The sequence below is a fragment of the Triticum aestivum genome, chromosome 7D, assembly GCF_018294505.1.
Source record: "Triticum aestivum cultivar Chinese Spring chromosome 7D, IWGSC CS RefSeq v2.1, whole genome shotgun sequence".
NCBI classification, from domain to species: Eukaryota; Viridiplantae; Streptophyta; class Magnoliopsida; order Poales; family Poaceae; genus Triticum; species Triticum aestivum.
Genome location: NC_057814.1, coordinates 490,897,434 through 490,969,522, shown reverse-complemented (window position 1 = coordinate 490,969,522; position 72,089 = coordinate 490,897,434).

Genomic DNA, 72,089 nt, shown 5'->3' with positions numbered 1-72,089 from the left:
AGGATACCAAGTGCACAAAATAGGATCATCACTCCCCCAAAATCAGTAGAAACTCATAACAAGTGCAAGCGGGCTAAAAAAGAGACAAGGCATACCTCTTGCAACAAGCACATGGTTGAGCAACATATAAAAGAGGCAACTTACGAGTGGGCTCAACCAAAAAGGTGTGTGTGAGACATGGCAAAGCACTTGATAAGACTCATATATGGATGAGCATTAAGCATCAACATAGTCTTGGATAAATGAGATACAAGGTGCAAGACATGACCTTCCCACACACGCACACAACAAGCAAATGGATACACAAGCTTACAAAAAAGCTAAATAACAACCAAGCTTGTGACAACCCATGGTGAAGATAGAAAGTGAAAGCCTCATCAAGACGAGGGATACCAATTAAGATGGCAAAAAGCCTTGTCAAGACAAGCATGAGCAAAAAGATCTTCACCACACAAGAGTGCATCAAGATGCAACGAGATATGGCCCACACTCATGGCGCACACTTTCACAGAGCCACCAAAGAAATAACATGAGAAAGAAACGGTGGACGTGAAAGAAAGGGATATCAACTAGATATGCAACTTCTCTCAAGTGTATAAGTTTCTAGGTAGATGACGATCATGATGATATCAATCCACAAAGAAGGATGTACACACAAAATAGTTACAAAAAGGAAAGAACAAGATATCCACAAGGAAGTCATAAATATACCAATAAGATATTTGCTTGAAAGCATAACACTTGGCTAGATATGGTCTTATTGTATATAAATGAAGTCCAACCACACATCCATCAAATACATCACAACTAGCAACAAGAGATCATTGTTGGGATGCTTTGAGAAAGGAAACAAGTATCACAAGATATGAAATGAATATCATGCCAAGATGCAACCTACACAAGGTTGAATGCAAGAGCGGAAAGCATGAATAGATACTTGTTACCGAGATAGCATTGGAAGGATTTAGAATATACCAATTGAAGGTATTAGATAGTAGTTCATTGAACATCCTAGCTTGACTCAAATAAGCACATGGTGACACCACCTTCCTTGTGAGTGAGCCGAGCATCCAATGTATCTCCAATTGTTCCTAAAAAACAACACAAACAAAATGGTACCCAACCTCGTTGGGACCAAAGAGTTAGAGAACCAACAATACATAGGACAAACTCCACATAAATATGTGCATATAGATATGAAAATGAATTTCATGCCCATCTCATCCAATTTGAGACTTGGTGGAGTTTGCCCTATATATTGGGTTAAAGAAAGAAAGCATGCCAAAGATACTACATGAAGTTAATATGCATGCTCAATACTTTCAAGAATTGATACCAATTGATAAAGAAATACCAAGTGAAGAAAAGATGCCAAATGAATAAATCAACACTTGGAGGATACCAACTGAAAGATACATCAAGGAATGAGATATCCATTGATACACGCAAAAATAAAGATGTCAAACTCCCAAAAGAGAGAATGGTTCCAAACAAACCAAGTGCTCTACAAAGTTTCATGATGGCACAAAGTACCAAAAAGAAACGGTTTGCATTCCGCCAACACACACTTGATAAGGATCACAAGGTGAGCGTTCTAAGAAAAATAGGATAGCTCCCCCAAGCATTGTGTTATAGATAATTTGCATTTGAATACAAAAAAGCACAAGATGGGATCACCACTTTCACTATATCTATACAAACACTAGACAAGCTCAAGGAAATAACAAGATCCACAAGTGGTATGGAATACAATGGGAGTTGGCACAATCCTAGGCAAGAGATAAGGCAAATAAAATCAAAGGCCAATGTAAAGATGATCAATAATTTCTACCACACATAAGTGAGTACCAATTGTCAAAAGAGAAGAAGTATTTGGAAATAATTCCCGTTGGTACATAGCAAGGATATCCAACATCATCTTCACACCAAACACAAGCAAATTGCAACTTGTAGAGCTAACATGCCACCTAGGAACAAGATAATTTACAATATCAATTCTAGGTGACAATATCTCAAATGAACACATTTTATAGGCTTGTAACATGCACATAGCATATTACTCACCCATAATGTGATACCAATAAAAACTTAACAAGAGGCAATAAGGGAATCCAACAAGAGATAATTAATGGACTATTTAGAATTTGAATTTCTCATGAGAAGACATACCACATAGCGACTAGATAATCTTGTAATATCAATACTAGATGGTATTACTCATGTACACACATTTATAGGATTGTGAGGTGCACAAAGCACATCACTCCCCCACAATGGGATATTCCATTAATCTCTCACAAGAGCCAACTAAGATACAAACAAGATGCACAAAGGCTCAACAAACGACACACATGTACATGAAGTGCAAACCAACATACACATACTTGATTACTCAAGATAAGAAATTTGGATACACAACATATACAAACACATGCAAGGAACAAAACCAAAACATGCAAAGGGGCAAGTAACTTTCAATGTAAACAATTTAAGTACAAGTTACCAGAAGGAGGCACATTGGATATAGTATAGAAACTTGATAACCCAATTGACTTGGCTTGAGACAATAAGAATGATGAAGTCCCCTTAATTCTTCATAATGTAGCCAAGTCTCCAATGCCCTCCAACAACACCTATTGATCAAGTTTGAGCTTGTTGGTCCCCAACCAAGTTGGGTCCTAAGAGGTTAGTCAAATAGGCTTGGCTACCCAAATGGTTCTTTTCTTGACACCACTTTGAGTACCAACAAATTTGGAAAACACATTGCCAACCTTATCCTTCCCGAGAGAATAGATATCATCAATTAGAATAGAGTTGGAAAGGGTACCATTCGTGCATGAAGAAGCAACGTGACCTTTTTCACGACATAGGTAGCAACGTCTACTCTTCACTTTCTTCTCACTTGATTTCTCAACTTGAGAAGCATTAGCTTGTGTGTTCTTGGGAAGATGCCTTTCTTAAACTTGCGGTTGAGCATGAGAATGAACTTGTGGCCGCTTCCCTTGTTGCTTGTCACTAATGGTCTTCTTCTTCAAAGGGCAAGATCTAACATGATGCCCTTCAATTTTGCACTTGAAGCAAATGATATTTGCCGAATTCTTGACTTGTTTTTGGCCCTTCTTCTTGTTGCTCTTGGACTTCTTCTTCTTATTGGAGTTGAATCCAAGTCCATCTTTGTCATTGGGGGATTTTTGCACACTCAAGATATTGTTGAGTGTGGCCTTCCCTCCATGACACTTTTCCAAGTCTTTCTTCCAAGAAGTGACTTGGGCCTTGAGCTCTTTGATTTCCTCTACATGGTTAGTCTCAACACAAGCACTAGACGAAGTATAAGCTTCATCGTTAGAGCAATAAGGCAAGGAAAGCAATTCATCACAAGATGTACCAATGTTATGCATGGATGAATCACGAGGACTAGCACAAGGCAATATAACATTTTGACTAAAAGTAGTGCTAGTATCAACATGAGGCTCACTAGATGCTACCTTAGCAATCATGGCCTCATGAGCTATCTTTAGCACATTATGGGATACTAGAAGATCACCATGAGAGCTTGAGAGCTTTTCATGGCTTTCTTCCAATTTCCCATAATTGCTAGATAGCAACTCAAGTTGAGCCCGAAGCTCAACATTCTCCTTCAAAATGGATGCTTCACATGTAATAGAGTTAGTAGCACAAGCATCATCAATAATAGCAAGAGCAGAAGGAAACTTGGCAAGCTCTTTAGAATATGAACCTTTAAGTTGAGCATGAGACTCGTTGAGTTTGATGAGCTCACTCTTAATGACCCTTGAGCCATTTTCGAGGTGCCCAAAGTCCTCAAGGAGTTTAGCATGCGCAACTTAAAGCTTCTCATTTTTTGTTTCAAACACATTGGCCACCTCAACAGCTCTATCATGATATTCCTTCACTATAGATAATTCTAGAGCAAAAGTCTCCTCAAGAGATTCCTTGGTGGTTTGTTCAAGTTTGAGAGCTTGGGAGAGGTCCGCAATCTCATTAGCGTAATCACGCTCATGACCTTCCATTTTATTAATGGTGACCTCATGCTCCTAAAGACGAGATTCCAACTCATCAATATATTTCTTGCCCTCAATAGCAATAGACATGATTTCCATGAAGTTGGAACGAGCAATTTTATTCTTAAGAAGAGCTTTAAAAATCATTTCCCCCTTAATTTTAAGGGGGATAATTAATTTGGTGCCCTTAGTTGTGTCCCACTCGGCAGGTTTACCCCTAGTTTCCGAAAACACTTGTTCTTGCCCAAACCACTTTGCTCCTCTTATGCTTTTGCCCTTTGACCGTTTGACCATCACTTTGAAAACTTCATAAAAATTTCATACTAACTCAGAAAAATTCAAATAAGATATCAAAATGTTCAGAAAAGCATCACCTATATGTGCATGTCATTTGCATTCATGAAAAAAGTGTTGGCCAGTCCCCATCTCAGTTTTAGCTCATATGATCTTAGCATGAATAGTAAAATCTAAAAAAATTCTAAAAATTCTAAAAATATTTGGTGGCAAACTTTGACCAATGTTTTCAGTGCTTGCCAAGTTTCATAAGGGAATGACATTCGTGGAAGTCGTGGCAAAAAAATGAAATTGTGGAGCATTGATTTTTGTTTTTTTGCCATGACTTCCACGAATGTCATTCCCTTATGAAACTTGGAAAGCACTCAAAACATTGGTCAAAGTTTGCCACCAAATTGTTTTAGAATTTTTAGTTTTTTTTAGATTTTACTGTTCATGCTAAGATCATATGAGCTAAAACTAAGATGGGGACTGGCCAACACTTTTTTCATGAATGCAAATGACTTGGACATATAGGTGATGCTTTTCTGAACATTTTGATATCTTATTTGAATTTTCCTGAGTTAGTATGAATTTTTTATGAAGTTTTCAAAGTGATGATCAAACGGTCAAAGGGCAAAAGCATAAGAGGAGCAAAGTAGTTTGGGCAGGAACAGGTGTTTTCGGAAACTAGGGGTAAACCTGCCGAGTGTGACCCAACTAGGGGCATAAAATCAGTTATCCCATTTTAAGGAGCCAACATTATCATTCTCTTCATCATAATCAACATCATCATCATTCTTGCCCTCATCAATATCATCACAAGATATATTGGGATTCAAAGTGGGAGATACCTTTGAAGCCCTGGCCATAAGGCAAATTGCAATAGATGATGATGTAGGATCCCTTGAAGCACCATTCAAGACCACATCTTGTTCCATGGGGTGTTGGGTTTCCTCTACATTGTTAGCACAACACTTCGAGGAAATATATGCATTTTTATCATGGCAACAAGACATAGTAAGCATATCATCATGAGATTTAGTCAAGCAATATCTACATGATATGCAAGGACTATCAACACAAGCATGTGAAACATTTGGAGTGCTCAAAGTGCTAAAGTCCAAAGATGAAGCATTTCAATAAGAAAGTATGAAGGATTATCAACAATAAGCCCACTATCATCATTGCAATGTACACCACTACTCACCACGTCATTACCTTGTGGCAAACCACAAGTAGGTGAAGTAGAAGAAATTGAGAACACAACACGGGCGGAGGTGGAGGAAGAACAATCATCCCCACAAAACTTGGACACGCCATATTTATCTTGAAGCTTTGTCCACAACTCATGAGCATCGCGGAACAGCATGAGTTGAAATATAACTACATTGCTCAAAGCATCGAAAAGCACATTAGAAGCTTGAGCATTGAGATAAGAGTTTTTCTCATCCTCTAAAGATAATCTTTCAGGATCCTTTGGAGGAGAAAAACCCATATCTACAATTCGCTCTAAATTTGTGTCCATGACCCTAAAGAGATTAAGCATGCAAATTACCCAAACATAAAAATTTGTGCCATTGAAACTAAGAGTGTCAGAGAATCCTAATCCCCTAGTCGACATCTTTACTCTCTAGACAGTTAAGCCTAAACATGAGAGACGAGGCTCTGATACCAATTGAAAGATCGAGGATGTCGCCTAGAGGGGGGTGAATAGGCGCTTTAAAATAATTACGGTTTAGGCTTGAAAAAATGCGGAATAAACCTAGCGGTTAATTTGTCAAGCACAAAACCTACAACAACTAGGCTCCCCTATGTGCACCAACAACTTATGCTAAGCAAGATAAACAACTAAGTGATAGCAAGATATATGACAAGAAACAATATGGCTATCACAAAGTAAAGTGCATAAGTAAAGGGCTCGGGTAAGAGATAACCGAGGCACGCGGAGACGACGATGTATCCCGAGGTTAACACCCTTGCGGATGCTAATCTCCGTTTGGAGCAGTGTGGAGGCACAATGCTCCCCAAGAAGCCACTAGGGCCACCGTAATCTCCTCACGCCCTCGCACAATGCAAGATGCCATGATTCCACTAAGGGACCCTTAAGGGCGGTGATAACCCACAAGTATAGGGGATCAACTGTAGCCTCTTTCGATAAGTAAGAGTGTCGAACCCAACGAGGAGCTAAAGGTAGAACAAATATTCCCTCAAGTTCTATCGACCACCGATACAACTCTACGCACGCTTAGCGTTTGCTTTACCTACAACAAGTATGAAACTAGAAGTACTTTGTAGATGTTTTTGGATAGGTTTGCAAGAATATAAAGAGCACGTAAATAAAAAGTAGGGGCTGTTTAGATAAAGACACAATAAAGTAAATATAGCGAGTGTGGAAAAGTGGTGGTAGGAGTTGTGAAATTGTCCCTAAGCAATTGACTACGTTACTAGACCGATAGCAAGTTTTATGTGGGAGAGGCCACTGCTAGCATGTCATCCCTGACTTGGAATTCTATGCACTTATGATTGGAACTATTAGCAAGCATCCGCAACTACTAACGTTCATTAAGGTAAAACCCAACCATAGCATTAAGATATATTGGTCCCCCTTCAATCATGTATGCGTCAATTTCTATGCTAGGTAGAAGCGTCTGTCACTCTTGCCCTCCAATACATAGTCCTATCAACATACAACTAACCCTATGGTGTGATCCACGCGCACGCTCATATGATGGGCACCAAAGGACAACAACATAACCACAAGCAAATTAAATCAATCATAGCAATTCATCAACCACCGATAGGACAACGAAAATCTACTCAGACATCATAGGATGGCAACACATCATTGGATAATAATATGAAGTATAGAGCACCATGTTCAAGTAGAGGGTACAGCGGGTTGCGGGAGAGTGGACCGCTGTAGATAGAGGGGGGAAGGTGATGGAGATGTTGGTGAAGATGTCGGAGGTGTTGGTGAAGCTCGCGGTGATGATGATGGTGGCCACGGCAGCGTTCTGGCGCCACCGGAAGAGAAGGGGAGCGGGGGCCCCTTCTTCTTCTTCTTCCTTGACCTCCTCCCTAGATGGGACAAGGGTTTCCCCTCTGGTCCTTGGCCTCCATGGCATGGGAGGGGCGAGAGCCCCTCCGAGATTGGATCTATCTCTCTGTCTCTCTCTGTTTCTGCGTTCTCCTCTTCTGCCCTTTCACCGTCTCATATATATATATATATATATGGAGATCCGTAACTCCGGTTGGACTGAAACCTTCGCCCAGATTTTTCTCCAAAAAATAGCTTTCTTGCAGCCAAAGAAGAGCAGCAACCGCCTTACGGGTGGCCCAGGAGGGGGGGCAGGCGCGCCCCCTGCCTCGTGGCCACCTCGGGCACCGTCTCGCGTTGATTCTTCTTCCGGAATTTTCCAAATATTCCAAAAATATTCTCCGTCCGTTTTTATCCCGTTTGGATTCCGTTTGATATGGGGTTTCTGCGAAACATAAAACATGCAACAAATAGGAACTGGCACTGGGCACTGGATCAATATGTTAGTCCCAAAAATAGTATAAAAAGTTGCCAAAAGTATATGAAAATTGTATAATATTGGCATGGAACAATCAAAAATTATAGATACGACGGAGACGTATCAGGCGGTCACCGAACCCGTACAAATGGCAACCCTTGGGGGCGGTCACCGAACCCGTACACTTTGGCAACCCTTCGGGGCGGTCATCGGAACCCGTCAAATTGCTCGGGGTGATCTCCACAACCTAATTGGAGACCCCGACGCTTGCCCGTAGCTTTACACCACAATGATTGAGCTCCTAACACCACCAACCGTCTAGGGCGCCCAAGCACCCAAGAGGAACAAGCTCAAGGGTACCAAGCACCCAAGAGTAATAAGCTTCTCAACTTTTAACTTCCACATATCACCGTGGAGAACTCAAACCAATGCACCAAATGCAATGGCAAGGGCACACGGAGTGCCCAAGTCCTTCTCTCTCAAATCCCACCGAAGCAACTAATGCTAGGGAGGAAAATGAGAGGAAGAACAAGAAGGAGAACACCAAGAACTCCAAGATCTAGATCCAAGGGATTCCCCTCACATAGAGGAGAAAGTGATTGGTGGAAATGTGGATCTAGATCTCCTCTCTCTTTTCCCTCAAAAACTAGCAAGAATCCATGGAGGGATTGAGATATAGCAATCTCGAAGAAGGTCAACAATGGGGGAAAAATACGAGCTCAAAGGATAAGGTTCATTGGGGAAGAAGACCCCCTTTTATAGGTGGGGAAAAATCCAACCGTTATGCTCACAGCCCGCACAGGGCGGTACTACCGCTCGTCCTCATGCTACTACCGCTAGGGGTAGCGGTACTACCTCAAAGGGTAGCGGTACTACTGCTTGCGAGCGGTACTAAAAAAAATACATTCGTGCCTACCACCACTAGACTTGTGACGAGTTTTTGGTCCGGAGCAGAAGTAGCCACGGAAGTAGCCGCGGTAGTACCGCTCCCAAGAGCGGTAGTAAAAAATTACATCCCCTCCAAGCGATAGTACCGCTCCCACGAGCGGTAGTACCACTGCAGCTTTTATAAGGACACTAAAACTGACACAAGTTCTGCAAACAGACTCCGAATTCAACGAAACCAAGTTTGTTGGAAAGCTAGCAAAGAGGGCTAACACAATCTTGATCGAAATAACAATAAGAAGAAAATTAGAAAAGACCCATAAGAAAATGGTGAGAACCCTTCCTCGAATAAGACCGGTAAAACCTCCAACACCGAAAACGCAATAGAAGAAGCATGTGAACTCCGTTTTTGATGAACTCGAGCTTGTCAAGAAGATGACCATAAGCTCCAAATCTCACTATGAGAAAACCAAACAAGAACCAAGAAAGATGATTCAAGCATGCAATGGTTCGAGCTCTCTACGAACGATACGATCAAACTACTCACTTGAGAGCCCTCCTTGATAGTACGACAATCGATCGTATAACCTGGTCTCAAACTACCACCATGAGACCGGTAAAATAGAGAACCTATCAAGGCCAAAACTTTACCTTGCACATAGTCCACTTGAGCTAGATGATGACAATCTTGACTCCCTCAAGTTGGACCACCTTTCTTGATTGCATTGGCTCAATGAAGACTAGATGTTTGCTCCCCCATACTCTACTATGGGTGAGCCGCTCTTTGGCACATCTTCTCAAGTCCATTGACACCACAATGGACAGCAAGCTTCAAGGATGATCTCTTCGTGATGCTCCACTTGAACTTGCACACTGTAACCTAACCCCACAAAGAATTCTCACGAATACCATGGTTAGTACACGAAGCGTAATGGACAATGCTTACCATACCATGGGATCACTTGATCCCTCGGTACATCTTGTACGCTTTGTGTGTTGATCAACTTGATTCACTCTTGACTCAGTCTTGATCAACCTTGAATCTTTCCAACTCTCTTCATTTGGATGATGTCTTGAAGGTAGACATGAATGATCACACACTCTTCTTCTTCAAGACATGCTTGCAATAAGTTTAACTCTCACATGACCAATCTTTGGATAATTCCTTAATAGCACCTTGGTCAAGACATAAACTCCTTGAAACCAACACATGGACTTCAAGAAAAGCCTATGGACAAATCCTTCAAATATAACTCAATGCAACCATTAGTCCATAGAGAATGTCATCAATTACCAAAACCACACATGGGGTCACCGCATGTCCTTTCAACCGTGGAGAACTCAAACCGATGCACCAAATGCAATGGCAAGGGCACACAGAGTGCCCAAGTCCTTCTCTCCCAAATCCCACCAAAGCAACTAATGCCAGGGAAGAAAATGAGAGAAAGAACAAAGAAGAGAACACGAAGAACTCCAAGATCCAGATCCAAGGGGTTCCCCTCACATAGAGGAGAAAGTGATTGGTGGAAATGTAGATCTAGATCTCCTCTCTCTTTTCCCCCAAAAACTAGCAAGAATCCATGGAGGTATCGAGAGAAAGCAAGCTCGAAGAAGGTCAACAATGGGGGAGGAACACGAGCTCAAGAGATAAGGTTCAATGTGGAAGAAGACCCCCTTTTATAGGACCTCCTGAATCCAACTGTTATCTGCTCAGGTCGTGCTAAAACGGTACTACCACTTGGAGGAGCAGTACTACCGCTTAGCACGGTCAAAACAGCCCAACGAGAGAGAAAAACACGAGTTGTAGTTCTGCCAGAGAGGTAGTACCGCTTACCGCTTATAAGAGGTACTACCGCTCGGGTGCAGAGGTAGTACCGCTTGCCGCTTATAAGAGGTAGTACCGCTCGGGTGGAGAGGTAGTACCGCTTACCGCTTATAAGAGGTACTACCCCTCTACTACCGCGAAACCCGACACGAAAAAACGCATCCCCAGAATCAACGGTACTACACGCGGCACATGGCTGCGGTACTGCCGCTTACAAGCGGTACTACCGCTCTAGAGAGCAGTACTACCGCTTGAGGCTTTCAGGAACACAACAGAGAAAACAGAGGATGCAATAAAGCCTAAACTGCCACAACTTCTGCAATTGAGCTCTGAATTGAGCAAACTCAAGCTGGTTGGATAGATGACGACGGGTAGCATCCAACAACGACTGATTATAGTAAGAAGAGGCAGGGGAAGTATGCCTAAGATATAGAGGAGCGTAACCTCCAAAAGAGAAGAACCGGCATAACCTCCAACATCGAAAACATCATAGAAGATGCATGTGAACTCCGTTTTCGATGAACTCGAGCTTGTCATCAAGATGACCATAAGCTCTAAGACTCACAAAGAAAACCGGCAAAAACACCAACATCAAAAACATCATAAAAGATGCATGTGAACCCTATTTTCGATGAACTCGGGCCTGTCATGAAAATGAGCATAAGCTCCAAATCTCACAAGGAGAAGAACCAAACAAGAACCAATAAAGATGATGCAAGGATGCAATGGTTTGAGCTCTCTACGAACGATACGATCAAGCTACTCATCGAGAGCCCCCCTTGATATTACGACAATCGATCCTATAACCCGGTCTCCCAACTACCACCATGAGACCGGTAAAATAAAAAACCTAGCAAGGGAAAACCTTTGCCTTGCACATAGTCCACTTGAGCTAGATGATGACGATCTTGACTCCCTCAAGTTGGACCACCTTTCTTGATTGTGTTGGCTCGATGAAGACTAGTTAATTGCTCCCCCATACTTCACTATGGGTGAGCCACTCTTTGGCACATCTTCACAAGTCCATTTACACCACAATGTACGGCAAGCTTCAAGGATGATCTCTTCGTGATGCTCCACTTGAACTTGCACACCGCAATCTTGATGACGATCACCACTTGATGTCATCCTCCACGGGTTGTATGAGATCTTCCTCTTGATGCAAACCCATGGAAACAAACCTAACCCCACATAGAACTCACACGTAGATCATGGGTTAGTACACAAAGCGTAATGGGCAATGCTTACCATACCATGGGATCCCTTGATCCCTCTCGATACATCTTGTACGCTTTGTGTGTTGATCAACTTGATTCACTCTTGACTTAGTCTTGATCAACCTTGTATTGTGTCTTCTACATGACCACTCTTTGGATAATTCCTTGAATACACATTGGTCAACATATAAACTCCTTGAAACCAACAAATGGACTTCAAGAAATTCCTATGGACAAATCCTTCAAATATAACTCAAGACAACCATTAGTCCATAGAGATTTTCATCAATTACCAAAACCAAACATGGGGGCATCGCATGTTCTTTCAGTCGCCGCCCCAGATCCAATTGCTCTCCAGCACTAGGCGGAGCAGCAAGGGCCCCGCTGCCGCAGTCCTCGGCTGCGCCACGAGCTTGCCCGGTGCCAACCTCATGCAGTGGCGAGGGAGGGAGGGAGAGGAGGAGGGTACGCCAGTGGCGGGAGGATGGTCGCACCCGAGTCGCCTGAGCGGGGGCGACGCGGGGGTCACGCGGGGGTGAATCCACAACTTAATGTAGCTGCTCATCGTATAACTATGTCTCTAGTTTTTTTTTCATTCTGCTCCTAATTGTATCCGGGAGACTCTTGTATCTATGGTTATGTAATCAATAAAGCCGATGTTCTTCAAAAAAAAGTTTGCAACGTAATCGACATGCTACGTGCAAGCTGACTGACTTTTCTATTTTGGTCCGTCGACTAACCAAAATATTTTGTTAGTCGATTTGCTCCAATATGTGCATTCTTTCTATTTTTATTTCAACATAGTATAGATGCAGAAACTTATACATACGCACATATATTCATCCCTATGAATGCACGCACACACCCTATCCCTATGAGCACCTCTGAGAGACTGAGCTGGCACACCTTGACACTATGCTTCCTACTTGATCGTTCATGCATACTAGGGCTAATATCGTGTTTTGACCCTTTTTTAATACTTGAGTCAGATCTGACCCTGCCTTGCAAAAATCTAGGGATCTGACCCTTTTCTTACCGCCAGAGTCCATGGCAGTAGGGTATAATAGCCTACCGCTAAGGTCTCTGGCAGTAGGGTTGCACACCCTACCGGAAAATTTTCCTAAGTATAAAACACAGTGCATGCTCGCACCTACCGCCGGGCACCTTGACGGTAGGGTTGTACAGGCAGCCGCCAGCCTGTTTGGCGATAGGGATGTTTCCTACCGCCAAGGTCCCTAGCGGTAGGCTGTTACACCCTACCACCATGGGCCCTGGCGGTAGCAAAAGGGTCAGATCCTGATTTTTTTTACAAACTATTATGACCGGCATAGGGGCTTAGCCCAGTGGGTTATGGCCCAAGTATCTTAATTAGGGGCTTAGCCCAATTATCTTATCGTATTACGATCCTTTGCTTAGGAGCCAAGTAAACCTCTCTATATAAGGAGAGGAGATGTATCAATCTAATCAAGCAAGAAGCAATCATAATTTGCTCAGCTTCCCTTAGGGAGCCGGGAGACCTAAACCCTAGCCGCCTCCTGCCTTCGCCGCCGCTGCTCCCCGTCGCAAGGATGGCGCCACGCCGCCGGTCGCCGCGCACCAGCCCTCGTCCTTCCCCCTCCTTCCCCTACAACCTACGCCCTAGATCCGGTAGGGCCCTAGCTCCTACCAATTTGGTATCTAGAGACTCGGGCTCAATCATGTCTTCGTCAACGCCAACGCCGCCGCTGCCAATCATCACCACCGCACCACTGACCACCGTCGGTTCCCCACCGCCGCCGGCCCCGGTCACCGTCACCACCGCCGGTTCCCCCACGCCGCCGGCCCCGGTCACCTCCGCTGCGCCGACAATCGCCGTTTTCACGCCGGAAGAAGTCACCAGTATCTTGCGGGATCTCGTGACGGCCGTCCAGGGCATCCATCTGTACCTAGCCGGGCCGCCCGCACCTCCGCCTGCTGCGACTACCGCCGCCTATGGCCACCCCGCGCTGCTGTGGCCGTTCCAAGGCGCGCCTGCAATGGGCGGGCCACCGCTGCCATCATTCCAGGCGGGGCACCCCAGCGTGCCGCCTCCGCCGCTGCTGCACCTGCCCTGGTACTCGATACCCGCGGCGATCGCCGGGGCCCATCCGTCGTTCCAGCCGCCACCCGCCCTAGAGCCGTCCTAGCCGCAGTGGCCCGCGCCGGTTCTCACGGCGCCATCCGCGCCCGCTCCACCGCCGCACTGGCCCACGCCGGCCCCAGCCGCGCAACCCGCATCGCCCGCGCCGGTCCAGCTCCCACCGCCGCCGCCCAGCTCCGGACTGGGCCAGTCCACACCGGGAGGCCTCCCGGTCCAGCAGGTCCGGTTTCCGCCATCACCGTCCCAGATCCCGGCTGGCTAACCGGGACGTCGCCACCGCCAGTTTACACGGAGGCCGGGGACCCACCGGTACCCACGCTGCAGTGTGGGGCCTCGTCCGCAGGGGCCTATGAGGGTCTCCCCACCATTGACCGGGCGCCGTCATCATCACTGCTCCGCACCGTCGAGCCGATCGGCCATGGCGCGCTGACCCAGACGCCGCCACGGTTAGCCAAGATCGACTTCGCCACTTATGACGACACGGAGGACCCGCTTAACTGGCTCAACCAGTGTGAGCAATTTTTCCATGGACAGCGCACGCTCGCGTCGGAGCGCACTTGGCTGGCATCCTACCACCTCCGCGGTGCAGCCCAGACCTGGTACTACGCCCTCGAGAAGGACGAGGGCAGCATGCCCCCTTGGGTGCGCTTCCGCGAGCTCTGCCTCCTTCGTTTTGGGCCCCCGATCCGCAGGAGCCGCCTGGCGGAGCTAGGCCGCCTTCTCTTCACCTCCACGGTTCAGGGCTTCGCCGACCGTTTTCAGGCCCTGGCATGCCACGCGTCGGGCGTGACGGCGCAGCAGCGGGCCGACCTCTTTGTCGGTGGACTTCCGGATCACACCCGCGTGGACGTGGAGCTTCAGGGACCCCAGGATATCCAGACGGCCATGTACTACGCCCACGCGTTCGAGCGCCGCGTGGTGGCCGTCCAGCAGGAGTCACCGTCCCAGGCCACTGGGTCACTACCCTGGCCAGATTCCACTCCGGGTTGGCCTGTTCCGGCTTCCGTGGCACCCCTCGCCGCGACCACGGCGGGCCCGTTCCGCCGGCTCACCTCGGCTGAGCTACTCGAGCGTTGCCGCCAAGGGTTGTGCTTCAACTGCGACGAGCCCTACACGCCCGGCCACACCTGCCCGCGACTCTTTTACCTGGAGGTTGCAGACTACATTCCGGAGGACGCCGTCGCCGCCTGTTGGGGAACGTAGTAATTTCAAAAATTTCCTACGCACACGCAAGATCATGGTGATGCATAGCAACGAGAGGGGAGAGTGTTGTCCACGTACCCTCGTAGACCGACAGCGGAAGCGTTATCACAACGCGGTTGATGTAGTCGTACGTCTTCACGATCCGACCGATCAAGTACCGAACGCACGGCACCTCCGAAGTTCTACACACGTTCAGCTCGATGACGTCCCTCGAACTCCGATCCAGCCGAGTGTTGAGGGAGAGTTTCGTCAGCACGACGGCGTGGTGACGATGATGATGTTCCACCGACGCAGGGCTTCGCCTAAGCTCCGCGACGGTATTATCGAGGTGTAATCTGGTGGAGGGGGGCACCGCACACGGCTAAAATATCGTATATCAAGTGTGTCCATGGGGTGCCCCCTGCCCCCGTATATAAAGGAGCAAGGGAGGAGGAGGCCGGCCCTAGGAGGGGGCGCACCAAGTGTGGAGTCCTACTAGGACTCCCTAGTCCTAGTAGGATTCCACCTCCCATATGGAATAGGAAAAGAGGAAGGGAAAAAGAGAAGGAAGGAAGGGGGCGCCCCCCTTCCCTAGTCCAATTCGGACCAGACCAAGGGGAGGGGTGCGGCCACCCTTGAGGCCCTTTTCCTTCTTTCCCGTATGGCCCAATAAGGCCCAATACGTATTCCCGTAACTCTCCGGTACTCCGAAAAATACCCGAATCACTCGGAACCTTTCCGAAGTCCGAATATAGTCGTCCAATATATCGATCTTTACGTCTCGACCATTTCGAGACTCCTCGTCATGTCCCCGATCTCATCCGGGACTCCGAACTCCTTCGGTACATCAACATACATAAACTCATAATAAAACTGTCATCGTAACTTTAAGCGTGCGGACCCTTTGGGTTCGAGAACTATGTAGACATGACCGAGACACCTCTCCGGTCAATAACCAATAGCGGGACCTGGATGCCCATATTGGCTCCCACATATTCTACGAAGATCTTTATCGGTCAGACCGCATAACAACATACGTTGTTCCCTTTGTCATCGGTATGTTACTTGCCCGAGATTCGATCGTCGGTATCTCGATACCTAGTTCAATCTCGTTACCGGCAAGTCTCTTTACTCGTTCCGTAATACATCATCCCGTAACTAACTCATTAGTCACAATGCTTGCAAGGCTTATAGTGATGTGCATTACCGAGTGGGCCCAGAGATACCTCTCCGACAATCGGAGTGACAAATCCTAATCTCGAAATACGCCAACCCAACAAGTACCTTTGGAGACACCTGTAGAGCACCTTTATAATCACCCAGTTACGTTGTGACGTTTGGTAGCACACAAAGTGTTCCTCCGGTAAACGGGAGTTGCATAATCTCATAGTCATAGGAACATGTATAAGTCATGAAGAAAGCAATAGCAACATACTAAACGATCGGGTGCTAAGCTAACGTAATGGGTCATGTCAATCACGTCATTCTCCTAATGAGGTGATCCCGTTAATCAAATGACAACTCATGTCTATGGCTAGGAAACATAACCATCTTTGATTAACGAGCTAGTCAAGTAGAGGCATACTAGTGACACTCTGTTTGTCTATGTATTCACACATGTATTATGTTTCCGGTTAATACAATTCTAGCATGAATAATAAACATTTATCATGATATAAGGAAATATATAATACTTTATTATTGCCTCTAGGGCATATTTCCTTCAGTCTCCCACTTGCACTAGAGTCAATAATCTAGTTCACATCGCCATGTGATTTAACATCAATAATTCACATCACCATGTGATTAACACCCATAGTTCACATCTCTATGTGACCAACACTCAAAGGGTTTACTAGAGTCAATAATCTAGTTCACATCGCTATGTGATTAACACCCAAAGAGTACTAAGGTGTGATCATGTTTTGATTGTGAGATAATTTTAGTCAACGGGTCTGTCACATTCAGATCCGTAAGTATTTTGCAAATTTCTATGTCTACAATGCTCTGCACGGAGCTACTCTAGCTAATTGCTCCCACTTTCAATATGTATCTAGACCGAGACTTAGAGTCATCTAGATTTAGTGTCAAAACTTGCATCGACGTAACCCTTTACGACGAACCTTTTGTCACTTCCATAATCGAGAAACATATCCTTATTCCACTAAGGATAATTTTGACCGCTGTCCAGTGATCTACTCCTAGATCACTATTGTACTCCCTTGCCAAAATCAGTGTAGGGTATACAATAGATCTGGTACACAGCATGGCATACTTTATAGAACCTATGGCCAAGGCATAGGGAATGACTTTCATTCTCTTTCTATCTTTTGCCGTGGTCGGGCTTTGAGTCTTTACTCAATTTCACACCTTGTAACACAGGCAAGAACTCTTTCTTTGACTGTTCTATTTTGAACTACTTCAAAATCTTGTTAAGGTATGTACTCATTGAAAAACTTATCAAGCGTCTTCATCTATCTCTATAGATCTTGATGCTCAATATGTAAGCAGCTTCACCGAGGTCTTTCTTTGAAAAACTCCTTTCAAAACACTCCTTTATGCTTTGCAGAATAATTCTACATTATTTCCGATCAACAATATGTCATTCACATATACTTATCAGAAATGCTGTAGTGCTCCCACTCACTTTCTTGTAAATACAGGCTTCACCGCAAGTCTGTATAAAACTATATCCTTTGATCAACTTATCAAAGTGTATATTCCAACTCCGAGATGCTTGCACCAGTCCATAGATGGATCGCTGGAGCTTGCATATTTTGTTAGCACCTTTAGGATTGACAAAACCTCCTGGTTGCATCATATACAACTCTTCTTTAATAAATCCATTAAGGAATGCAGTTTTGTTTATCCATTTGCCATATTTCATAAAATGCGGCAATTGCTAACATGATTCGGACAGACTTAAGCATAGATACGAGTGAGAAACTCTCATCGTAGTCAACATCTTGAACTTGTCGAAAACCTTTTGCGACAATTCTAGCTTTGTAGATAGTGACACTACTATCAACATCCGTCTTCCTCTTGAAGATCCATTTATTCTCAATGACTCGCCGATCATTGGGCAAGTCAATCAAAGTCCATACTTTGTTCTTATACATGGATCTCATCTCAGATTTCATGGCCTCAAGCCATTTTGCGGAATCTGGGCTCATCATCGCTTCCTCATAGTTCGTAGGTTCGACATGGTCTAGTAACATAACCTCCAGAAGAGGATTACTGTACCACTCTGGTGCGGATCTTACTCTGCTTTACCTACGAGGTTTGCTAGTAACTTGATCTGAAGTTACATGATCATCATCATTAACTTCCTCACTAATTGGTGTAGGAGTCACAGGAATAGATTTCTGTGATGAACTACTTTCCAATAAGGGAGCAGGTACAGTTACCTCATCAAGTTCTACTTTCCTCCCACTCACATCTTTCGAGAGAAACTTCTTCTCTAGAAAGGATCCATTCTTAGCAACAAATGTCTTGCCTTCGGATCTGTGATAGAAGGTGTACCCAACTGTCTCCTTTGGGTATCCTATGAAGACACATTTCTCCGATTTGGGTTTTGAGCTTATCAGGATGAAACTTTTTCACATAAGCATCGCAACTCCAAAATTTTAAGAAACGACAACTTTGGTTTCTTGCCAAACCACAGTTCATAAGGCGTCGTCTCAACGGATTTCGATGGTGCCCTATTTAACGTGAATGTAGCTGTCTCTAATGCATAACCCCAAAACGATAGTGGTAAATTGGTAAGAGAGATCATAGATTGCACTATATCCAATATAGTATCGGTTATGACGTTCGGACACACCATTATGCTGTGGTGTTCCCGGTGGCATGAATTTGTGAAACTATTCCACATTGTTTTAACTGAAGGCCAAACTCGTAACTTAAATACTCTTCTCCACGATCAGATCGTAGAAACTTTATTTTCTTGTTACGATGATTTTCTGCTTCACTCTGAAATTATATGAACTTTTCAAATGTTTCAGACTCTTGTTTCATTAAGTAGATATACCCATATCTACTCAAATCATCTGTGAAGGTCAGAAAATAATGATACCTGCTACGAGCCTCAATATTCATCGGACCACATACATCTGTATGTATGATTTCCAACAAATCTGTTGCTCTCTCCATAGTTCCGGAGAACGGCGTTTTAGTCATCTTGCCCATGAGGCACGGTTCGCAAGCATCAAGTGATTCATAATCAAGTGATTCCAAAGTCCCATCAGTATGGAGTTTCTTCATGCGCTTTACACCAATATGACCTAAACGGCAGTGCCACAAATAAGTTGCACTATCATTATTAACTTTGCATCTTTTGGCTTCATTATTATGAATATGTGTATCACTACGATCGAGATCCAACAAACCATTTTCGTTGGTGTGTATGACCATAAAGGTTTTTATTCATGTAAACAGAACAACAATTGTTCTCTAACTTAAATGAATAACCGTATTGCAATAAACATGATCAAATCATATTCATGCTCAACGCAAACACCAAATAACACTTATTTAGTTTCAACACTAATCCCGAAAGTATAGGGAGTGTGCGATGATGATCATATCAATCTTGGAACTACTTCCAACACACATCGTCACCTCGCCTTTTACTAGTCTCTGTTTATTCTGCAACTCCCGTTTTCGAGTTACTACTCTTTAGCAACTGAACCAGTATCAAATACTGAGGGGTTGCTATAAACACTAGTAAGTACACATCAATAACATGTATATCCAATATACCTTTGTTCACTTTGCCATCCTTCTTATCCACCAAATACTTGGGGCAGTTTCGCCTCCAGTGACCAGTCCCTTTGCAGTAGAAGCACTTAGTCTCAGGCTTAGGTACAGACTTGGGCTTCTTCAGTTGAGTAGCAACTTGCTTGCCGTTCTTGAAGTTCCCCTTCTTCCCTTTGCCTTTTTCTTGAAACTAGTGGTCTCGTCAATCATCAACCCTTGATGTTTTTCTTGATTTCTACCTTCGTCGATTTCAGCATCACGAAGAGCTCGGGAATTACTTTCGTCATCCCTTGCATATTATAGTTCATCACGAAGTTCTACTAACTTGGTGATGGTGACTAGAGAATTCTGTCAATCACTATTTTATCTGGAAGATTAACTCCCACTTGATTCAAGCGATTGTAGTACCCAGACAATCTGAGCACATGCTCACTAGTTGAGCGATTCTCCTCCATCTTTTAGCCATAGAACTTGTTGGAGACTTCATATCTCTCAACTCGGGTATTTGCTTGAAATATTAACTTCAACTCCTGGAACATCTTATATGGTCCATGACGTTCAAACGTCTTTGAAGTCCCGATTCTAAGCCGTTAAGCATGGTGCACTAAACTATCAAGTAGTCATCATATTGAGCTAGCCAAACGTTCATAACGTCTGCATCTGCTCCTGCAATAGGTCTGTCACCTAGCGGTGCATCAAGGACATAATTTTTCTGTGCAGCAATGAGGATAATCCTCAGATCACGGATCCAATCCGCATCTTTGCTACTAACATTTTTCAACATAATTTTTCTCTAGGAACATATCAAAAATAAACACAGGGAAGCAACAACGCGAGCTATTGATCTACAACATAATTTGCAAAATACTATCAGGACTAAGTTCATGATAAATTTAAGTTCAATTAATCATATTACTTAAGAACTCCCACTTAGATAGACATCTCTCTAATCATCTAAGTGATTACGTGATCCAAAGCAACTAAACCATGTCCGATTAACACGTGAGATGGAGTAGTTTCAATGGTGAACATCACTATGTTGATCATATCTACTATATGATTCACGCTCGACCTTTCGGTCTCTGTGTTCCGAGGCCATATCTGTACATATGCTAGGCTCGTCAAGTTTAACCTGAGTATTCCGCGTGTGCAACTGTTTTGCACCCGTTGTATTTGAACGTAGAGCCTATCACACCCGATTAACACGTGGTGTCTCAGCACGAAGAACTTTTGCAACGGTGCATACTCAGGGAGAACACTTTTATCTTGAAATTTTAGTGAGAGATCATCTTATAATGCTACCGTCAATCAAAGCAAGATAAGATGCATAAAGGATTAACATCACATGCAATCAATATAAGTGATATGATATGGCCATCATCATCTTGTGCTTGTGATCTCCATCTCCGAAGCACCGTGCTTGTGATCTCCATCTCCGAAGCACCGTCATGATCACCATCGTCACCGGCGCGACACCTTGATCTCCATCGTAGCATCGTTGTCGTCTCGCCAACTTATTGCTTTTACGACTATCGCTACTGCTTAGTGATAAAGTAAAACTATTACATGGCGATTGCATCTCATACAATAAAGCGACAACCATATGGCTCCTGCCAGTTGCCGATAACTCGGTTACAAAACATGATCATCTCATACAACACATTATATCACATCATGTCTTGACCATATCACATCACAACATGCCCTGCAAAAACAAGTTAGACGTCCTCTACTTTGTTGTTGCAAGTTTTACGTGGCTGCTACGGGCTTAGCAAGAACCGTTCTTACCTACGCATCAAAACCACAACGATAGTTTGTCAAGTTGGTGCTGTTTTAACCTTCGCAAGGACCGGGCGTAGCCACACTCGGTTCAACTAAAGTGAGAGAGACAGACACCCGCCAGTCACCTTTAAGCAACGAGTGCTCCGAACGGTGAAACCAGTCTCGCGTAAGCGTACGCGTAATGTCGGTCCGGGCCGCTTCATCTCACAATACCGCCGAACCAAAGTATGACATGCTGGTAAGCAGTATGACTTATATCGCCCACAACTCACTTGTGTTCTACTCGTGCATAGCATCAACGCATAAAACCAGGCTCGGATGCCACTGTTGGGGAACGTAGTAATTTCAAAAATTTCCTACGCACACGCAAGATCATGGTGATGCATAGCAACGAGAGGGGAGAGTGTTGTCCACGTACCCTCGTAGACCGACAGCGGAAGCGTTATCACAACGCGGTTGATGTAGTCGTACGTCTTCACGATCCGACCGATCAAGTACCGAACGCACGGCACCTCCGAAGTTCTACACACGTTCAGCTCGATGACGTCCCTCGAACTCCGATCCAGCCGAGTGTTGAGGGAGAGTTTCGTCAGCACGACGGCGTGGTGACGATGATGATGTTCCACCGACGCAGGGCTTCGCCTAAGCTCCGCGACGGTATTATCGAGGTGTAATCTGGTGGAGGGGGGCACCGCACACGGCTAAAATATCGTATATCAAGTGTGTCCATGGGGTGCCCCCTGCCCCCGTATATAAAGGAGCAAGGGAGGAGGAGGCCGGCCCTAGGAGGGGGCGCACCAAGTGTGGAGTCCTACTAGGACTCCCTAGTCCTAGTAGGATTCCACCTCCCATATGGAATAGGAAAAGAGGAAGGGAAAAAGAGAAGGAAGGAAGGGGGCGCCCCCCTTCCCTAGTCCAATTCGGACCAGACCAAGGGGAGGGGTGCGGCCACCCTTGAGGCCCTTTTCCTTCTTTCCCGTATGGCCCAATAAGGCCCAATACGTATTCCCGTAACTCTCCGGTACTCCGAAAAATACCCGAATCACTCGGAACCTTTCCGAAGTCCGAATATAGTCGTCCAATATATCGATCTTTACGTCTCGACCATTTCGAGACTCCTCGTCATGTCCCCGATCTCATCCGGGACTCCGAACTCCTTCGGTACATCAACATACATAAACTCATAATAAAACTGTCATCGTAACTTTAAGCGTGCGGACCCTTTGGGTTCGAGAACTATGTAGACATGACCGAGACACCTCTCCGGTCAATAACCAATAGCGGGACCTGGATGCCCATATTGGCTCCCACATATTCTACGAAGATCTTTATCGGTCAGACCGCATAACAACATACGTTGTTCCCTTTGTCATCGGTATGTTACTTGCCCGAGATTCGATCGTCGGTATCTCGATACCTAGTTCAATCTCGTTACCGGCAAGTCTCTTTACTCGTTCCATAATACATCATCCCGTAACTAACTCATTAGTCACAATGCTTGCAAGGCTTATAGTGATGTGCATTACCGAGTGGGCCCAGAGATACCTCTCCGACAATCGGAGTGACAAATCCTAATCTCGAAATACGCCAACCCAACAAGTACCTTTGGAGACACCTGTAGAGCACCTTTATAATCACCCAGTTACGTTGTGACGTTTGGTAGCACACAAAGTGTTCCTCCGGTAAACGGGAGTTGCATAATCTCATAGTCATAGGAACATGTATAAGTCATGAAGAAAGCAATAGCAACATACTAAACGATCGGGTGCTAAGCTAACGTAATGGGTCATGTCAATCACGTCATTCTCCTAATGAGGTGATCCCATTAATCAAATGACAACTCATGTCTATGGCTAGGAAACATAACCATCTTTGATTAACGAGCTAGTTAAGCAGAGGCATACTAGTGACACTCTGTTTGTCTATGTATTCACACATGTATTATGTTTCCGGTTAATACAATTCTAGCATGAATAATAAACATTTATCATGATATAAGGAAATATATATAATACTTTATTATTGCCTCTAGGGCATATTTCCTTCACCGCCGACCTTGCCGCCCCAGCTGCCGCGAAGGTGTTTGACGCTGGTTGATCACCTCGAGGAGTTCAGCAAGCGCTTCCCCACCTTACAGCTCGAGAACGAGCTGTTTGTGCAAGCGGGGAGAAGTGTTATGACCGGCATAGGAGCTTAGCCCAGTGGGTTATGGCCCAAGTATCTTAATTAGGGGCTTAGCCCAATTATCTTATCGTATTAGGATCGTTTGCTTAGGAGTCAAGTAAACCTCTCTATATAAGGAGAGGAGATGTATCAATCTAATCAAGCAAGAAGCAATCATAATTTGCTCGGCTTCCCTTAGGGAGCCGGGAGACCTAAACCCTAGCCGCCTCCTGCCTTCGCCGCCGCTGCTCCCCGTCGCAAGGACGGCGCCACGCCGCCGGCCGCCGCGCACCAGCCCTCGTCCTCCCCCCTCCTTCCCCTACAACCTACGCCCTAGATCCGATAGGGCCCTACCTCCTACCACAAACTAGGGTCATATCTTGATTAACTTATAGAAAATGGTCAAAACACGAAATTTTGCCGCGTACTACCTGCTCACCTCATCACTCAGCTGTAGCAAAGTGTGTGCGCTGGACGTTGGTGTTCATGCATAGGGCCACTACTTCTTTCAGGCGTAGATCAGCGAGACCAATGTGATTTACTTCTTTCACACGTAGATCAGCGTGAGCTCGGTGATTGTTATGTGTACTTGAAACACATACCGGACACAATCTTTGTAGGGGTTGCTTTAATCCAAACGAGAAAATCGACCGAAACTAAAATAGATTTCAGGTGACAGAAAAATAGCAAAATGATTTATTTATTTTGTGAAATGCAAAAAAATTAAATATAAATCGCATTTTGAGTAAGCACAAATAGAAACCCATTAACCCAGTATGTGGTGGACTGAGGCAACAACAAAGCACAAGCCAAAACCGTTAACCTGACAACCAAAAGAAGAAAAAGGGTAGTCGCATGAAATTCTAATACTTGGGATAAGTTCGATTTTGCACCATCCAACAAGAAAATGAACATGCATCAAATCATAATCGACTTGCACCAAAATTTTCCTCTATCGATTATTTTAGAGGAGCAGTCGACCCTATGCAACCAAACACAAAAGGCCACCAGATACTTGGGCTTGGTTCACAAATTAGAAATTAACTCGATACCTAGTAAGACACAAGATAAAAACAAAAATAAATGTACAAAAATAAAAATATAAAGTTTTCTAATAAAGAATGAATTAATGGCATTGATAATACCCTTTAAGAAAAAGAAAATAAAAAATTTTGCACACAACTTACACACAAATTTTGGCTTTTTTTAATATGCTAGATAAAACATATAATAGTTGAATTTTTACATGACAAAGTTTTATAAGAAGGAATGAATTAGTGGCATTGGTATTACCCTTAAAGAAAAAGAAACTGCAAAAAAACTATAAAATCAAAATGATGAAGTTTCCTAAGAAAAAAATGAATTTGTGGTGTTGGAATGACCGTTTAAGAAAAAATTAATTAAATTATAAAAAACTTGCAGACAACTTTGCCCTAAAAATGCACTTTTTTAATATCAATTTATCAAAGAGTAAATATTGAATAGTGTGATTTTAGCACTCTAGCATAATTTACACACATATTATAGAGTACTTACATCTATACTTAAGCATCAATTAACAAAGACATATATCAAAATAAAACATAAACTTGGGCCTTTACAACCACAAAACAGAAGCCCGCCAGATATATAGGCTTGGTTTGAAACATAACCTAAACTGAACCAACACCTAGTAAGACACATGAGAAAAATGAAAATAAAAAAATAAAGAAAAACAAAAAATGAAGTTTTCTAAGAAAGAATGAATTAATGACTATGTATTACCATTTAAGAAGAAAGAAACTAAACGATAAACAAATAATGACAAAATTGCACATAATTTACAAAGAAATTATGTTTTTGTAATTTTCAAGAATCAGCATATAATAGTGCAATTTTCACAAAATATAAGTTTTGTAAGAAGATCCAAATTAGTGGCATTGGTGTTACCCTTAGAAAAAATGATGAGCAAATTAGCGGCATTGGTATTACCCTTAAAAGAAGAAAATAAAATTAAAATAATGAAATAATGAGGTTTTCTAAGGAATAATGAATTAGTGGCTTTGATGCTACCCTTTAAGAAGAAAAAAAAACTAAAACAAATGATGAAGAAATTGGCACACAATTACACATAATTCTTTTTTTTATAATATGCAAGAATAAGCATATAATAGTGATATATTTAAAAGGAATTTTCCTAAGAAAAAATATATTATTGGAATTGGTATTACCATTAAAGAAGAAAGAAAACAAAACAAAATATAAATAATGAAGTTTTGTGAGAAAGAATGAATTAGTTGCTTTGCTAATGGCCTTTAGGAAGAACGAAATTGAAATATTAACTAAAGAGAAATCTGAATAATAAAGTTTTCTAAGAAAGAATGAATTAGTGACATTAGTATTTCCCTTTAAGAAGAAATAAAATGAAAACCGATGAATAAATAATTAAAATATTTGCTCATAATTTACATGGAAATTGCGCTTTTTATAATATGCAGAAATAAGCATATAATAGTGGAATTTTCACACACAAAAAAAAGTTTCCTAAGAAGGAATGAATTAGTGGCATTGGTATTGCCCTTAAGGAAGAAAGAAGATGGAAATAAAAACTAAAATAGAATCAAAATAATGAAGTTTTCTAAAAAATAATTAATTAGTGAATTTGGTATTACCCTTTAAATAGAAACAAAATGAAATAAAAACGAAAATAAAATAAATTAATTTGGTTTTCCAAGGAAGAATGAATTAATGGCATTGGTATTGCCGTTAAGAAGAAAGAAAATAAAAAAATTAAAACAAACAATGAAAAAATGTGCACACAATATATACAAAAAATCCACTTTTCAAAATATGCAAGAATAAGCATATAGCGATGGAATTTATTAATGCAAGAATAAGCAAGCATTGGCAACTACTAAGAATTTATTAAGGTAAAACACACCCAGAGCATTAAGATCTATGAGTCTTCTTTATCCCATATGCATAAACTCCCATACTCGGGTACGGTAATATCTGTCACTCACGACTATAGAGTGGAATAACACTAGCCAAATCATTATCACTCACGCGCTTCTGACCTGTCAGTGGATCAGGGTCAGATGGGCCGGTCAGTGATGACTATAATAACAGACGGGCTAGCCGTCTAGTGCTAACTATCCTAAGGGCCGCAAGCTGAAGCATATCAGTGAAAGGCTGTAGACATGTGGCCGGTTAGTGATGTAAAAAATTTGTCTGGCAGCTTGGGGGCTGCGCTGCTAATGCAAATCCGTTCCTAAATATAAGTCTTTTTAAAGATTTCATTACAAACTACATACATACGGATATAGTAGACATATTTTAGAGTGTAGATTCACTCCTTTTGCTCCGTATGTAGTTCATAGTGGAATCTCTAAAAAGACTTATATTTAAGAACGGAGGGAGTACAACATATACACATATACAAAAGACAACATCAATACAAATAATTTAAATGTTCCATTACATATACACATACACATACAAAATCGTTTACATTTAATTTCATGGCCTACACATACATTGCATTGGGTATCCTCGTCCCGCTCCGGCCTGCGAGGCTCGTGGAGGAAAAGGGAAGAGGACGACAAGAGAAACAGAGGACTCCAAAGACGGTGGCATAGAGAGAGAAAATGATATTATGAGCTCGTACATGTATTGTTCAGTCTTTCATATATATTGGCATGTCGACTTTACCATATCTTCAAAACTGTAATAATATAAGTTCAGTTTAAATTGATTATGATACTTATAATTGTTTCAACACAACTTTGATATTTTTTCCTATTTGAAACGTTGAATTTTTTTTACTGGTCCATCTATTATATACAAAAAGTACTTTACAGGCTAACCAAAAAAGGGAATTATGCTAGAAATTACCACAAAAATTAGAAACATCTAGCCATTTATTTAATAGAGTAAAAAATTACAGCCGTCCGATCTAAGCAAAGGAAAATTAATTACCCACCTTTGCCCTTACATATACTACCAATTCACTAAAAAAAACTCTTCCCTAAAAAAACATCTTAGGTCCATATCCCTTCACGTTCCTAACTGAATATTAAAAAACTCATGCCTCTATCTCTTCACGTTTCTACCTGAATAGTAATTGATCGTTTCCCTAAAAAACACCTCACGTCCATATCTCTTCACGTTCTCCTCACGTCCATATCTCTTCACGTTCTTGGATTGAGGATGCATCGTCGCGTTTGTTCCGTCGAAAGAAATCGCCAAGACGTTCCGTCCAAAGAAGCCGCCAAGATGTTCTGTCGATCAAGATCGATCCGATATGTTCCGCCGATCAAGATCGATCCGATCGTAGCCGGCCAAAGCAAAGAAGCCGCCAAGATGTTCCGCCGATCAAGATCGATCCGATCGTAGCCGGCCAAAGCAAGATCGCATACCTAAGCCTACAAGTGTGCACGCACACGTGCTGCACCCAGACAAATTCAATCAAGCAGCTTGCTTGCTTGTACGTGTGATAAATTGATCAAGCATGTTTAAAAACTAACTGCATATCAGCGCCATCGGCCACGAAGACATGCAGCATGCACATGGCCAACTAATGGAGCTTGGCAACCTGTAGATACATATTCTAGCTAGCACATCTCTTCCTTTTGATTAATGTTTCAATTTTGGCTGTACCATGACCGTAAGCCCTCTCTAAACCTTGCATTGCCTCAATGTTTCAGCCCTATGTTCTTCCCCCTCTCTGGTCTTGAATCAATGGATCCAAAGAAAAGAAGGACGACAAGCAGATATGGCTGGAAGGCACATGCCGACCCCTCCGAGGTGGCTCACACAACGACAAGCAGCATGAGCCACAGCCAAATCCAAAGCTAACGTAGGTACTTGATCGATTCTCTCAGACCATCCAGGCCTTTTGTTTTCTGCTCTTCAACTCTTTTTTTGTTACCATAATTGTTCTATTCATTAGTTGTTAACAAAACACACATAGAAGTTGATACTCGATGCCAAAATATACATAAGCATCATCAAGTTGATTCTTTTGTCACATGCATGGTACATGAAAGGAGAATATGCATCAGACAATAAAGTATTGGTTCCTGGCCATTAGTGTCCATGAACATCTCAGCCAATAGAATTTTCTAGCCAAAATGTTGATTACTGTGCCTTTCTTAATCAAACTTCGGAATAGCTATTTTCTGGTCAACAATCACGGTTGTCCCATAACCATCTTCTAATCCTTTTGCACCTGCACATATCTTAGTGCTCAAATCAGATAACTTTTAGTATCTACTACTCCCTCCGTTCCAAAATAGATGACTCAACTTTATACTAACTTTAGTACAAAGTTAGTACAATGTTGGGTCATCTATTTTGGAACGGAGGGAGTACATAGGAATAGTAATTTCACAGTCACCTGACAAATATCAAAATTATAATTGACCTCTTTGGCTCAAGGTCTGCATGATGACATGGAGAAAACAAGCAGTGTTCGCTTGTGACACAATAAGCACTGTTTTCTTGATCTTAAACATTGGTGGTTGTTGCCTCCTTTCTATTTTCTACGGTATCTTGATTGTCTGCTTATGAAGTACATAATATAGCCAGATAAACTTTTATATAAAAACTACATAATTAAAATGCATCTCACTTCGTGGTTACACCCGATCTGCTAGAAACTAACAGCGATAAACCTTTTGGACTGAGGGTAAAGCATTCTTCATGTGATTCTGCTTGTCTCATTGTCAAAGTTCACACCATGCAAATATACAATTGAAGGGAAGAATAAATTAGGTCCTGCAACTGATAAAGAATAGTCCACAGAACACCGTCAAGCAACCTTGGCTGAACACTGAAACTCCTCTCCTACTAACGGCACCTCCCGAAAGACGTCACAAACAAGTCCTTTAGTTTTTCTCCTCTATAAATTCGAAAGAATTTCTACAACTGAGGTTTTGGACCAGGCCAGTTCTAAAATTTTGGAGGATTGAACTATTACCCTCTGTTATTCTAAGACATGTGCCCACTCAGCTGACCACCAGCCCGGCTTAATCGTCTTCACCATGACAGCAAACTTCAAACATCAGCGAGATTTATGTTCTTTTGCTAGAGTAAGTTATTCAAATTATGTAAGCAATTTTAAAGTTATGTATATAACTTTTTACATTACTTTTACATGGTTAAATTCTTTCAGTGGTGAGAAGATAGGGATCACTCTATGGGCAAATTTTTTTGGAAGTATGGTTAATGGAGGTTTTGCACAAACAAACGATCATAATTGTCACTACAAAATTTATCAAAAAAATAAAAGTTCAGAGTTCTCACTATTGATTTATTTTGCATATGTTACTCATCTTAATATTTAATTCTGCAAATTCTATTGATATTACTTCTTCCTTTCTCATATGTACTTAGATTTATTTTAGCCTCAAAGAATTAAAAAATAGGCTTTTGTTTATAATAACAATAGATGTGAAAATCATAGTAAAAAAACAATAGATGTGAAAAGGACGCGTACTCAATTGAAGATGTACATTTGTAACATGTCTGCTCCGCATAACCATTCCGGAAAATGAACACATCCTTATGATAGACCTGCACCTCTCCAACTCGGACTTTCACTTTTTTGCTCTTCATATTCAATGAATGACTACAAACATGAGGACAAACACTTGGTAGAAACAGCAAATAAATGAGACCAAACAATTTGCTATCTAAAGAAGTGCTCAAACTATAATACAGAAAGGAATGAAGCTGCTAATAACCAAAAGAACTAATTTTTAAGGGGGGCTACACTATTAACCTACTAACTAGCAGCAACAATGGACTGTATGACTGTTGGAATCTCCATTGTACAGCAGGACTAAATGGCCAGGATAGAAAAACTCGGTAGTGCTTTACACATATTCTGCTTCACAGCATCAAACATGGAGAGCCAGAATCGATTTCAGTCAACTAATCATGCATTATCAATTTTATACTCTAATGTACCATTATCCATTGTCTATTTGGGAATTTACTACATAAGAGTGGTCCATGCACTCAGGCCAAGTGCATGTATACAGTACAATTATTGGTACAAACCAAAGGAATTGGTCAGATAGAAACAAAGATTTTTCAAAAAGAGCACATGCAAGTAGATGGGTGTTGGCTTGAACTTTCGCCAGGGTAGAGGCCATCTCGATCGCAGTGAACTAGATGGATAACACTGCCTTTTATACATTATATATGATCATAGGTACATGAAGGAAAAAAGTACACTGCAGACTACCTTCAAAATAATAACTCACTTACCTATGATAACAAGATATGACAGGACGGAGATGGTCAACTACTCCGGATAAGTACTGGAAAGATGCATCAACATTTTATGGAAATAGTTCAGTAATACCAAACATCAATCGACATTCTACATCATCTGATATTTTAAGCTTATTATGTAGTCAACCCAATGTTGAGAGCATCAGATCATCGTTATGTTTCATATGTAGAATGCAATCAAACCTAATTTTACTAAGTTATTAAAATAAATTTGTCTTTGGGAAATATTAAAACTACAGCTAATCACAAATACATTGTACACTAATCACAAACTGCGATTCCGGTCTCAGGCCCTGAAAAAAGTGGACGGCGCATAAACTAATTAACAATTTGCCTTAAGCTGTGTTGGGCATCCAGACTTACTACTATCTCATTTCAATAGCAGTCAACATATACCATTTGTCACTGTTAAGAAATAAAGAAATACCTTAAAGTATATTGGTTCAGTAGACAGAAAAAGGAAAATGGAGAGGGGGCACCTGAAGGTGGAAGAATGCGATGCTGAAGCGGGGTTGTGGCTGTCGAGGATGAAGACGATGCGTCAGCGTGCTCGCTTGGGGACAGCAACGACGCCTCCGGTCCGGCGCTCGGGGACGGAGATAACACCCCCAGGATCCCCACAACCACAATCTGCAAGAGCTAAGGGGAACGAGATCCACACCTTCATCGCATCAATGGAAGCCGACGGCCGTCGTGTTCGACGAGCTCGAATCCTCCCTCAGGCAGCTGACATCAGGGCCCTGCTACCCGTTGACGGCCCGGGAGATCGACGAGGCACGCGGGCAGCCAAACTATGCGCAGTCCCAGCCACGAGGTGTGTGAGGACCACGAAGTATGAGAGCAGACCGAGCGGAGCTTCGAGGTGATCCTCACATATGCGATGCGGCGGACCCAGGCTGGCTCATCCTTTTACATGGCTGGGAGCTCCCGAGAAGAAAAGAAGACTTTTTTCCCCACGGTGTTCCAAGTTCAAGAGGACTTTTTTTGGAAAGGGAGAAGACAAGAACACTCGAGAAAGGACAAAATGAAGGTTCATGTTGGTGGGAACCTGTAGCCGCACTACGATTTTTTATGTACATGTAGCCACTCCACGTGTTGATAATCTGGATAGTTGTTAGATGGAACTTTGCTTAGGTGAAAAGATTAGACAACAATGGTACTACTTACGGTGTAGTACGTGTTTAACTTAACTCAATCAAATGTCTATCAAACACCACTAAAGAAACAAATGTCTATCAAACACCACTAAAGAAACAAATGTCTATCAAACAAGAAAGTGCCACCACGAACCATTTTAGTATATAAATGTTGTACTAAAATTAAGACGCTTATTTTAGGATCGGGGGAGTATATCTAATTCAAAAAATAAAAATATGTTCAATGTCAATTGAAAAGAGAAGGTGGGACATAATTGACTAATGCTCCCTCCATTTCATAATGTAGTGCGTCCGCGCTTTTCGAGATTCAAGTTTGACCATAATTTTAACCAACGTGACCGACTGTTGCGAGAGCAAAAATTATATCATTGAATTAATTTAACCAATGTGGACGGCGGCGGGAGCAAAAATAGCAAATATACATATGGGAAATGCTACATATATAAATTGCGCCCTAGGAATAATTGTGAAAAGTTAGCATAGTATCCATAACAAGCAAGTACATGATTATATATATTTATATATCGATGGGAAAACAAAATATACCTCGAAAAAACTATGTTTAAAAAATGCCCATATGTGTGATTTGTGAATGCGGTCACATTTCATTCGATTTTTCTTTAGACCAATCAAATAATGTGTTCTACTGATAAAACTTTATAAAATTCTAGCCCGCACACCGGGCGGGCCACTTTACTAGTTGATTAAGAAGAGGGTTAGAGAGTTATTGCTCAACAAAAGAAGCACCCCACATTGCAAAAAAAAAAAAGCAACAAAGGTTTCACTCTCTAGACACTATGCTACTCAAATGTCTCGTCTCTACGGTGACCCAAAGGTTGGCCTCGTCCTCAATGAGTTCTAAGATGTGGTGAGGCGGCGTCAATTTTTTTCTAAAGACACGTACATTTCTTCTGTTCCTCGGGTCCAATTCACAAGCATGGTTAGGGAAACCATCGCCTTCCAATTTACAACTATGGTACATTTGTCAAACTAAAACGCAAACACGTGTACTTTGGCAGATAGACAGTCATCTGTGTACGTCTCCCTCGTGACGCAAGCCAGTATGTCAAATATTGTAACCCACATCTCACGGTCACGTAGGTCCTACTACGAGATTGTCCGAGCAGTGCACGTCAGCCGCGTAAATTTTCACGAGATCAGATTAACCACAGAAAACCTTATCTAGTACTCCCACCGTTCCTAAATACTTGTTTTTCTAGGCATTTCAAATGAATATCACATACGGATGTATGTAGACATATTTTAGAGTGTAGATTCACTCATTTTACTCCGTATGTAGTCACTTATTGAAATGCCTAGAAAGACAAGTATTTAGAAACGGAGGGAGTACTTGCTCGTAGTAGACTTTGACAGATGAGGTGTCCGACTGGACAGCAAAACCAGGTCAGCACTGCCAACCACCGGAAGAGCACTAGAGCAGCATGTAGCCCCTCCACCGTGCGCGTAGCAAAGTTGCTCAGACTCGACTTTCTCCTCAGTGGATAATAATCGCACACACTACTACTCATAAGCCGTGGCATTACTCGTGTCGATGACTGAGACAAGTTTCGTGCCCACTGATCCATCTATAGCTCGGTTGCTTTGGATGTCATTTTCCACGAGAGTGACGGTGCAGGAGTTTAGAGGAGCAGCGCACAGGATGACAGGAAACACTTGCCCCCGGCCGGCAGTTGACTTGACTTCACCACCGTTTGTTCCCGGTTATTTTTTTTCCCTTGGAAGTTGTTCCTCCGGGTATTAGGAAATCGGCAACCCTCAAATTTTCTCCCGCAGCGGACAGAGAAGACCAGTCCGCGGACACGGATGTGAGAGCACGCCATCCAACCATAGCCTATATATGTCCGCCAGTAAATTCAAATTCAAATGTACTTTGATCCACACAGCATGCCGGATCACACCACCGCTGAATCGCATGCCCGGTCACAACCAAAAAGAGGCAAATATGCTAAGTTTTTACATGTCTGAATCCAAAAAAATATTAGTCTATGCATTTCTGCCCTGCCGGATCGGCAATCCCAGCCAGCTGATCCCCGATCAAGGAGGTGTCGTCGCCGCCGCGTAGGCAGCATCCGCCTCCGCCGCGTCCTCATAGTCCCCCACCGCCAACACATCTTTCTACCGCTGCAACATCTGGTAGCAGAGGATTGCACGATCATTCTTGCGTCGGCATCCAAAGAGTCGACATCCAAGGTTAACATCTTGGTGTCCTCCGCATTGGCGGCGATCTTCACCCTCTTTTCCTCGAGTGCGGCCAACAACTGGAAACGGTTGCTAATACCCCGTAGGCTGAGGAGCAAAAGGAGAAATCCGCACTTCCTCTCTTCGATCATGGTCCTCCTCTCTTTGAACTTGAGCTTCTTGTTTGTCGCCTCCATTAACAGTTTGAACCGCTCTGCCTTCTGCTCCTCCTTGATCTCCGAGCACCTCACGCATGTCTCCTCCTTCTTCGCCAAGATGTCCTTGAACCTCTCTGCCAGCTTGGTCACCGCACCTTCTCGCTTCGCCCTCTCCTCCTCCCACTTCTTCCCCCGCAAGTTTCTTCTAACCTTCTTCGGCGATTCTTGGGTTGGGTCGGTAGGGTCACCGGTTTCTTCCTCATTAGCTTGGGTGGCGGTCTTGGCAATGAAATGGTTCCACTTTGGTTTCCCATTCAACTTCAACCAACAATGCATGACGGTGAAGGACTTCTTCTCCAACTTCTTGTACACCACACAAACACGAATAGGCTACAAAGTGAAACAATGTCGATAATGCATATCCGTCTAGTGAGCAACAAAACAATACATGTCCAGCTAGTGATCAGCAAAACTAAAGCATATCCGGCTAGTGATCAACTTACTTGCCCGGTGATTTGGGCACCGCTAGGCCACCGTGCGATGAGATGCTTCAAGTGTCCGCAATACTTGGACACAGCCTCTTGGATGTCGCACCATCAATGATTGAGGGACTCCCTTTCACGGTTGCAGATGACTGCGTCGGAGTAGGGCGCGAAATGCTTGTATTCATGGAACCATATGTGACTGTTCCTTCAAAAGGTTGTGCCCTTTTGCTCCGTGCCATGGACATGATCGAGGCTAGTGGCCAACCATGCATCGCACAACAGCTCATCCTCCTGCATGTTGAAACTTCCTCCTCTACCCTTCTTCTCTGCATCGCCGGTTGTATCATCCGGATCATCGTCGTCGTCGTGCTCCTACCCATCGAGTTGCTGCTCTCCGGCAGCCTGAAAGGATCGAGAAGAGGGGTATAGATGGGGGTGATTAGACCCTCAAGAAGTAAAGGTGGCAATTTTTAAGTTCTTTAAGTTGAGGTGGAGTTTTAGCACAAGTTTAAGCATTCACAATACATTTCAAGCAAGCATGCCAAGAGTATGAGCAGCGAAAAGAGTAAAGCATGCTAGTTGCAAGAAAGTAAAGGGATGGGATTGGAGTGTGCAAATGCAATGAAGACACGGATATTTTTTGCGTGGTTCCGATAGGTGGTGCTATCGTACATCCACGTTGATGGAGACTTCAACCCACGAAGGGTAACAGCTGCGTGAGTCCACGGAGGGCTCCACCCACGAAGGGTCCACGAAGAAGCAACCTTGTCTATCCCACCATGGCCATCGCCCACGAAGGACTTGCCTCACTCGGGTAGATCTTCATGAAGTAGGTGATCTCCTTGCCCTTACAAACTTCTTGGTTCAACTACACAATCTTGTCGGAGGCTCCCAAGCGACACCTAACCAATCTCCTTGCTCTTGTGATTCAAATGATAGTCTCCCCAACACTCAACTCTCTCTCTCTCTCTCTCTCTCTCTCTCTCTCTCACACACACACACACATATTTGGATATGGTGGAAAGATGATTTGAGTGGAAAGCAACTCGGGGAAGAATAGAAATCAAGAATCTTGTGGTAGGATTGGAATATCTTGATCTCAACACATGAGTAGGTGGTTCTCTCTCAGAAAATGTATGCTGGAAGTGTAGGCACATTCTGATGGCTTTCTCTCATATGGAGAAGGGGGTGGAGGGGTATATATAGCCTCCACACAAAATCCAACCGTTATACACATTTGACCCAACTCGGTCAGACCGAATAGAAGAACTCGGTGAGACCGATTTATTTCAAAATGTGAACGTTACTGGAACAACTCGGTGGGACCGATGTGCTAGGGCTTAGGGCAAACATCAACTCGGTGGAGCTGATTGCATCAACTCGGTGAGACCAAAGTGAAGCCATAAGCAAACCGAGAAAAATGTCAAGCAAACTCAGTGGGACCGATTGCTCATTTCGGTGAGACTGAAATGTTACAAAGGGAAACAGAGAGTTTGTAAGGCCATCTCGGTGAGACCGAGATCCGTATCGGTGCGACCGAACTGTTAGGGTTTCTGGCAGTGGCTATGTCATATGAACTCGGTGGCTCCGGATAGGAAGAATCGATGGGGCCAAGTTTGACTTTGGGTTTTGGACATATTTGGAAATGGGAAAGTGGTTGAGGGCTTTGGAGCAATATCACTAAGCACGTTGATCAAGCAAGCCATTAAGCAACACCTCATCCCCTTTTAATAGTATTGGCTTTCCTATGGACTCAATGTGATCTATGATCACTAAAAGTAAAATGAAGAGTCTTGAGCTTTTGCCAATGCATGTCCTAGACACCTTGAAGGGGTTCCACATCCTCTTGTCCTTTCCACGCCACAGTTGATTGTTGAACTTGTCTGAAATACGCTAGATAAAAGCATTAGTCCAACAAGAGATATGTTGACATTAATTACCAAAACCACCCAGGGAGCACTTGTGCTTTCAGGCTCCCCCTTTTTGGTAATTGATGACAACATGCATCAAAGCTTTAGGTAAATGATACAAAGAGTAATAGGTAAAGCTTTGGAGAGACATGTAACATGCATAAGCTCCCCGTACATGTATGGAATCATGTGAAGATAGAATATACTAACATGTGAATGCATTATCATGACAGAGCAAGCACAGAGTTACATGTATCTTGGCTATATGCATCAGAGCAAATGATGTGATTTGGAAATGTACCTTCATGTTTATGAATCTCTCTTGCAAACAATATGTACATCAGCAAGAGATCATCATGCACATGAGTGTGATGCATATACTGACCTTGTGGTCTTGAGCTGGCTTTGGAAAGAGTGGACTTGAGAAAACAAGGTTAGATAACACAAGAACACTCCTAGTAAAGCAATTTCAGAAAACCACAAATCACGTACTAAGTACTTCATTTAGATATAGACATGCCCCCAAAGGTCTAAAGATGTGCAATGAATTCCAAAGATTTTCTCCCCTTAGACATGGTCTCTTTCTCCCCTTGAATCTGATATTGGATAATGGGAGAAGATAGGGTGAGATAAAATCAGAGCAACAGGAATTTAATAGCGAAGGCTAAGATCAAACATTGACATGTCTTTCCCCTCTTTAAAGACATGCGACTACTCTCCTCTTTTGTCAGCAAGCATCTATTTGATAAGCCTTTGGTGTGCTCTCTCTCCCCCTTTGACATCAATTTCCAAGAAGGGCACTTCTGGAGCATGAACCAAGTAGGTGTGGTCCTTGAGAGTCATTACAAAGCAGTGGGTAGCTAATGATGTTGATAGAGGGAAGGATCATTGAGTGGAGCTGAAGAAAACATGCAATAAGAAATGACAAAACATTTTCTCAGAGTTGAAATCGGTGACTTCGAGTTGTTTTCCTTTGGTAACACCGAGATGACAGTGTCACAGCAGGTTCCGATCGGTGAGACCAAATATGTCCATGTCGGTTGTACCAATGAACTATTCACAAGGAGTCCTTGTATTTCGATCAAGCCGATAGTTTTGGATCGAAGGGGCCGAGTTCAACACAGAGTAAAGATTTTGTCAACTCAGCTCACTTAGCAAGTAAAATCTCACAAGGATTTGCAAGGAATTAACAGAAAGATTTGCAATGAATTAAACACAGATTAAGAGGGAAAAACAAGATCTAGATGAAGTTTTTTTTGTTAGAGGGAGACATAAAGAAAAAAAATCATACAAGAAAAATCAATTGAGCAAAAGAACACTACAAACTCCATCTAGAAAGGGTCGGCGACAAAGTCACCTATGTTAGAGTATATTGACTGAGGAGTCAAGTGATAGCACTTGATCATAGGTCATACTCATCGTTTAAGCTCAAAATGGGGTTACCATTTTTCGTTTAAGCATTTTGATGTGTTCACACCTTGTTGAGTTGCTTTAGCTCATGACTTGGAGCAAAGCTTCTCTAAGATGGAATGCCATACCTTGGGTTGTGGTGTTGATCTTGATCATGTGGTTGAACTTGTGTTGGATGCTCACGGTTGATGTTGTCCATCAAGAGTTTGGAGCACCGCTAGTAGTTTGAGTTCATCTTCCTACACGAGTTAGTCTTGCAAGGAAGAGCACTTGTGTATCCAAAGTGACAATCATGAAACTTGATATATTGAAATAGTCAAAGGATATGTTGAGCGAGTTCATCCTTCCTTGTATTCAACAACCACATAATAGGGGCTTGGTGATGTAAAGATTGCTCAAAATGTGAGTGGCTTGCAATTTCATAGATTTGGGTTTGATACGTCTCCATTGTATCTACTTTTCCAAACTCTTTTGCCCTTGTTTTGGACTCTAATTTGCATGATTTGAATGGAACTAACCCGGACTGACGCTGTTTTCAGCAGAATTGCCATGTTGTTATTTTTGTGCAGAAATAAAAGTTCACGGAATGACCTGAAACTTCACGGAGATTGGTTTTGGAATAAATAAATAATATTGGCGAAAGAATCAACCGAAGGGGACCCACACCCTGTCCACAAGGGTGGAGGGCGCGCCCACCCCCCTGGGCGCGCCCTCTGACCTTGTGGGCCCCATGGAGCTCCACCGACCTCAACTCCAACTCCATATATTCACGTTCAAGGAGAAAAAAATCAGAGAGAAGGATTCATCACGTTTTATGATATGGAGCCGCCGCCACCTCCTGTTCTTCCTCGGGAGGGCAGATCTGGAGTCCAATTGGGCTCCGGAGAGGGGAAATCGTCGCCATCGTCATCATCAACCATCCTTCATCACCAATTTCATGATGCTCACCGCCGTGCGTGAGTAATCCCATCGTAGGCTTGCTGGACGGTGATGGTTTGGATGAGATTTACCATGTAATCGAGTTAGTTTTGTTAGGGTTTGATCCCTAGTATCCACTATGTTCTAAGATCGATGTTGCTATGACTTTGCTATGCCTAATACTTGTCACTAGGGCCCGAGTGCCATGATTTAAGATCTGAACCTATTATGTTTCCATGAATATATTTGTGTTCTTGATCCTATCTTGCAAGTTATAGTCACCTACTTCGTGTTATGATCTGGCAACCCTAGAGTGACAATAGTCGGGACACTTCCAGGTGATGATCGTATGATACGTCTCCGTCGTATCTATAATTTTTGATTGTTCCATGCCAATATTCTACAACTTTTACATACTTTTGGCAACTTTTTATACTATTTTTTGGACTAACACATTGATCCAGTGCCCAGTGCCAGTTCTTGTTTGTTGCATGTTTTTCGTTTCGCAGAAAATCCATATCAAATGGAGTCCAAACGTGATAAAAAGTCACGGAGATTATTTTTGGAATATATGTGATTTTTGGGAAAAAGAATCAACGAGAGACGATGCTCAAGGGGCCCACAAGGGTGGAGGGCGCGCCCCTTGACCTTGTGGACACCCCGTAAGGCGGTTGGTGCCCTTCTTTCACCGCAAGAAGGTTAATATCCAGATAAAACCGTGTTAAAATTTCAGCCCAATCGGAGTTACGGATCTCCAGGAATTTAAGAAACGGTGAAAGGGCAGAATCTGGGAGCGCAGAAACAAAAGGAAACACACACACACAGATAGATAGATAGATAGATAGATAGATAGATAGATAGATAGATAGAGAGAGAGAGAGAGATCCAATCTCGGAGGGGCTCCCGCCCCTCCGCCGCCATAGAAGCCAAGGACCATAGGGGAAACCCTTCTCCCATCTAGGGGGAAGGTCAAGGAAGAAGATGAAGAAGAGGGGATCTCTCCCCCTCTCTCCTGGTGGCGCTGGAACGCCGCTGGGGCCATCATCGCAACAACAATCTACACCAACAACTTCACCGCCATCATCACCAACTCTCTCCCCCTCTATGCAGTGGTGTAACACCCCTTCTCCCCGCTGTAATCTCTACTTGAACATGGTGCTCAACGCTATATATTATTTCCCAATGATGTATGGCTATCCTATGATGTTTGAGTAGATCCGTTTTGTCCTATGGGTTAATTGATGATCGTGATTGGTTTGAGTTGCATGTTTTATTATTGGTGTTGTCCTATGGTGCTCTCCTTGTCGCGCAAGCCCGAGGGATGCCCGTTGTAGGGTTTGCAATATGTTCATGATTTGCGTATGGTGGGTGGCGTGAGTGACAGAAGCACAGACCCGAGTAAGTAGGTTGTTTGCATATGGGAATAAAGAGGACTTGATACTTTAATGCTATGGTTGGGTTTTACCTTAATGATCTTTAGTAGTTGCGGATGCTTGCTAGAGTTCCAATCATAAGTGCATATGATCCAAGAAGAGAAAGTATGTTAGCTTATGCCTCTCCCTCATATAAAATTGCAATAGTGATTACCGGTCTAGTTATTGATTTCCTAGGGACAAATAACTTTCTCGTGAAAAAAAAGCTCTCTACTAAAACTAACTTAGTGTGTCTTTATCTAAACAGCCCCTAGTTTTTATTTACGTGCTCTTTATTATCTTGCAAACCTATCCTATCACACCTACAAAGTAGTTCTAGTTTCATACTTGTTCTAGGTAAAGCGAACGTTAAGCGTGCGTAGAGTTGTATCGGTGGTCGATAGAACTTGAGGGAATATTTGTTCTACCTTTAGCTCCTCGTTGGGTTCGACACTCCTACTTATCGAAAGAGGCTACAATTGATCCCCTATACTTGTGGGTTATCAAGACATTTTTCTGGCGCCGTTGCCGGGGAGCAATAGTGGGGTGAATATTCTCGTGTGTGCTTGTTTGCTTTATCACTAAGTAGATTTTATTTGTTGTTCTAAGTTGTTCTCTATCTTTAGTTATGGATATGGAACACGAAATACCAAAAAATGAGGTGTACTTGCTACTCATGGAGATGCGAAACCTCCTAAAACCCTCGATGCTTGTTATGTGAAAGATATTATGTACTACTTTGATAATCCTGAGAAAACCCCACCCCATTCAACTATATAATGGGAGTAACGTTGGATCAACGTGAATACTTTAGGGATTATCGCTTGACTCAAAAAGGGAAACTATTATGGGATCAAATTTATATGTTGCGTTGGTATGCTCGACAACTATGCTTGAGATATGATTATACTTGTTGCTCTAGGATGAAGGCTCCACACCTTCCCTTTTCATGCAAATTTAATGATGATAAAACCTTGGCTTCTTATGCTAATGGTATATATGATTACTATGATGTTGAACAAATAGAAGAATTCGTTGCTTTTATGGGTGCTTACGAAATTGAATCTTTGTTTAAAGAGTGTGAAAATCTTTATGATGATGTTTACAGACCTAAAAATTTAGTTATACTCAAATTTTTCTATGAGAATTATGAATACAATGCCGATATTGATGCGTTTATTGAGAAAGTCTCCGTTGTCCAAGAAGAGACTAATATTTTGCAGGAATGGAGAAGAAATTGATGACACTGTGAGCTCATTAGATGAAAAAGATGAAGAGGAGAGCGAAGAACAAAAGGAGGAAGAGCGGATTAGCTACCCGTGCCCAACTTCTAATGAGAGTAACTCTTCAACTCATACATTATTTAATTTCCCTTCGTGCTTACACTACAAAAAAAGACACATCCATGACATTTTGGGCCGAACGATTTTTTTTGTCATACTTATGACACTTCTATGACGATAATTGTGACGAAACCCGGTATCATCATAGATGTGGTGGGCTCCTACTTCTATGACAAAAACTCATGACAGAAAATGGGCTTTTCGTCCTGGGCGGGCCGGAGACGCAGTTGCATGACATTCTTTGGGCCGTCCATGACGGGAAAAACCGTGGTAGAAGCGAGGGCGAGGAAAATATCAGGGTGTTCCCGGTTACGGTGGGTGGTCGGGGCTAAGCGATGCGCGTTTCTCTCGTACACGCACGCGCGTGGGTGTGAGGCATTGGGCTCTAACTGAACCCGAGCGAGGCGTTGGGCTCTAACTGAACCCGAGCGATTGCTCTGCAGGCTACGCGTTACTGAACCCGAGCGATCGATCGATGGCTGTTAACTGAACCCGATCGAGCGATTCCTTCGCTACCGCTGCTGACTGAAGCCGATCAATGCTGCCTCTAGATGAACAGTGAGTGTTGCTGGGGGGGTTGGATGAACAGTTCCCGGTGGGGGTGGATGAACAGGACCCCGTGGTGTTGCCTCTGGATGAATAGGACCCCGATCGATCGAGCCGGTTGGGGCTGGATGAACATGACCCCGTGGAGGGCTGGATCTGGATGAACAGGACCACCCCGTGGAGGACTGGATGAACAGTAGACGGTGGAGGCCTGGATGAACAGTAGCCCGTGGAGGGGTGGTTGAACAGGAGCCCATGGAGAGGGCTGGTTGAACAGTAGTTGGTGGAGTAGCGCGCGGTGGAGGCTGGATGAACAGGAGCCCGTGGATGAACAGTCGCAGGTGGAGGCTGGAGGAGGTCGACGGTGGATGAACAGTAGCCCGTGGAGGCTGGAGGGGGTCGACGGTGGAGATGAATAGTATCCCGTGGAGTCCCGTTTTGCGGTACGCCACACCCCTCCCGATGAACAAGACCCCCGTTTCGACCGTAGCGCTCCAGCACAAGTCCGTTTCCTCCGTTTTGCGGTACGCCACACCCCTCCCGATCAACAGGACCCCGTTTCGACCGTAGGAGGCCCGTTTCCTCCGTTGTGCGGTACGCCAGGCCTCGTTTCCATCGACTGTTCCGTCCAAGCCCTTCCGATGAACACGATGACGCATTCCGTTCCGACCCAGCCGGTTGGCTCCCCATGAACACGACGACGATGCAGTTTCTCCGTTCCGACCCAGCCATGTACACGAGCCCTGGCCGTACGTATGAGTAGGCGTTCGAGACCCCGCCCGTATGTACGTACGTGGCCATATTTTCTTTCTTACACACTGGCCGTTGTACGTACGTATACATGCTACGTGCGCGCCTCTACTACGACACGTGTGCGCCTCTACATCGACCAGCATGTACGTACACGTTCGTGACCAGAATGACAATGCTACGTACGCTTCGACCAGGTGGGTCCCGACTGTCAGGCACTTCCTTGCGTGCGAAGATGTAGCTGGTGGGTCCCAGCAGTAAGGGGGGCGAATCATTTTTTTTGCCCGGACGCACTTCCTTGCGTGCGAAGATGTAGCTGGTGGGTCCCAGCAGTCAGGGGGGAAACGTTTTTTCGCGAAATATGGTGGCCCGTTCGGTGGGTCCCCGCTGTCAGGTGCAGGAATAATTATTTTGCGCGTAATAAGGAGGCACTTCCTTGCGGCTGCCGTGGACCCAGCTGTCAGCCTCTCCACGTACAGTACTCTTTCGATGGAAGTCGGTCGTTGACCACATTGACCACGCCGCGCCGAGAGCACCAAGGCGGTGGATGACGGCGAGGCCTGGGAAGGGGATGACGTGGAGCAAGGGAAGACGCGGCAGTGGATGCCCACGCGGAGAGGAGTACGAGGGTTCACTGGTTCGGCTGCGGTGTGAGGCTGCCATCGCCGCAGAATAACAGGGGGTGTGGGTGAGTAGAGGGATGGCCTGGCCAGAGGTGGGAGTAGTAGGGGGCGGTGAGGCCTCCGCAGCATCGTAGCCGGCCACGGGAGGCGGGAGCACGAGGCACGACCGGCGCTGGTTTGGGCGGCTGGAGCAAGAAGACCAGAGGTTGAAGAAGCACTACGGCCGTTGGATGGACATCGTACGGTCACTGGAGCTAGAATCATACATATTGACTAAGTTGACAAAGCCCTCCGTCCCCGACAACTTAGTAGGCCCACAAGTCAGCCTCCCACTATACTGGGTCCCAGCTAGCAGGGGGAGTATTCATTTTTTTGTGCGTAATAAGGAGGCACTTCCTTGCGTGCGAAGATATAGCTGGTGGGTCCGAGCTGTCAGCGGTGGTAACGTTTTTTTTCGTGAAATACAGAGGCTCTTTCCGTGGGTCCCAGATGTCAGGTGGAGGAATCATTATTTTGCGCGTAATAAGGAGGCATTTCCTTGCGTGCGGCCGTGGACCCAGCTGTCAGCCTCTCCACGTACAGTCCACTTCAGATGCATGTCGGTCGTTGACCACGTTGACCAGGCCGCGCCAAGAGCACCAGGGCGGTGGACGACGGCGAGGCCTAGGAAGGGAACGACATGGAGCCAGGGAAGAGTCGGCAGTTGTTTCCCACGCGGAGGGGAGTATGACTGTACGAGGGTTTACTGGTTCGTCAACCGTCGCCGGAGAATAACAGCAGGTGTGGGTGAGTAGAGGGATGGCTAGGCCATCGATGGGAGTACGGTCGGGCAGTGAGGCCTGGGCGGCAGCACAGCCGACCGCGGGGAGGAGGGAGCAGGCAGTCCCGCCGGCGCTTGTTTGAGCGGCTGGAGCAGGAAGAGCAGAGGTTGAAGAAGCACGACGGTCGTTGGATGGACATCCAACAGTCACTGCTTGTGCGTCAACCTTTTTTTAGGAAAGCCTCAAATCTGTGGAAAACAGCATACAACCCATCTGCCATTATTTCTAATAATTTACAGCCCATTTGCTAATTCTTAAGGTTTTTTTGGAGCCCATATTCTTTTTGTTAGCATTACAACCCATATTGTGGCCACGGTTAAAAAATTATAAGAAATTTTGCATATTTCGTTGCGGTCCGAACTGTTTTTAATCCCGAAACTCGAGTCACATTCAAACTAATTTTAAAATAAATGTATATCAATATAAAATCCAACAAATTGTCTACGCATAAAAATCAATGCAATTTAAAATCTCGAAATGAAAAAAAGAAATTTGAAACTAATTGCCAGTTTGATGTGTTTTAAAAATATATAGCCCATTTCTCATTACTGATAGGCCATTTTCTCGGCCAGCCGAATGAAGCTCTCCTCGTCTTGAAAGATTTGCATCCCAACAGGCCTGACAAAGCGACTTACTTGGCAAATCACAAAAAAACTAGGCCGTGGCCGTGGACCCAGCTGCGGCCGTGGACCCAGTTGTCAGCCTCTCCATGTACAGTACTCTTCCGATGGAAGTTGGTCATTGACCACATTGACCACGCCGCGCCGAGAGCACCAAGGCGGTGGACAACGGCGAGGCCTAGGAAGGGGACGATGCGGAGTCGGGGAATACACGGTAGTGGTTGCCCACGCGGAGAGGAGTACGAGGGTTCATTTGTTCGGCTGCGGTGTGAGGCTGCGATCGCCGCAGAATAACAGGGGGTGTGGGTGAGTAGAGGGATGGCCTGGCCAGCGATGGGAGTAGTAGAGGGCGGTGAGGCCTCCGCGGCATCGCAGCCGGCCACGGGAGGCAGGAGCACGAGGCACGATCGGCGCTGATTTTGGCGGCTGGAGCAAGAAGACCAGAGGTTGAAGAAGCACTACGGCCGGTGGATGGACATCGTACAATCACTGGAGCTAGAATCGTGCATATTGACTAAGTTGACAAAGCCCTCCGTCCCCGTCAACTTAGTAGGCCCACAAGTCAGCCTCCCACTATACTAGGTCCCAGCTAGCAGGGGGTATTCATTTTTTGTGCGTAATAAGGAGGCACTTCCTTGCGTGCGAAGATATAGCTGGTGGGTCTGACCTGTCAGCGGTGGGAACATTTTTTTCGTGAAATACAGAGGCCCTTCCGGAGGGTCCCAGCTGTCAGGTGGAAGAATCATTATTTTGCGCGATAAGGAGGCATTTCCTTGCGTGCGGCCGTGGACCCACCCATCAGCCTCTCCACGCACAGTCTACTTCCGATGGTGTCGTTCGTTGACCACGTTGACCACTCCGCTCCGAGCGCATCCAAGGTGGTGGACGACGGCGAGGCCTGGGAAGGGGACGACGCGGAGCCAGGGAAGGCGCGGCAGTGGATGCCCACGAGGAAAGGAGTATGAGGGTTCACTGGTTCGGCTGCGATGTGAGGCTGCCGTCGCCGCAGGGCCTGGCTAGCGGTGGGAGTAGTAGGGGGCGGTGATGCCTCAACGACAGCACAACCGGCCACTGGAGGCAGGAGCAGGCGGTCTCGCCGGCGCTGGTTTGGGCGGCTGGTGCAAGAAGAGCAGCGATTGAAGAAGCAGCAGGACCGTTCGATTCAAATCCAACGGTTACTGCTGCTAGAATCGTTTGTTGACTAAGCTAACAAGCCCTGCGTATGCGTCAACTTAGTAGGCCCACAGGTCAGCCTCCCAACCGGTGCACCCCAGATGTCAGTGGGAGGAATCATTTTTTTTTTCACGTAATAAGGAGGCAGTTGATTGCGTGCGACCAGGCCAGCGGAGGGAGTAGGGTGGGCCGGGGAAGCCTGTGCGGCATCACAGTGGGCCACAAGAGGAGGCAGCAGGCAGTCCCGCTGGCGCTAGTTTAGGCGGCTGGAGCAGGAAGATCAGAGATTGAAGAAGCACGTCGGCCGTTGGATGGACATCCAACAGTCACTACTGCTAGAATCGTCTGTTGACTGACAAAGCCTTGCGTAAACAAGTCAGCCTCAAAATTTGTGATGTGTACATCCCATTTGCTATTATTTTTATAATTTTTACTCATTTTCTAATTCATATGGTTTACAGACCGTTTTCCATTTTTAGAATTGCTGCCCATTTTCTCGTAAGTACCATGGTTAAAAAAATTAACTAAATATGTGGGAAATTTTGAAAATTCGCAAATTTTTGCTGGGGAACAAAATATTCTTAATCCAAAAATTAGTAGCCATACTAAAACAAATTTAAAAATAAATTAGTACTATGTCATGTTAAATCCAATGAAATACTCCCTCCGTCCCAAAATTCTTGTCTTAGATTTGTCTAAATATGGATGTATCAAGTCACGTTTTGGTATTAGATACATCCGTATCTAGACTAATCTAAGACAAGAATTTTGGTACGGAGGGAGTATAAGATATCAGTGAAGAACAAAAACAAAAAAAGAAACTAATATCCCATTTGCTATATTTTTTGGAATTTTCAACCCCTTTTGATATTACTTTTAACAGACACTGACCATACTCTTTGGCCAGGCCGGAATGCATCCCTCCTCGTCTTGAAAGATTTGCAGCCCGGTAAGTCGGAGAAAACAAATAGGCCTAGCTTGGGTATTCTTCAAAAGAAATATTGGGCTACCTATTTTCCCAAAGAAAAAACTGCTGGGCTGGTCATGTTGTTAGACGGGCCACAAAGACCGCACAACCCAGTTTATAGCCTGCTCCTCCGAATTACTACTCAAAAAAAGTTGTGCAATTCTGTCGTTAATTGACTATACGTTGAAAATGATGTGGGTCCCAAATATCAGCAGTGTAACACCCACGATGCGGCTATATCTCCCACGTGTCGAGGCACGACTTAGAGGCATAACCACATTGTGGTTTTGTCGCAAGAAGGGTCATCTTCACACAATCCCATGTAATGAACAAGAATGGGATAACGAGAGTTGGCTTACAATCGCCACTTCACACAATACATAAATATAATTCATACATCATCCAAAATACACACATAGGCCGACTACGGTCAAATCCAAATGAAAATAAGATAATCCCAAATGCTAGATCCCCGATCGTCCCAACTGGGCTCCACTACTGATCATCAGGAAAAGAAACATAGTAACGACCACGTTCCTCATCGAACTCCCACTTGAGATCAATCCCATCATCTGCACTGGCATCGTCGGCACCTGCAACTGTTTTGGTAGAATCTGTGAGCCACGAGGACTCAGCAATCTCACACCCGCGAGATCAAGACTATTTTAAGCTTATAGGAAAGGATGGTGTTATGAGGTGGAGCAGCAGCAGGCACTAAGCATATATGGTGGCTAACATATGCAAAAGAGAGCGAGAAGAGAAGCAACGGAACGGTCGTCATCTAGTAATGACCAAGAAGTGATCCTGAACTCCTACTTACGTCATTCATAACTCAAACCGTGTTCACTCCCCGGACTCCGCCGAGAAGAGACCATCACGGCTACACACACAGTTGATGTATTTTAATTGGGTCAAGTGACAAGTTCTCTACAACCGGACATTAACAAATTCCCATCTACCTCATAACCGTGGGCACGGCTTTCGAAAGATAATACCCTATAGGGGTGTCCCAACTTAGCCCATCATAAGCTCTCACGGTCAACGAAGGATAAACCTTCTCCCGGAAAGACCCGATCAGTCTCGGAATCCTGGTTTACAAGACATTTTGACAATGGTAAAACAAGACCAGCAAAGCCGCCCGATGTGCCGAGAAATCCCGATAGGAGCTGCACATATCTCGTTCTCAGGGCACACCGGATAAGTCAAGCTACGAGTAAAACCAGACCTCGAGTTTCCCCGAGGTGGCCCCGCAGGCTGCTCGGTTCGGACCAACACTCAAAGGAGCACTGGCCCGGGGGGGGGTTTAAACTAAAGATGACCCTCGGGCTCGCGAAAACCCGGGGGAAAAGGCTTAGGTGGCAAATGGTAAAACCAAGGTTGGGCCTTGCTGGAGGAGTTTAATTCAAGGCGAACTGTCAAGGGGGTCCCATAAATCACCCGACCACGTAAGGAACGCAAACTCAAGGAACATAATACCGGTATGACGGAAACTAGGGCGGGAAGAGTGGAACAAAATACCAGGCATAAGGCCGAGCCTTCCACCCTTTACCAAATATATAGATGCATTAGTAAAATAAGAGATATTGTGACATCCCAAAATATCCATGTTCCAACATGGAACCAACTTCAACTTCACCTGCAACTAGCAACGCTATAAGAAGGGCTGAGCAAAAGCGGTAACTTAGCCAAACAACGGTTTGCTAGGAAAGGATGGTTAGAGGCTGACATGGCAATATGGGAGGCATGATATAGCAAGTGGTAGGTAACGCAGCATGGCAAAAGAGCGAACAACTAGCAAAGCAAATATAGAAGTGATTTCGAGGGGTGGTCATCTTGCCTGCAAGGTTCTCAGAGTTGTCGAAAGCTTGATCCTCGTAAGCGTACTCAACAGGTTCCTCGTTCACGAACTCGTCTCCCGGCTCTACCCAAGACAAGAACACAAGCAATGGAACCACAATCAATCACGGGAAATGCACAAGCAACATGAGGCAATACATGAATGATATGCAAGATATGATATGCGATGCATATGCGTGCTCCGGAAGGAAAATGATGAGAACAAGGCAGTAACTTGGCAAACCAAGCATGCCACTGGAAAGATGAGATGATTTTGGTCGAAATCGATATAAAGATCACCGGAAACGGATGCACGGTTTGCAAATGGCAAGCAAAACAAGAATGACACGAATCTGCGATTAACAGCATGATAGCACTTAGAATGCAACAAGTAACAATGCTACAGCACTCCAACATAGCAACAAAGCATATGACAGTAATCTAAAGGAGATGCTTGACAAAAGATGAACACTGAGCTACGGCTAGATCACAACATAACAGGTTCAAACAAGCATGGCAAAAGTGCAAAAAAAACAGGTTCACAGACTTGGTGAAATTACTGGACATGCCTGAAACAGCGTCAGGTAGCAATGTTCAGAGCACGAAAACAACATGCTACAGGAACTTAACATGGCAAAACAAGGCATGGCAGTGTTCTACTAAATGCATATGACAAAAGTCCCTTACTGACCATAAGCCAAAAAGGACCAGAAGATATGATGGCAACCATGTAAACATAGAAAGTTTCGTTAACAGGTTTCAGACTTAGCAGAAAACAGAGCATGGCAGAAACAATAATATAAAGGCATCTTGGTGAGCTTGATGCACTCACCACAAAGCAATTCATGACAAAACAAGCCTACCTACAGCAAGATGGCATGTTTATGAAGCTATCCATGGCAAGAGCAAGTACATATCATGTATGAAACAACTACAACAAGTTTGGCAAAATTGAATAACACGTAAACAATCTGCCAGAAATATTTTATAGCAAAAGTAGAGCAAGATTGAGTCAGGCTATGGCACTACATAATTGCAAACAAGGGCAATAATGGATCAATTACAACAATATCTACAAAACATCCTTACTGAACAACCCAAAAATATGCATGGATCTCTTTGTAGCAACAAGTTTACATGGCAACAAAATAACAGCAGACAAAGACAGAAAATACCAAGTCCCTGAAATCAGAAACATTACGGGGCCTAGTTTGCATTCTTGTGCTAGTCACCACAGAGATCACAAAAATACATGGCATACACCTCTGTAAAGATGGCATGGCATACAACAAAACACATGTAGAGCTCATGCCCATAAGATGCACAGATCAAATGATACAAAAATAACAAATCTCCAAGTTCTGCTAAGTAACAGCAGACAACAGCAACTAGCACTCTTGCACCAGAGATTTGGGCATCAAGATGGACTCAAATGAACATGTGCAATGGAACAAAATGAAGAGCATCACGAGGCGAACATTTAGATATATTATACGCACGAAACGGAGCTATATACAGAGAGTTATGCCATCATGAACAGGTGCATGTAATGTCAAAATGCATAGGACTTGGAAGAAATTTCGAAGGGATTTCGGGTCAACCTTCGGTCTTCCAGATCGGATCGGCCCGATGGCTCGCCGGAGCTCGGCGGGGCTGCCGGAGTTGAGGGAGGAGGCGGCGGCGCGGGGGAGACGCGTCGGAGGGAGGCGGCGTCGGAGGGAGGCGGCGGCTCGCGGGCGGCGGGGCCGGCGATGGCGGCGGCGGCGGCCGGTGCCGGGCGCGGCAGCGCCGGCGGGAGGCGAAGGCGGTGGGGGCGCTGGAGGAGGCGCGCGGGCGGCGGGGCGTCGTGGGCCGGGAGGGCCCGCGGCGGGCTTCGGCGGGCCGGCGGCGCGGGGGCGGCGGACGCGCCATGTGGTGGACGCGGAGTGGCTGCGGGGCGGCGACGGCTTCGTCCGGCGCGGTACGGACACGTCCGGCGGCGCCGGAGGGCGAGCTTAGGGTTTGGACTGCGAACGTAAATCGGGAGGGATGCAAATATGTAGGTAGAGAGAGCTAGGAGAGTCCAAATGAGGTGCGGTTTTCGCCCACACGATCGTGATCGAACGACCTAGAGCATGGAGATGACTTGGAGGGGTTTTGGGCTGGTTTTGAGGGGGGTTTTTCTGTAACACACAGAAGGACTTTGCGGTTACCCGGTTAACCGTTGGAGTACCAAAAGACCTCCAAATGGAACGAAATTTGACCGGTGGTCTCCCGGTGGTATACCAAGGCCACTTGACAAGCCTCGGTCCATTCCAAAAATGCTTGACACCCGCTCACGAAACGAAAACAAAAGGGGTGCGCTGGGGGAGGTGGGAGCGCCGGATTGCAAAACGGACAACAGGGAAAATGCTCGGATGCAAGAGACGAACACATATGCAAATGCAATGCACATGATGACATGATATGGGATGCATGACATGAACAAAATGCCAAACGGAAAACAAAACCCGACCACGAAGCGAATATCATAACACATAGCCAAAAATGGCAAGAGTTGGAGTTACAAATATGGAAAGTTACATCCGGGGTGTTACAAGTAGGGTGGATTAGAGTAAAAAAACGAGGGGTTCATCTGAGTAGTAAAAGAGGCGCTTGCTTGTGTTCGGGAGTGGACCTGGTGGGTCCGTACTGTCATACTCACAACTACAGTCCTCTCCCGATTCACTATGTTGACAAGGACCGTTTCGAAAAAAAACTATGTTGACAGGACCGGACGGCGGCGCTGCGGCGAGCGCACCAAGGCGGAGGATAAAGTGCTGTCGCCAATGTGTTGGGTTGGGTTGGACATTCTTATTGAAAAATAAAAATGGACCAGAACTATTTACGACGTTGACTACGATTTGCATGGGTCCGCTGGTTGCAGGAAGAAAATGCTGGGAGAAAGAAGACTGGTCGCTATCTTTGCCTAAGAATAATATCGACTGAATGTAACGACACTATCATAGGAAATAATATCCTCCTGTTAAATTGTGAATTTAAAGAATTGGTGCATGAGCATTTAGCTTTATTTATTTATTTACTTATTTATGTTTAGGGGACCATGAGCATGTACCTGGGCCGGATTCATGTGAGAGCCTCCCTTCCAGTTAATTATGGGCTTCTCTATTGGGCCTTCATCAGTGGGCTGCATGTTATCAACAAATGGAAAATGTGTTCCGTACGAAAAATAGTATGCGCTACGTACGGTACGGGGCACTAAAGGATCGAACCGTGCAACGACTTCCAAAACATTGTGTTTGTCGTTCTAACAACACATTTATTCAACCAACAGACGAAATATACTACTGATTGTACATTGAAAACAGCAGCAACAGCAACCAGGGCTGGGGGTGCAATAGAAGCAGTAAGCAGGCCAGAAGAGTGAAGACACAGCTCTCTCTTCCAAACCAAACATCAGCCATCATTACAAAAGCGCTACTATAAAGAACAAGTGTATGCATCAAACTAAATAAAGATCCTACTACACCAAGTGTACGCATCTAACTAACTGGCTCAGTTAGACGTTACTATTTATTAAGCTATGAAGATTGGCTGACGGCTTGAACCAGATGGGTGCCTGACAGGGGAAACTCCAGCCAGCAGGTCGAAGTCTGATACTTGCGACCCTCTCTCCTACTTTGGGCTGCAGAGCATGGCGGCACATATCAGGGTGTGGTGCATGCAGAGACGCATGGTACGCTGTGTACACACAGTTTTGCCTGATGAACGAAACCGCGCTGCCATCATGATCCTTCCCGTCGGTTATCTCCTGGTTAATCGGATAATCCAGTCTGATAATTAGAGAGTGTGTACCAAGGCTAATTACCAACCTGCAGTCAAAAATTCCTAAAGGCCCAGAGAAGCTGGGATCCTGCTCAAAGACCTTGCAGTGAGTGTGATTGTATTCCACTAAACAACACGTCCGGTACGTGCGAACGATCATCAATCGTTCGCCGTCGTCTGATCGAGCCAGGAACCACCTGCAACTGCCATGCCGCTTTTCTTTGAAAGGTTCTGGGATTAGGAAGGGTAGGGACACCAGGCGGCCTACAACATCATATCAAGTTGGAGTCAAATAACCCTAAAAAAAGTTGGAGTCAAATAAAAAAGGGCTCTTGATGTAGTCAATCTTAAGAACAGCATGTTATGAGCATGAATATTTTTTCAGTAAATGTTGACAGTAATATAAGCAAGCCATCATGATATCATAGGAAAGTAACATACTGCTGTAACAACCATTTGTAGCGATGACTAGAGTAGGCCAGCAATACGTCCAACCATAGAAGGAGTCGACAGCGTAAATGAAGCCCTTGTGTTCAATGGCATCAGAGAACCATGGAGGATGTATGATCCTGCAATGGACGTGCAGATTTATCCACTTACCGCAGTGACCTGTCAGATAGGCGAGACCGTGGTTGAAGAACGCAATTAGCCTGAAGTCTTCATAATTCGCAGATCTTGTGGGCACTTGGCAGATTACAACCTTGAGCAAATCAAACTTGGTATCATGTTGGCTACTGTAAGATTCCGAGCATTCTGGGCCGCGGTGCCAAAGCAGTGTAGTGTTAATCGAAGGAAGGGGGATCAATCGCCGCGTGTAGACCTCCACGAGCATCCAGCTGCCACAACCTTCGACGAGCACCATCCAAGACGTGTTCATGCCGACCCAGTACATACCGTTAATGTAGTTGAGGGTGACGGGGATCGGATCGCAGTCAAGGGGGTTGATGCTCGCCACCCTACGATTGTTATGCTACGTGACACGCCGTTTCTGAAGATCTTAAAAAGTTCCGGCCTGAGGGCTTTGAGTAAACGGTACAGCCCCGATGAGCACACGGCGAGCGGCATGGTACTGAGATTGTCCACACGCGAAACAATGAGCTTGATTACGTCTGTGGGGAGCGAATTCCAGCCACTCTTTTGGCGGACGCTGCTCGGTTCTGCCATTGTTAGTGCTTGGGTTTCGGACGGGGGGGGGAGGCGCCTTAGCGGGGATGGAAGATTGGACGAGGGGGGAGGCACCTTAGCGGGGATGGAAGAGCAGACAAAGATGGAGAAGCGAATATGTGCTGTGGGAAGTGGACAGGTGATGATGACTACATCATGCCGCTTGACTTATGAGACACATACCAGCAGCGTAGGGTCATATCGAAGTCAGACAACTTGCTTGAGTGATCACAGTACTGGTACTCCCTACAGTACCTACTACTATGCCCTAACTTGCTTGAGTAGAGTAGTAGTGGAGTAGGACTCTGCTCTACTACTAGCACTGGAGGAGTAGTATATTCTAATCTAAAATAGTTACAAACTTCAATGCCCGAGCATGGAATGACTGCGAACCGCCATCGGTGCTAACTCCAATCCCCAACAAACGTTCGCTGGGAGACATGGCAGTTGCAAACGCCCGCGACGCAGTTACAGCACGTGTGTAAGGGTGGTGGTTTTGTCAAATACTATGGCTTAAAAACAGGCCACCGTCGGATGGAAATATGACGGTTACGTGGGATTCGCCAGGATTGAGCTCGTGCCGAACAATCGCCAGATATCATTACTAAAAAAAGGTTAAAACACCCGGGGCTATAACTTGCATCGGCTGACCACTAACAATGATACTAACATAGTTGTAAAATGGTCAAAGACCGTGTCTACGTGGTGTTTGGAATTATATGCAAAAAAATTAGCAAGATGCCCATGCATTGCACGGAACATCAAGATGCATTTTTTTACAAAACACCTGTTGTGATTGACCCATGCAGGAGTAATCCCATGTGTAAAAACTAATGATATCTTGAGAATTTTATCGGAAAATGGTATGTCGACCATTTCATCGAAAAAATGATATGTCGAGAAAGATGATAGAGGTGAGGAGGAGTGGGGCATGGTGGTGACTGGTGGTCGGGCTGGGCGGAGGCATGGGGATGGACGACGCCGGTAGCGGCCACCATGCCAGATTGTTCCAGAGACTTCCTTTTGTAATTGCTCAGCAATGAGGTTGTGGGAGATAAGGATGAACGAGGCAAGGCCTTATCTGTAAATGTGGAGAGAGGTGCGGGTATCTTTTGTAAAATTGTCATAGTTTGCTTTCTATCCGTCAGATATAGATCGGACAGTCTATATTATAAGATGGCAAGCACACCATCATCACCAACTCGGTTTTCTCTCTACTCCTACTCCTATAAAAGACTCAATTGGTGATGATGGTGTGTCTGCCATCCGCCATTTCTGACCATTAGATCTGCATCTAACGGCTGTGATGTAAGTTGTGGCCTTTTGCAACAATTCCCACTTCTCTGCTCCAGTTTACACAAAACCCCTTAGTATCTTGAAACCAACCACATTCCTCCCTTACTTCATCAAAACAGCCCAAAGAATATATTTGGAGTGAAACATAAGATATTTTTAGTGATATGTATATCAAAAGTAAACTGTTTTCTTTCAAATTTGTGAATATGTATTATTCTACTTTGGATCCGTTGCAATGGATGGGCTCATTGTTATAAAGGTTTATCTCTTGCATTCTCCGCAACCAACACCTAGTGTACTGGTCCGGGCCGGATGCTCGCAGCGCGATAACCTGAGTTCGAATTCTGTCCTAAACTTTAGCTTTTTATATTTTTTTAATATATACTTCTACCGCTACTGTACTGGCAGTGGAACCCACAGAGTACTTAGAATACAAGATTAAGGATGGATTTGTTTCTTTTTAACTTTCTGTACAAATCTGTAGCCAGCCTGCAAGTCATGTACACTGTACTCACAGTGGAACCCACAGAGTACTTAGAATACAAGATTAAGGATGCAATTAACTTTTTATAGAGGGAGGATCATACGCACAATTAACTGAAAAATGGATTGGACGTGACTCTATTATTCTCCAACGGAAATCGGCAAATTTCCTCCCGTGGGCCGGAGTAGGTTTCTCGGTTTGCATGCGGGTTTAACGGAGGGGTTGGATGGAGGCGAGGAGGCGTGTTCAGTCGGGCGTGCAGTGGACGGCGCAGTACTATTCGATTTGACAACTACAACTAGTATATTATAAAAAACAAAGAAGAGTAGTAGAGATAGAGATAACAATAGATACTAGGGAGGAGCGCCATCTACTGCTTCGTGGGCTACTCCTGCACTCCATTCGGCGGCCACAATGTCCCCTACAGCCACTTGATACGTCTCCAACGTATCTATAATTTATGAAGTATTCATGCTATTATATTATCTGTTTTGGATGTTTATGCGCTTTATTAAACACTTTTATATTATTTTTGGGACTAACCTATTAACCCAGAGCCCAGTGCCAGTTTCTGTTTTCCCCCTTGTTTCAGTGTTTCGCAGAAAAGGAATATCAAATGGACTCCAAACAGAATGAAACCTTCGGGTGCGTGATTTTTGAAACGAACGTGATCCAGGAGACTTCGAGTTGAAGTCAAGGAAGCTTCGAGGTGGCCACGAGGCAGGGAGGCGTGCCTGCCCCCCCGGGCGCGCCCCCACCCTCGTGGGCCCCTTGTGGCTCCCTTGACCGACTTCTTTTGCCTATATATATCCATATACCCTAAAAACATCGGGGAACAGAATAGATCGCGAGTTCCGCCGCCGCAAGCCTCTGTAGCCACCAAAAACCAATCGGGACACTGTTCCAGCACCCTGCCAGAGGGGGGATCCCTCACCGGTGGTCATCTTCATCATCCCAGCGCTCTCCATGATGAGGAGGGAGTAGTTCACCCTCGGGGCTGAGGGTATGTACCAGTAGCTATGTGCTTGATCTCTCTCTCTCTCTCTCGTGTTCTTGACTCGGCACGATCTTGATGTATCGCGAGCTTTGCTATTATAGTTGGATCTTATGATGTTTCTCCCCCTCTACTCTCTTGTAATGGATTGAGTTTTCCCTTTGAAGTTATCTTATCGGATTGATTCTTTAAGGATTTGAGAACACTTGATGTATGTCTTGCATGTGCGTATCTGTGGTGACAATGGGATATCACGCGATCTACTTGATGTATGTTTTGGTGATCAACTTGCGGGTTCCGTTTGTGAACTTATGCATAGGGGTTGTCACACGTTTTCATCTTGACTCTCCGGTAGAAACTTTGGGGCACTCTTTGAAGTTCTTTGTGTTGGTTGAATAGATGAATCTGAGATTGTGTGATGCATATCGTATAATCATACCCACGGATACTTGAAGTGACATTAGGGTTTTGGTTGATTTGTGTCTTAAGGTGTTAGTCTAGTACAAACTCTATGATAGATCGAACGAAAAGAATAGCTTCGTGTTATTTTACTACGGACTCTTGAATAGATTGATCAGAAAGGATAACTTTGAGGTGGTTTCGTACCCTACAATAATCTCTTCGTTTGTTCTCCGCTATTAGTAACTTTGGAGTGACTCTTTGTTGCATGTTGAGGGATAGTTATATGATCCAATTATGTTATTATTGTTGAGAGAACTTGCACTGGTGAAAGTGTGAACCCTAGGCCTTGTTTCAACGCATTGCAATACCGTTTACGCTCACTTTTATCATTAGTTACCTTGCTGTTTTTATATTTTCAGATTACAAAAACCTATATCTACCATCCATATTGCACTTGTATCACCATCTCTTCGCGGAACTAGTGCACCTATACAATTTACCATTGTATTGGGTGTGTTGGGGACACAAGAGACTCTTTGTTATTTGGTTGCAGGGTAGCTTGAGAGAGACCATCTTCATCCTACGCCTCCCACGGATTGATAAACCTTAGGTCATCCACTTGAGGGAAATTTGCTACTGTCCTACAAACCTCTGCACTTGGAGGCCCAACAACGTCTACAAGAAGAAGGTTGTGTAGTAGACATCAAGCTCTTTTCTGGCGCCGTTGCTGGGGAGGTGAGTGCTTGAAGGTATATCTTTAGATCTTGCAATTGAATTTTTTAGTTTCTTGTTTTATCACTAGTTTATTCTATAAAAGAAAATTACAAAAAAATGGAATTGAGGTTACCTCATATGCTTCATCTTTTTAATGTCTTTCGTGAAAATAAGGATTCCGATAATTGTGCTCAAGTGCTAGAAGAAGAATGCATTATAATGTTTGGCACTAAATATTTGAATGATGAGCATGATTGCAATGTTGTTAGTATGAATTCCTTGAATATCCATGATGCTAATGATATGCAAAGCCACAAGCTTGGGGATGCTATGTTTGATGAAGATGATATGTTTAGTCCCCCAAGTTTGGATGACCAAATTTATTATGATGATAGCATGCCTCCTACTTATGATGATTATATTGATGAAAGTGGGTTTGGAAGAGTGTCAACTTTAGGAAGTAATGATCCCACTATTTTAGAGGGTGTTAAATCTTATTGTGATAATTATGAAAGTGGATTTGGAGAGGTCATGACTTTATTTAGTAATGATTCCACTATCTTGGAAGAGGTTTCTATCGATTATGACGAGAACAAAGTTCCTACTTATGATGATTATTGTGATGACACTTATGCTATAAAAAGTAGTGATGATTATATTTATAAAACTTGTCATGATTATGTTTACCCTTTTTCTGAACATTACTCTTTTAATGTGGAAACAATTTATAGTATCGGAGTCTCTTATGATACTCCCACTATTCCGAAAGAGAAGAATGTTGCTTATGTGGAGAGTAATAAAATTTCTATGCAAGTAGATCATGAAAAGAATGCTTTATGTGCTGGTTATATTGTTGAATTCATTCATGATGCTACTGAAAATTATTATGAGAGAGGAACATGTGCTTTTACATATTGCAATAATATCAAGTTTCCTCTCTATGTGCTTAAAGTTTTGAAGTTATGCTTGTTTTGCCTTCCTATGCTAGTTGATTATTGTTCCCATAAGTTGTTTGCTCACGAAATCCCAATGCATATGAAGTGGGCTAGACTTAAATGTGCTAGTCATATTGTTCATTATGCTCTCTTTATGTTTCAATTCTTATCTTTTATGTGAGCATCATTGAAATCATCATGCCTAGCTAGGGGCGTTAAACGTTAGCGCTTGTTGGGAGGCAACCCAATTTTATTTTAGTTTCTTGCTTTTTGGTTATGTTTAGTAATAAATATTTCATATAGCCTTTGGTTAGATGTGGTTTTATGTTTTAATTAGTGTATGTGCAAAGTAAGACCTATAGGATCTTCTTGGATGATAATTATTTGATCTTGCTGAAAAAGACAGAAACTTTCTAATCACGAAAACAATTGTTAAAAATCACCAAAACGTGATAAAATACTGATTCCAATTGCAGCAGATCAATAATCAAATTATCTAAGTCTTCCTATTTTGGTAGAATTTTTTGAGTTCCAGAAGTTTGCGTTAGTTATAGATTACCACAGACTGTTCTGTTTCTGACAGATTCTGTTTTTCGTGTGTTGTTTGCTTATTTTGATGAATCTATGGCTAGTAAAATAGTTTATAAACCATAGAGAAGTTGGAATACAGTAGATTTAACACCAATACAAATAAAGAATGAGTTCATTACAGTACCTTGAAGTGGTGTTTTGTTTTTCTTTCGCTAACGGAGTTCACGAGTTTTCTGTTGAGTTTTGTGTTGTGAAGTTTTCAAGTTTTGGGTAAAGATTTGATGGACTATGGAATAAGGAGTGGAAAGATCCTAAGCTTGGGGATTCCCAAGGCACCCCAAGGTAATATCCAAGGACAACCAAGAGCCTAAGCTTGGGGATGCCCCGGATGGCATCCCCTTTTTCGTCTTCGTTCATCGGTAACTTTACTTGGAGCTATATTTTTATTCACCACATGATATGTGTTTTGCTTGGAGCGTCATTTTATTTTCTTTTGTTTTGCTTGATGTATGAATAAAATACCAAGATCTGAAATTCTTAAATGAGAGAGAGTCTTCACATAGCCATATAATTATTTAACTACTCATTGATCTTCACTTATATCTTTTTGGAGTAGTTTGTCATTTACTCGTGTGCTTCACTTATATCCTATGAGTAAATGGTTGAATGATTTGAATGTCATAAGTCTGAAATTATATATGTTTCATATGCCTTTCCCATGGGGAGTAATGCCTTCACATGTAAGAAGTAGAGGGGTAATTTTTTTTGAAGGTTAGCAAACATTGTATTGGTCACTTGAACAATTCATGAAAGAATATTGAAGGAAGAGAGATTTCACATATAAATATACTATCTTGGACATCTTCTATGATTGTGAGCCCCATTAATTATTTTCAAACCTGAGCAAATTAGTTGAAGTTGGACAAGGAAGACAACATAATGAGTTATGCTTGGGTATATTTGTATAGAAGTTATATTGTTATGGATCCTCTAACATGTGGTGCTTGCTATTTAGAATCCTTTGCTAGCCAAAATATCTATACTAAGCGGGATTACTGCTTGTGCATCCAAAATCCTTGAATCAAGTTCATTCCATGAGTGTCCACCATATCTACCTATATGCGATATTTACCTGCCGTTCCAAGTAAATTTGCATGTGCCAAACTCTAAACCTTCAAATAATAATCTGTTTTGTATGCCTGAATCGCTCATGTAGCGACTAGGGGCTGTCAGTATCTTCCATGCTAGGTGGGTTATTCTCACGATGAGTGGACTCCGCTCATCATTCATGAGAAAATGGCTGGTAACCGCGATACCCAGTCCTATGATCAAAAGATCAAAAACAAATTCGCAAATAATTTAAACAAAACTCCCCCAGGAATGTTGATAGTTGGATGGCACCCATTGTTTTGGACAAGCCGTGGAGTGTGAATGTTGGTGGAGGGGGAGTAAAAACTTTGCCTTTCTGTTTGGGAACCGCCTATAATGTATGTAGTATGGAAGATATTGGGAACTCTTGGTCGTTATGTTGACAATGAAAGCATACCTCTCAAAATTATTTTCATCTCTGTTTTTGCTTCGAGCTCTGGCACCTCTGCAAATCCCTGCTTCCCTCTGCGAAGGGCCTATCTTTTACTTTTATGCAAGAGTCAGTAGTATTCCCTCTCATTCCAACCTACTCTTTAGTTGGCAAGCATCATGTGATGGAAAGATCTGAGCATATATGGCCATTCAAATATATTTGATCATGAATTATTATTGTTGACAATTATCTATATGATAAATAAGTTGGGAGGCGAAACATTAAGCCCCTATCTTTCTCTGTGTTCGATGGATGTTATTTGTTCTAAAAATATGCTTTGAGTGGTAGCAATCATGGAAGACTAAATGATAGTTGAGTATGTGAAGTTTGCTGAATCAAAGCTCTGACATAGAGCCTTCCTGAAAATAAGATGAATTGCAATTGTTTGATGACTAATAACACGGTCTGTTAGTTTTCAAGAAAGTTTATGATCTATGCTTTAACATGTGAATAGTTTGTTACTTGATCATGAAAAGTTTTTTATGAGTTGAGCTACTGTTATGACATATAATGATGCTAGAAAAGGTGATTGAAATTATCATTGATCAAACTTATGCACTTGCTAGCATTCACACTTCATAAATTATTTCTTTTATCATTTACCTACTCGAGGACGAGCACGAATTAAGCTTGGGGATGCTGATACGTCTCCAACGTATCTATAATTTATGAAGTATTCATGCTATTATATTATCTGTTTTGGATGTTTATGGGCTTTATTAAACACTTTTATATTATTTTTGGGACTAACCTATTAACCCAGAGCCCAGTGCCAGTTTCTGTTTTTTCCCTTGTTTCAGTGTTTCGCAGAAAAGGAATATCAAACGGAGTCCAAACGGAATGAAACCTTCGGGAGCGTGATTTTTGGAACGAACGTGATCTAGGAGACTTGGAGTTGAAGTCAAGGAAGCTTCGAGGTGGCCACGAGGCAGGGAGGCACGCCTGCCCCCCTGGGCGCGCCCCCCACCCTCGTGGGCCCCTCGTGGCTCCCTTGACCGACTTCTTTCGCCTATATATATCCATATACCCTAAAAACATCGGGGAACAGAATAGATCGGGAGTTCCGCCGCTGCAAGCCTCTGTAGCCACCAAAAACCAATCAGGACCCTGTTCCAGCACCCTGCCGGAGGGGGGATCCCTCACCGGTGGTCATCTTCATCATCCCCGTGCTCTCCATGACGAGGAGGGAGTAGTTCACCCTCGGGGCTGAGGGTATGTACCCGTAGCTATGTGTTTGATCTCTCTCTCTCTCTCGTGTTCTTGACTTGGCACGATCTTGATGTATCACGAGCTTTGCTATTATAGTTGGATCTTATGATGTTTCTCCCCTCTACTCTCTTGTAATGGATTGAGTTTTCCCTTTGAAGTTATCTTATCGGATTGATTCTTTAAGGATTTGAGAACACTTGATGTATGTCTTGCATGTGCGTATCTGTGGTGACAATGGGATATCACGCGATCTACTTGATGTATGTTTTGGTGATCAACTTGCGGGTTCCGTTTGTGAACTTATGCATAGGGGTTGTCACACGTTTTCATCTTGACTCTCCGGTAGAAACTTTGGGGCACTCTTTGAAGTTCTTTGTGTTGGTTGAATAGATGAATCTGAGATTGTGTGATGCATATCGTATAATCATACCCACGGATACTTGAGGTGACATTAGGGTTTTGGTTGATTTGTGTATTAAGGTGTTAGTCTAGTACAAACTCTATGATAGATCGAACGGAAAGAATAGCTTCGTGTTATTTTACTACGGACTCTTGAATAGATTGATCAGAAAGGATAACTTTGAGGTGGTTTCGTACCCTACAATAATCTCTTCGTTTGTTCTCCGCTATTAGTAACTTTGGAGTGACTCTTTGTTGCATGTTGAGGGATAGTTATATGATCCAATTATGTTATTATTGTTGAGAGAACTTGCACTGGTGAAAGTGTGAACCCTAGGCCTTGTTTCAACGCATTGCAATACCATTTACGCTCACTTTTATCATTAGTTACCTTGCTGTTTTTATATTTTCAGATTACAAAAACCTATATCTACCATCCATATTGCACTTGTATCACCATCTCTTCGCCGAACTAGTGCACCTATACAATTTACCATTGTATTGGGTGTGTTGGGGACACAAGAGACTCTTTGTTATTTGGTTGCAGGGTTGCTTGCGAGAGACCATCTTCATCCTACGCCTCCCACGGATTGATAAACCTTAGGTCATCCACTTGAGGGAAATTTGCTACTGTCCTACAAACCTCTTCACTTGGAGGCCCAACAACGTCTACAAGAAGAAGGTTGTGTAGTGGACATCACCACTCCCTCCTGCGCTCCATTCGGCGGGCGCTGTTGAAATTTGGGGAGCGCACTCCCGCGACTGCTAGTAGCGACGACTTCACCGACGACGACTTCTTCCCCGACCTCGGCAACCTCTTCCTCAACGACATGGGCGACAACCTCAACACCAATGGTGCTGCTCCCATTGCACCGTATGTGTTTCTGTCCTTCATGTTCGAAATCGTGGTAGAATTCATGTTTCTAGTCTGTGTCCTAGATTCGATATGTTCATCTACTATGCTAGTCCGCATGATTAGTTTAATCTCTATTATAGCCGTCATGATTTATTTTGTGCTTATTCGGACTAAATCTCGTAGTAACTTGCTCATATATTCAACTGGTTGAACATCCCCTACAGCCACTCCTGTTTCATGGACGGCCTGGTCGATGCCTCCAAGGAGCCCTTCGTCTACTGCTATGAGTGCCCAATGCCGTTTTGGGGCTCGCCGGCGGACATCATGCATCACCTCACGCAGGCGTGCGGTGATCACTACTGGCCCTTGGCGAAGAACATCAAGTAAGAGACGTGCTACCCGTTCACTATGCCGGAGTCGCTGCAGGATCACCGCCGCCTGCTAGTCTCGGAGGAGGACGGAAGAGTCTTCTTCTTGATCGTGGGCACCGGCGAGGCCCGCGCAGGCCGCCGCCCCGTCTCTGTAGTGTGCGTCAGGGGCGACGCCGCTGACGCTGACACTGACACGAGGCCGTTTATGGGTGCGTGCTCACTATTACTACCCCTCGGAGGTACGTGGGCGGCGACACTGGCTACGTCAAGCTGACTTGGACTCTGCCGAGCTGGGACCTTCCCGCCGACGTGGACATGGAAGACGCATGGTATTATTTGACCCCCCCCAACAATGTGCACGGGGACTCCAAGGAGGTTCACCTGGACATCTGCATTACCAAGTTAAATATTGATCATTAGTCTTCGCTCAATGTAATCCGCTGTCTAAGCATGTGGAGACTTCCATGCATGATCTTGCTCTATTGGAGTATCACACATGAATAAAACTGTATCCATTTATGGTTTAGTCTAGAATCTTCCATGCATGAATTTTTACTACAGTACTGGTGAAAGACTTATGATGAACCATTTCTTACATATCCTCTGCCCCCTTCCAAGTCATCCTGATTTAATCCCTCCGTCTAGGTGTATAAAGTCATGGTTAATACTTAATAGTATAGCCAACTGTTGACTATAAGAAAGTGTCATGTCATATGTAGCCAACATGTATAACAATTGATACCCAAAAACTAATTCTTAAAGATCATTTCTTGGAAAGCACAATAAGTGTTATTTCTTCACAAGTTTTGGATGCAGGTTGAACAGTTGAACTCTTTTGTTTGCAAAAGATACCTTCTTATCTATTTCACCCGGATGTTTGTGAGCTCTAGAGATGACCCCCACATCCTTTGTCAAAATAAACAACTCCCTGATCAATGCATTTCACTCTTCCGTGCAACGCACGGGCACCTTACTACTATAGATTAGTACGGCCAAAAATTGAACTAACATTATATATAGTACGATAAATGCTGATGCATGTCACCTAAAATTATATCATTGAAAACTATGTTCAAATACGAATCCAACGATATAGTTTTTGTTGACATGCACTAACATTTTGTCAGTTAAATCTTCAGTCAAATTCAATGGGGGACTAATAAACCACGACCAATGTAGTACAAGTGTAGAGGGCGGCGCTGCACGGGAGTCTCACTCTCACCCCGCTCGTGGCGCGGCAGTAAAGCCGTCATATCACAAAACCCAACCACTGCCAGTAATAAGTGTCCTGGTAAAATAAACGGACAAGCAACCATCACATCCCTCCGTCTTTTTTGCATTTCATCTCTCTGCATTTACTTTCTCCGGTTCATCTCGCACACTCGATCCCTAGCGACTACTCCTAGTATCCCTAGCTACTACTCCTAGGGCCACTTCTTTTCGCGGCTTAAAAAATAAGCCGTCTCTTCCCTAGCTTTTCCCATAAGACTAGTCACAGTGGAGAGTAACATTAAGGTGTCTCACTCATTTATTTGGGCTTCTAAACTACTACTAGTACCTCCATCCTGGTTTATTCGTCACCATTGTAATTTGTGGTAAATTTTGACCAAAGATTTAACTGATAAAATGTTAGTGCATGTGACATGCACAAACATTTCATTAGTTAAATTTATGATCAAAATTTGACACAGATTACAATGGGGACCAATAAACCAGGACGGAGCTAGTAGTAATGGGATTACTACTAATCTAGAAGCCTAAACGAACTGCCCCCCTGGTACTCCTACTAGTAGTACTAGTACTCAAGTTGGAATTCCAATTGCACGACACAACTTGTTAGGCAAAAAAATCGATACGGGGTGTAGGAAGCGGTTTGGGAATTTGCATGCCTTTCCGACCAGTGAGATACTCCGTACAAAGTATGACAGAGAAATAACCACAGAGAAGGAGGCTAAAAGTAAACAATCAAACAAGCATTTTTGCATTGAATCGTTTCACAAGCTTGACTAGTGCTGTTTTCCTACTTTTTTACAAAAACCGCATCGTAATGTTAAAACGTGCATTTGCACGTACATAAGTAATAGTAATACTCCCTCTGTCTAGGTGTATAAAGTCTTCCCTCCTTCTTGGTCACGGTGCACAACCAAAGATGACTTATTCACCTGGACGGAGGGAGTAGCACAGTCTGCAAGCATATATAGAGAGAGACGTGTAGTGCGATAGTATATAGTAAAGTTTGTGCTATATGCACCTACTTACAAAATGCGTACGGATACACAAGGTTTCCAAACTTTCCCTATTACATACTTAATTAAGGACGCTAATAATTCCTGAACGTTCGGGATTTATCATTTGCGTCCCAAAACTAATGAGATCACCTTACGAAACTAAATTATACTCCTACTAAAAGCCACGGCGCTCGCAGGAGCGCTTGCGGCGCGCCACGAGTGCCCTGGTGCGCGCCGTTTCCCAGCGCGCTGACACAACGCCTCTTCCTCAGCCTCGCAACTCGCGAGGTGCTGATTGGCGGCTTGCCGGCGGGCGAGCGCGATCTCACCAGTGTGGTGATCCGGCGCCAACAGGTACTCCTCCTCGCTGGAAGCGTGCATCCGGTCCACGTACCGCCAAGCGTAGATGAGGCGCTTGGGCCCGACTGCACTAAGTGCTTTGGCACGGGCGTCCTCCGCCACCCTCACGGCCCTTGCACGAGCCTTCTGCCAAAGAGCCAATTGACTGACTCTCTCGGACGCGACATATACCTGCCAGGCAGCTTGTCGCGGCGCGCTTCTCTTCCTCGGCCTTCTTCTCCGCCTCTATTTTGGCTTTCTCTGCCGGCGGCAAAGCCTCCCACATGGCGACATCCATTTCTTTCCAAAGCTCCTCAAGGCTGGGGGGCTCGGCGGGCGACGCGGCGTTCTCCTCATAGCAGGGAGCCGACGCGAACTCCGACACATGTGCTGGCAAGATTGGGAACGCCGACGCGAACTCCGACGCGCGTGCTGGCAAGATTGGGAACGCCGACGCGTCCACCTTGACGCGTCGCGGTGAGGTGTGGAACGCTGACGCGTCCTCCTCGATTAGTGGCAGCGAGGAACGGAACAGCGACGCGTGACCGTCCAGGCGGTGCAGCGAGGGGCTCCTAGGGCTTGGGAGGGGCGATGCCATGGTGGTCGGCGTGAGAGGGAGGGGGAGGAGATAGCGGTGAACGTGAGCGTTCTTCCGAATGCCGTGGGAGGTGCAGTATTTATAGCAAGCAATGGCACACCTACGTAAGATATGGACTGAGCTGCACTGACTTAACTGCAGGTCCAGTTGCGTCACTGACATGTGGGCCAGACCCCTGTTGGGCCCATATGTCAGTGACCCAATGCACCTGCAGTTAAGTAACTGAAGCAGCGTCCCGGAAGATATGTTGCGTGATTAACGTAACAGCTACGTGGGCATATTTGTTGGATTAAATTACGGGGGAGGGAAGGGTGGTAATATTGCTAGTCACAACGGATTGGACGAGCGCGGGGGGAGGAGAGTCATGCATGCAGATTTGTTTCCACACGGGGTGGAGTGGTGGGACCGCCGGAGGGAGAAGGAGAGTCAGGCAGGCATATTGTTTCCACACATGGAGAGGAAAAGATTTGGAGACGAATGGGCTTCCTGCAGGTATGGGGAACGGTGCATAATAAGTCTCATCTTGCATGCCGGGCTAGGTATAGTCTCAAGTCATTAAAAACATACACGCCCCACACATGTTCATATTTCAAGGTGCACTAAATTATTACATGCGATGATTAAGGCTGGCCATAATGGTGGTATCTTAGCTGGTATCATGCACACGGGAATAGCAAACATGCTGATGTGGCAAGGAATTAAAGAAGAGAGGGGGGTTAGAGTAACTAGTGTTCATGCATGCATTGGTAAACACATTTTTTTGTGAAGAACGATAGCATTAGTTGAGTACTTTTGCACACTACAAAAACTATTCCACCGCCTCTATCTTGCTAAGAGTAGGTGAAAATTTTGAATCGAGCCCTTTAAACTAGAAGGGAGGTAGGAGTACTCTAATAGCTAACCTTGGCCCTGTTTGGATACATGTGTTAGAGTTAGTTTGGTTAGTTTGAACTCAACTAACCCAAAAATATCCAAACAGGAGGGTTAGTTTGGGTTAGATGCATCTAACCCATTCAAAAAATCTAACCCACCGAAGAGGTGCTTATTTGGGTTAGTTCTTCTCGGGACACTAAAAAACACATTTTTCTCTCGCTCTCCCCGCAGCAGATCCCTCCCCACTTCCTCGAAGCTTTTCGTCCTCTCCCTCCCTCCCTCCCTCTCGCACTGCCCATGAAGGCACCTCACCGTATCTGCGCTCCATCTAACCCTGTCATCCAAACACCTCTTTCGCTAGAGTTACTTCTGGGTTAGTTCAGGATTAGAATCTAACTCTAACCTTTAACTGAGTTAGAGTATCCAAACAGGGCCCTTGTTGTGATGGCAAGATAGGACATGGCACACACCTGGACGGAGGAACTAGTCTGCATTGTGCATTTAAGTTTTGTCTGAAGTCAATGTACCTCTACTTCGACCAAACTTATAGAAAAATGTATCAACATTCACAATGTCAAATCAATATTTTTATACTCATTATAAAACGTCGTTCTTATACTCATTATAATCAGTATTGTAGATATTGATATTTTTAGTATAAATTTGGTCAAAGACTTTGCAAACGGTTGACGGAAGTAAAAAGGACCAGAGGGAGTATTATGAATGCGGAGTAGGCAAAAAAATTGCTCATTTATAGCCGGTCGAAGTCTCAAAGGGAGTGACCGCGCGAGGGAGGCGAAGGTCGTGGGAGGCGCGACGGTTGACAGAATTAAGTGAAGTTACCCACGCACCGGCATGGCATGCGAACATGCAGAAGCTATACCGTTAGGCCTACGATATGGGTCTAGTAGACATGACATCTAGTGGGTCCCACATAGTTCTCGAGAACTCTTTGGAGCCTTGCAGCCGTTTATCCACCGGGCAAGCCAGCAACCCCACGCCATTCGCACGCCCTACTCGTCCCCGTCTTCCACTAGTACAGTACCTTACAACAGTTCGCTCCCAGTCGTCCCGTCCTTTCACATTACACCAGTTCAATTTCTCCTAACCCTCCTCCAAAATCCATGGCCTCCCAAATATCCATGGTCGCCGCTGAGTACCAGGTTAGAGCCATCACCGGCGATGAGTTCATCGTCATCTAGACACGTGGATCTGTGACAGTGAAAGCATGCCTTGCTCACTTCCTACGCATGTTCAACAGTTCAACGGATGAGTGGGTGGCTGGGCTAGATGTTGAGTACACCTGTCGGTGTACAAAAAGAGGGGTGCGTTTTTGTACCCCTATACCTGTGCACGGGCAGTCGGAGCCGCGCCTACGGTCACGCCAAGCAGAACAGGGGAGGTGAACCAAGGTAAGACCAAAGCCCAAGATAATAAGAGCAATGCCAAGGCCAAGACCACAAAGAGCAGAGGGATGAAGCAGGTTCCCCCGGCAAGACCCTTGCCAGGGCAGCCTCAGCAGCCCCGGCAAGATCCTTGCCGGGACAGCTCGCCCCGCACCAACGGAGCAGGCCACCCTTGAGCCCACGGTCTCCAACATCACGTTGGGCCAGGGCTCGGGAGGCACCTCCGTGGTGGCATGCAGATCTTTGTGAAGACATATTCAAGATCAGATGAGGATTAGAAGACGACGATCCTCGGCAAGATCCTTGCCGAGGAAGGCCACCAGACCTTGCCGGGGACGACAGCGCGCCACGGCAAGGCCTCACCAAGGACGCCAGCAGGGCCACCGCCAGGCCCACGCCAACCAAGCTTCCACCACCGTTCACATGCAGCTGCCAGCCCAACCAGCTGGGCGGGCACCTGCGTGGCAACATGCAGCTCCCAGGCCAACTCATCGAGCGCCTGCGTGGCGGCATGCAGATCTTTGTGAAGGCTCTGCCACTGCGCCACCTCAGCTGCCTGCCTGCCTACATGGCACCACGCGCCTCACTGGCCAGGGCGCGTGTCAAAGCAAGGAGGAGTGGCGACGGACGGGACGGGCCTCGCCCCCGTGCCCAATAAAGCAAGGGGACACCTAAGCTACGCATTAAATGCGTCTTGTCCTATAATACAAGCGATAAGCTCAGGGCACTGTACGCCTTTCCACCTCCTGTGTGCCACTGTGGCAGCCCCTTCCGACTATAAAAGGAGGCCCATGGCATACTGGAGAAGGATTCGGCTCTTTCGAACCACGGACTGACCACAGCTAGTTCGAGAGCTCAAGAACTCTCTGAAATACTCCCACCAAAGCAGGACTAGGGTTTTACGCATCCTCGCGGCCCGCACCTGGGTAAACGATTCTTGTGCTGTCTACTAGCCCTGCTCTTCTCGCAACCCCGCGCCCCGGCAACTATAGTAGGGATTCTTGTGATCCCATAGGCGTCGTTCCGCACCGACAACACCACAGTCCTACAAAGAGAGAAGATTCTAAAGGAGGCAGAGAAGAAGAAGCCCGCCGTGATCCAGGTTTGCGTACATGGCGTGTGCTTGGTCTACCACATATGCCATGCCGACGTTGAGTGCCAGGATTTTAAGAACTTCCTCAAGGACGAAAGAGTGAAATTCGTTACTGTCGACTTTAGGAACGACAGGGATGTCCTGGGTCGGATAGGCCTCGTTGTAGGCCAGTCCTTCGATCTCCAGAAGGCAAGCCTGGTGTCCTCCTCTCAGCCTTCAATGCTGACCCTGGCAGCAGCCATGATTTATCCTTCATACGCTAAACTGAAGAAACCTCACCGCGAGTTTCATCATGCATGGGAGTCGAAGACATTAGATGAAGATCACATCCTGCACGCAGCAATGGATGCCTACCTTTGTTTAAATATCTACAAGGGTTGGATGAAGAAGCAGAGTCCAGTGTCCGGTTCAAGCAAAGAAGTGTCAGCGAAGAGGAAGAGGAAGAGGGACGAGGACGAAGTCGAGGACGTGGACTCGGACTCCGAGTAGGTGGCAGTGCCGTCACTCATGCTGGTTCTACTGCAGTGTCAAGCGGACTAGTTGCTTAGTTTATTTTCAAGGTTGTGTTGTGCTGAGGCCCCAGCAGAACTATGTTTATGTTCTTTCTCGTTATTTGAACTCTTTAGTATGTACAGTAGTACTAGTACTATGTCTTATTGCTGTTCTTCTTGCAGTTGGTACTACTGCTCGTATCTTCGTGTTCCTACTGTACTTAATACGTTCGTACTAGTAGTATAATTTGGGTCAGTCGATTTGTGAAAGAAGTTCAACGGAGCGAAGGAAGAAGACGGCAGAGAAGCTACCCCAGTATCTATATTAGGGTGGCAGGGTGCCCATGATCTATCTTATGAGTGTTGGTTGTGGAATGCAGTTCGCCGAAAAAATGGATCTTGCCCGGGGTTAAACGGATGGCGGGGGTGGGGGAGCATGGCGGTGGCAGGCGGTTCAGGGGAGGGCGCGGCGGCGGCGGCAGGCGGTTAGGCGTGTTGCGGGCTGAGAAGATGAACCGTGCATCAATTTCGGAGGTTGAAGAAGCCCTTCTAGCCATCCATGTTGCATCAAACGGCTCACAAGAGTCGACTGACCCAAATTGCTCCTTCAGATTGCAGGATCCACGTGGCGTTCAAGGTCTCGAAGGTAGATTTCGCGTCCGCACCCGGTTTGCGGGCTCGACGCACGCGCGACCGGCTTCCGCCGCGACAGCCACCATGCACGCCTCCTCCGCGTGGGCGGAGACGACAATGACACGCTAGTTCCTCCTCGCCGACATGTTGGAGCACGTGCTCGTCCTCCTCTTCATACGCTACGTGCATAGACGCGGCTCCACCAGCTGCTCGCGTGCTTGGCAGCATGGCGGCATCGCGAGGAGGGACTGCATACGACGTGAGCGGGCGAGCCTTCGGCTTTATGGCACAGGGATGGCGGCGACACGGCAGAGTGAGAAATTGTTGGCCAGAGGGC